Below are 72,089 nucleotides of genomic sequence, written 5' to 3' on the forward strand. Positions count from 1 at the left end.
GGGGGGGAGGGAGGGAGACGCAAGAGGGAAGAGATATGGGGATATATGTATATGTATAGCTGATTCACTTTGTTATAAAGCAGAAACTAACACACCATTGTAAAGCAGTTATACTCCAATAAAGATGTTAAAAAAAAAAAAGGAATATGCTCCTGTTAAACACTTCTCTTTGGTTATAAACAATTCTTTGAAAGCAGATAACATATGGAAAAGCCAAAAAGTCATATTTGAGCTTTTCAAGAAGAGGCACGATGATAGCACTTCCCATTTTAAAATGAATATTAAATAAAACTCATATGCATAGGAAGTTGATACTGTTATTTTATGAGGCTTTCATTAGTAAGAGTTCATATCCTCATGTTTATGTATCAGTTATTTTTGTGAACCTTCAGAGCACTGAGGAAGCAGATCCCAGTAAACTATCCCCCATTCCTCATCTCCTGTATATTTGCTAAATTGATTCCATTGAGTGCTTTAAGGAACAGTTCTAGGAAACTTATTCCTGAGATTGATGTAAGCATGTTGGTCAGGACAATTTCTATGCAGACTCTTTGAGAAACTTCTTTCTACTCTTAGTATGTGAAATAGTTGTGCTTCTCTGAGACAGTGTATTTACATTTATCATAAAGACCCTGAGGTGCACATAACTCAGGGCATTCCTTCTTTGCATTGGGCATTAAAAAGCGTGGAACCTAATTGGAAACCCATCTTTCACAATAAAATAGGGCTCAACAGTGCACATTTCAGTTTCTAGTCCATTCCTGGGCTCATTAGCTGGTCTTGTCTTTTCTTTTCATTCTAGATTTCTCACTAAATTGTGTTATCTTGCTGTATCTATCTTTGTGATCCTCAAGTTTTCTGGGAACAAAATAAGACTGTTAATTAATGTTTTGATTCCTTGTGAGAAAATGTTTTTCCCTATCACCTTTTACAAATTCTAGAAGACTTTATAAATGGGAAAACTAATAAAATGCAAAGTTTGTTGAATGGACATAAATAGTACTATGGCTTAATAAGACAGAATATTTAAGATCAGAATTGTCAACTAATCAGATCATATGAGGCTTATATTATTATTAATGTTAGAAATCTATTTCCCAACTGAGGATGGGTTTATCAGTCAGTGAAGCCAGTTAGATTCTGTTACCTGATACTTATAATATTTATGTGTAATTGGGTATGACTACATCTAGAAACCTAAGGTTGATAAAATACTATATACCAGTGAAGAAAATCAAAGAAAATTAAATCATGATGTTTTCATTATGTTTTTATGACTCCTATATCAACAATATTTGCTATAACATTAGCAAAAGTGTTAAAGAGACCAGGTAAATTATAATCATTTATTATGAAATCAGAAATCAACTGGTGATATGACAAATTTTTGATGGCACAATATTTTAAGTGCTGCTGAATTGCCAGTTCTGAAAAATATTCAACAAGTACATGTAGAATCACCTAATTTGCCAAGATCAGACTTTGATGAGTTTTAGTTACTATTGCTAATATAATAATTTAGAAAATCTTTAAACCTGCAAGTCATGGGACATTATCTCAGGGAAAACATCCATAGTTTTAAGGATGAAATTCTCCTCCCGACTTAAAGGAACAAAAGTGAAGTTTTCCTCTCTATTGTAGTTCTGAAAAAATAGCGTGCTACAGTACTCCTTGGTTTTGTTTTTATCTTTGGCACATTGTTGTTTCTGTTATCAATATAGTTGTTATGTTTTAAAGTGCTTTATATTTGCCCATTAGCCTTCACTTCAGCTTTCCAAGGCTGGGGAATATCTAGTTTCTTACGTCTAGTTAACAAATACGTAAACCAAGGCACACATTTAGATTCTTTTTCACCCATTACATAGCAAGTATGGAGTATAGCTAAGAATAAAGTCTGTGATCACATGACTTAAGATGATTGGCTGCACCACCAGCTCATGTCTCCATGAGAGATGTGGCCAATGATGGTCAAAGAGATCTAGCAACATAAATACGTAGGGATATGACCAACAGAAGAATTCTACTCCAAGCTCTATTCTGACTGGAGAAATTTCACATCTCTAAATTAACTTCAGATGATTTTTAATACAGATAAAAGTAAAAATAATGTCCCAAGAAACTAATGCTGTCATTTGCTAAAAAAAATCCTCCCGCTGACAAGATTGTGAATTTAGTCAGAGTTTGTCACAGTACAACCTGTAGTTCCAATAGAGTCCTAAGCTTTTCCACCTCTACATAGAATTTTAGCTGCTATAATCAGAGTTTGCTCAGTTCAGATATTTATTTTCAGCAATAGATGACTTTGCTATGAAGACAACAAAAGTGCCTATCCTAAGGAATAATAATTACGCATATGCTATAATATACGTGTATACAATATATGTATATACACGTATATTTATGAATAATTATTTTCAGACGCTTTACTTCAGATGAGATTCTGATGATTCCAGTGCTCCTATCTGCCTAGGAAATTGTAAAACTCTTAGCTAGGAGTGGTTAATGGGAGACCCTGGGATCTGGGTTCTCTTTTCCTCTGGTTCTGCTGCTTTCTTTCTTATATCAGGGCTCTTGTAACTATTGGTGGGTTTGCTCAGTCATTGAAGCTGCAGTTGCTCCAAGTTCCCTTGAAACAGGGATTATATTATCTATTAATAGTATTTTAAGGATGTTTGCTTCTTCCCAACTTCCTCAGGAAAATTTCGTCATGGTTACATAAGAGGCTGGGAATGCCTGCTCTCTTATTTTTTGCCTTAACTTTGCTCAGAGCACTGCTGTAACCACTTCCCTCTGTGTTCTCCCTGTGCAAAATAGAAGAGGATCTATTTTGTACCTTGGGGGGAGAGGGGAGGGGGAGTAGTTTCTAGAACAGAACTAAAATTCCACAAGTACACATCATGATCCCACCCCACTGTCATTTTAAATAAACACTATATCATGTTACCTCCTCTTTAACAACATTAAATATGCATGGACTGGAGGATTCATCAGTATTCCAGATTAGATTTTATTTTGCTTTAGGGTGAGTCTTTCATTCAAGTTAGTTGTCAATGTTGATGGAGTCGTTTCCACTGTACTAAATATATGCCCACTTATAGTTTCTCCAAGACACCTATGAAGTCACCAGTCCTTTAGTTCTGACCACTCCCTCAGGTATCCTCCTCTGTTCCTGGCCTTTTATTTGTTTTCACTTCCAGTTATAGTGAGTGTACACTGTCTCCCTGAGCGCTTTCCTCAGAGACTCGCTACTGATATTCCAAAGGGCCTAAACTTCTATTCTGTCTGTCAAAAATGGTTAATACATGAGTATTAACGTCCCTTTTTTTATATAGTAATTGAAAGGTTGCCTGCTGTGCACAAGACTCTGTTCTGCTAGCCTGGAACCTGACTGGACACAGCATTTGCCAACCACATGCTGGGAGTGACAGCGCAATGAGATAGCAGGTGAACTCCGTCACCCAACAGGCATTTGCCAGGGTCTGATTTCTGTGATTCAGGCATGTGCCTTTTACAGGCTCTTCATCCAACTGCAAATCTTCCCTTCACTCATCCACTTGTTTGGATTCAGAAGATAGCACTTGGCACAAAGAGACACATTCCCTAATAACGTTTTATTCTTTTCTGTCAACCACCCTCTCTTTAATTCCCTGCATGTGGTGAGCTTACTCGGAGTCCCCTGACTATATACCCTGAACCCATATCCTTGAATCTTTGTGTCCCTTTTCACCATTATCACTCCAGAGAGATTTTCTTTGTAATCTTGGTCAGCTCTGCAGACTCGTCCTTTGTAATAGTCTGTATTAATATCCTTTCCTTTCAATAGCATCCTGTAGGTTTTCAAAACCTTTTGATTTTTAGCTTTTCTTCTGTGATTTTCTTTATGGTTCCATTTTGCACTTGTTTAGATACTTGCAATCTGATTGAAACATCTGTCAAGTTCAGTTTTTTGACCCACTTTCTGCTCAGCTTCTAGGATTCATTTCAGCAGTACACTGTGGTTTATTCATCTTTCTTGACTTTCCCTACAAGCTAGACTACTGTAGATGATTAGTGTCACTTTCTCAGCGTGGTTTTCACAGGTGTTATAGGGCTTAAGAACTCTTGCAAAGGTCTAAGATTCTTGCATCTGTAACTTTTAACTGCCTTAATGAATTTACAAGGGTTTTTCTTCTCTACAGTGAATAAACTTCTCTTGTCCTTTACGGGAACTCTCAGTATCATAATGGTTTCCATGCTGCTTAGTTTCTTAACCTTCTTTTTGATTAGTTTGTACTAATATTCAATATGCTTAACTTCTGTTTTAACTCTCCTGCTCTCTATGACTCTAAGATTTTAAATCATCTCCGTGGATGATGAGTTTGTATTTCTCCTTCCTCCAAACTGTAGTTTTCATCAACACAATGTCTATTTATGCAAATAGGTAATTTAACGCTGAGCCATAAACCTAAATATTCTTCATCTTGCATGTGTTAAAAACATACAAACCTAAATGTGTAGCTCCTAATTTAACTAATTCAGTTGGAGAACTGCAGGATTTTTTTTCTGTCTTTGAGCCTCTAAAAGATCATTGTTTCCAAATATCTTACATTTTGTGACTTTTCTAAAGTTTAAGCCCATTATTGACTAATGAGGGTAATTGGAATCTCTTTTAACATTCTTGAATGTGTTTATAGACTGTTATTATGTCTCATTTCAGTATTTTTTTGCCTCTCAAGTGAGTATGCTCAATACGCTGCACCTCCTTTTCCGGAGGCTAACTTATACAAACCCTTTATCAATGTTTTTGTTCTCCTCTGAACTCTGTCCTATGTACTTGTATTTTAAAAACTTTGTTTACACATTCTACCACATTTCCAATAGTTCCAGAGAAAAGTACAGAAGGAATTTAGTGCTCACTCTGCCTCTATTACTTAATCTGCACTTTGTGAGTTGTCAGGAGCCAACTGGACCCCCTCACATCTCATAAGAGCTCAGTGGTAGGTCTGACATCCCAAGGGTACCCTCTGGCACACCTAGTCCCCTTAAACAATGATCTCCTCCAACATGGCTCTGCTTTGCAAGGGAGTGGGTATCAGAGTATGCAGCCCTCCATAGCCCTTTGGTACTAAAGAAGCCACACTGTCCTTAACAACCAGAAAATGACAAAGTTGCTTATGTATTAAGATGGGACCTTAAAATAAGAATCTTTAGCAAAAGATTTCTTAGTCAGTTGGATGGCCATGTAGGTTGATATTCTCATAAGAAATGAATCTGGAAACATCCCCTCTTCTATCAAATCCTGCTCAGTCAATTCAGTCACACTGCCTCTACTGTTCTCTATATAGTATATAGAGAGAGTCACACTGCCTCTACTATACCCAGGTCCTGGGTTCTCAGAGAGATGGTTTGGATAATTTTGTTAAAGTTGTATTTGTTTTGCCAATGTACAAGAGAAACAGATAAAATTGAATGAAAAAGTGGGAAACATAAGAGGACAAGAAAGATTTTAAAAGAAAAATAGCTAAATATAAGTATAGATATAGATTCCAACTAACAATAGAGAAGTTAGGTAAAATGTACATCCTCTTTTCAAAATTCCCTCCTCTAATAAAACCTTTGGATTTTTTATGAAACCAAGAAGATAAAATTTTTTTTCTAGCAAGAGAGCGCTGATAAAAGAAGTTACAAAAATTTTTCCCAAAACAATAGCAATTATAATATTAAATTCAATTTCCCAGTATGCTTTAGGAAGCAAGCACTAGTCCTTGATTTTCATCCAGAGGGACATTCTCCATGTAAACCTGTGGAGAAATTAGCTTCACATGTTTCTGCCTTCTCTTACCTTATTCTACAAGATTAAGAATTTATTTCCTGCATCATTTTATTGGTTATTTTTTTTTATAGTGACATTGGATTTTAAATTCCCAGTGATGCTGTGGATAATGATGTTGCAAAGATTGTACACCTGTCCTCCCATCCTGATTAACAAAGGAATTGGCATGGATCTCTGAGTATAAATTTAGGATCATTTTAGATGGGGAAAGAACCATAATAACTGACAAACTGGTCAATATAACAGGTATTTTGCCACTTTAAAAAATGCTTGTAGGGGCTTCCCTGGTGGCGCAGTGGTTGAGAATCCGCCTGCCGATACGGGGGACACGGGTTCGTGCCCCAGTCCGGGAGGATCCCACATGCCGCGGAGCGGCTGGGCCCGTGAGCCGTGGGCGCTGGACTTGCGTGTCTGGAGCCTGTGCTCCGTAACGGGAGGGGCCACAACAGTGAGAGGCCCGCGTACCGCCAAAAAAAAAAAAAAATGCTTGTAGAGGGGCATTAGCTGAGGTTGCTGCTGCAGCTACTAGGCTCCTGTTAGCTGTGGTGGTACAAGTCCTAGTGGAGTTGATTTGTCTGTACTGATTTTCATGAAAGCTTTGGTTTTGGTGAAAGGAGGAAGGTAGAGGTTTTTCGGTGTGAGCGTTTCCCATCACTGTCCCAAATCCTGTACATGCTCCCACAATGATTAAACTCTTTCATGGGCCCAGATCAAATGCTGGCCCTTTTTAGCTTTTATAATCCCTCCTGATTAAGGCCTTGAAGCAAGTTCACAGAGGCTGTGCTGGAGGTGTTTGAGAGACACCACCCAGTGATGCATTTGACTGTATTCTTCCCTGCTGAGAGTCAGCCAGAGTAGCACAGTAAAGCATCCATCTTTGCCTTTCTACAGTACAACCTCCAGGTAAATTTCCTGCATTACTAGGGGCACCACATTCCAAAGGCTGGACCACTATGTCCTTTCCTTACTTGGAAATATTATTCCTGGTCTCCTAGGAGTTCCAAAGCTTTCTATACCAATTCCCCAAGATCCTGGTGACTTGCCCTAATTATCTCAGATTTGCTGAGAACTTTATATAGATTATCACTCCCATAGGGATCTTTCAACAAAAAAAAAAGAGTGCCACTCCTAAGGAGACTACAAAAAGTGGCTTGCTATTTAGCTGAGGAGGCAAATCAAAGGTTAAAGTAGCAATCCTCATTCCTTGTGTTTTTTTAGCACTTTGCATATTAAAAAACGCTGTCATTTAGCTGATCTCTATTTTGCATCTACAGATACCCTGTGACACAAGTAGGGGCAACAAAATTAATTTTTAGAACGGAAGAAACTGAAACTCAGAAATATTAAACAGCTTTCCAAAGTTAGCTTCTCATAAACACAGACACAAAAATCCTCACGAAAATATTAACAAATCAAATCTATCAATATGTAAACAGAATACTGCAGCATGAACAAGTGGATTTTAAACTGGGAATGCAAGGCTGCAGTTTTATATTTAAAATCAATCAATGTGATCTACCAAATTAATAGTACAAAGAAGAAAACCCACATAATCTTATCAATTGATGCAGAAAAGGCATTTGACAAAATTCAACATCAATTTCTGATCAAAATTTTTCAACAAATAGGGACTAGAAGGGAATTTCCTCAACCTGATAAAGGACATCTACCAAAACCTACAGCTAATATCATATTTAATGGTAAAAGACTGACTACTTTACCCCAAGATCAGGAACAAAGCAAGGATGTCCGTGAGCACCACTCATACCGCCACTTGTAATAAGGCAAGAAAATAAATAAATAAATAAAAGGCATACACGTTACAGAAGAGGAAATAAAACTGTTTCTATCCTGAGATGACATGATTATATGAAGATTATAAGATTATAAGAAAATCCCAAAGATTCTAAAAATAAAACAAAACATCTCCTAAAACTAATAAGTGACTTTAACAAGGTTGCAGGATATGAAGTCAACAGGCAAAAATCAATATATTTTATCGAGTAGCAATGACAGTTGGAAACTAAAACTTTAATTTATATAATTTATATATGTATTGACAAATTAAATACATATATGTTTATTATACCTTCAAGAAAAATGTTAGATTTAAAATGTTTTGTTAGAGTTATACCTAAGTATAACATATGACAGAGCCTATATGATGACAATTACAAAAAGCCGATGAAAGAAATCAAAGAAGGCCTACAGTGGTCATGGATTGGAAGAATAAATATACTAACAGTGTCAGTTCTCTACCAAACTAATCTAGGGATTTAATAAAATTCCAGTCAAAATTGCAGCAAGATTTTTTTTTAGATATAGAAAAGCTTATTCTAAAAGTTTTGGGGGGAGCTTCCCTGGTGGCGCAGTGGTTGAGAGTCCACCTGCCGATGCAGGGGACGCGGGTTCGTGCCCCGATCCGGGAAGATCCCACATGCCACAGAGTGGCTGGGCCCGTGAGCCATGGCCGCTGAGCCTGCACGTCCAGAGTCTGTGCTCCCCAACGGGAGAGGCCACAACAGTGAGAGGCCCGCGTACCGCAAAAAAAATTAAAAATAAATAAATAAATAAAAGTTTTTTGGGAAGGCAAAGGACCTAGAACAGCAAAATCAATTTTGAAAAAGAAGAATAAACTGAGGGAATCATATTAACCAATTTTACAACTCACTATATAGCTACAGTAATTACAACAGTGTAGTGTTGATGAAGAGATAAATCACAGACACATAGATCAGTGCAACCAAGCAGAGAATGCAGAACTAGAATCCACACCAATAAATGGCCAACTGATGTTTGACAAGGTTGCCAGGGCAGTTCAATGGAGAAAGGATAGTGTGTTCAACAAATGGTGTTGGATCAGTTGGATATCCATATGCCCAAAAATGAACCTCAACTTGAACTTCATAGTATATGCAAAAATTAACTCAAACTGCACCAGAGATATAAATGTAAAATGTAAAACTATAAAAATTTTAGAAGATACTTTTCATGATCAGAGTTTAAGCAATGAGCTCTTGGACCTGACACCAAGAGCGTGATCCATAAGGAAAAAAATCAGATAAATCAAACCTCATCAAGGTTTAAAATGTTTGCAATATGTACATGCATCAAATTATCACATTGTACACCTTAAATTTATCAATGTTATATGTCAGTTATATCTCAATAAAGCTGGAGGGGGAAAGTTTTTAACTGTTGTTCTATGAAAGACCCTATTAAAGAGAATGCAAACAACAAGATATACAAACCACATATCTGACAAAAGACTAGTATTCAGAATAGATAAAGAACTCTCAAAACTCAACAGAAAAAATAAAGCAATCCAATTAGAAAATGGGAAAAAGACATGTATAGACATTTCACCAAAAAAGATATACAGATGGCAAACAAAAGCACAACATCAGTAGTGATTAGGTAAATGCAAATTAAAACCACAAGAGATATCACTACATACTTATCAGAATGACTAAAATGAAAAATAGTGAGCGTTCTCTGCTGACAATGATGCAGAGACACTAGATCACTCGTATATTGCTGGTGAAAATATAAAGTGTACAGCCACCCTGGAAAGCAGTTTGGTAGTTTCTTAAAAAAGTAAATATGCAACCACTATGTCATCAATCAGTTATACTCTTGGGGGTATTTATCTCAGAGGAATGAAAACTTATCACATAAAAACTGTATACAAATATTCATAGCAACTGTGTTCATAATATAATATAACAAAACTGAAAACAACTTAGATGTCCTTCAGTGGGTGAATGGTTAAACAAATTTATAGTACATGCATATCATGGAGTATACCACTCAGCAAAAAAAGGAACAAATTATTGATGCAAACAACAGCTTGGATGAATCTCCACGGAATTATGTTGAGTGAAAAAAAGTAAATCCTAACAATTACATATTGTATGATTCTATATTATGTAACATTCTTGAAGTAACAAAATGTATGGAAATAAAGAAGAGATTAGTGGTCATCAGGGTTAAGGAGGAGGTAGGACTGGGAGGGAAGTGGATAAGGCTACAAAAGGGCCACATGAGAGAGCCTGTGGTGATGGAATGGCTCTGTGTTTTGATTATTTCAATACCAACATTCTGGCTGTATATCGTACAACAGTTTTGCAAGCTGTTACCATTGGCTGACACTAAGTAAAGGGCATATGCGGTTCCTCTGCATTATTTCTTGAAACTGTGTATAAACCTACAATTATCTCAAATTTTTAAATTTAATTTAAAAAAACGCTTGCTCTGTGGAAGTTGACAGAATGAAGAGACAAGATGGAGACTGGGAGAAAATATTTACAAAACTATATCGAACAACAACTTGTATCCAGAGTATGTAATGAATTCTCAAAGCTCAATGGTAGTACAACAAGCAACTCAATTTTTTTTCCAGTGAGCAAAAGACTTGACTATAAACTTCACCAAAGAGTGTATATAAATAACATATAATCACATGAAAAGATGTTCAACATCATTAGCCATTCTAATAGGTGCACAGGGAAATGCAAATTAGGGAATTTGGGAGGCGCAAATGTTAAGCTATGATGAAATACTGTTATGCACTTATTAGAATGGCCAAAATAAAAAATACTGAGAGCATGAGGAGCTGACAACAATGTAAAGCAACTAGAACTTTCATACTTTGCTAGTAGGACTGTAACATGGTACAGCCCCTCTGGAAAAGAGTCTGGCAGTTTCTTTTTTAAAATTTTTATTGGAGTATGCTTGATTTACAATGTTGTATTAGTTTCTGCTGTACAGCAAAGTGAATCAATTATACATATATCCACTCTTTTTTAGATTCTTTTCCCATATAGGTCATTACAGAGTATTGAGTAGAGTTCCCTGTGCTATGCAGTAAGTCCTCATTAGTTTTCTGTTTTATATACAGTAGTGTATACATGTCAATCCCAACCTTCCAATTTATCCCTCCCACTCCTTCCCCCCAGTAACCATAAGTTTGTTTTCTACATCTGTGACTCTATTTCTGTTTTGTAAATAAGTTCATTTGTATCATTTTTAATAGGTTCTGCATATAAGCAATATCATATGATATTTATCTTTCTCTGTCTGACTTACTTCACTTATTATGATAATCTCTAGGTCCGTCCATGTTGCTGCAAATGGCATTATTTCATTGTTGTTTTATGGCTGAGTAATATTCCATTGTATATAAGTACCACATCTTCTTTATCCATTCATCTGTCGATGGACATTTAGGTTGCTTCCATGTCCTGGCTATTGTAAATAGTGCTGCTGTGAACTTTGAGGTGCATGTATCTTTTCAAATTAGAGTTTTCTCTGGATATATGCCCAGGAGGTGGATTGCTGGATCATAGGGTAGTTCTATATTTAGTTTTTTTAAGGAACCTCCGTACTGTTCTCCATAATGGCTGTACCAACTTACATTCATATCAACAGGGTCAGAGGGTTCCCTTTTCTTCACACCCTCTACAGCATTTATTGTTTGTAGACTTTTTGATGATGTCCATTCTGACTGGTATGAGGTGATACCTCATTGTAGATTTGATTTTCATTCCTCTAATAATTAGTGATGTTGAGCATCTTTTCATGTGCTTTTTGGCCATCTGTGTGTCTTCTTTGGAGAAGTGTCTATTTAGATCTACTGCCCATCTTTTTGATTGTGTTGGGTTTTTTTGATATGAGCCACATGAGCTGGTGGTATATTTTGGAGATTAATCCCTTGTTGGTTGCTTCCTTTGCAGATATGTTCTCCCATTTTGTGGGTTGTCTTTTTGTTTTGTTTATGGTTTCCTTTGCTGTGCAGAAACCTTGAAGTTTAATAAGGTCCCATTTGTTTATATTTGTTTTTATTTTCATTACTTTAGGAGGTGGATCAAAAAAGATATTGCTGCAATTTATGTCAAAGTGTGTTCTGCCTATGTTTTCCTCTAAGAGTTTTACGGTGTCCGGCCTTACATTTAGGTCTTAGATGCATTTCGAGTTTATTTTTGTGTATGGTGTTAGGGAGTGTTCTAATTTCATTTTTTTTTACATGTAGCTGTCTAGTTTTCCCAGCACCACTTATTGAAGAGACTGTCTTTTCTCCATTGTATATTCTTGCCTCCTTTGTCATAGATTAGTTGACCATAGGTGTGTGAGTTTATCTCTGGACTGTATATCCTGTTCCATTGATCTATATTTCTGGTTTTGTACCAGTACCATACTGTTTTGATGACTGTAGCTTTGTAGTATAGTCTGAAGGCAGGGAGTCTGATTCCTGCAGCTCCATTTTTCTTTCTCAGGATTGCTTTGGTTATTCAGGGTCTTTTGTGTTTCCATATAAATTTTAGAATTTTTTGTTCTAGTTCTGGGAAAAACACCATTGGTAATTTGATAGGAACTGCATTGAATCTGTAGACTGCCTTGGGTAGTATACTGATTTTGACAATATTGGTTCTTCCATTCCAAGAACATGGTATATCTCTCCATCTCTTTGTGTCATCTTCTATTTCTTTCATAAGCATCTTATAGTTTTCAGAGTAGAGGTCTTCTGTCTCCTTAAATAGGCTTATTCCTAGGTATTTTATTATTTTTGATGAGATGGTAAATGTAATTGTTTCCTTGATTTCTCTTTGTGATCTTTTGTTTTTAGTGTATAGGAATGCAAGAGATTTCTGTATATTAATTTTGTATCCTGCAACTTTATCCAATTCATTGATTATCTCTAGTAGTTTTCTGGTAGCATCTTTAGGATTCTCTATGTATAGTATCATGTCATCTGCAAACAGTGACAGTTTTACTTCTTCTTTTCCAATTTGGATTCCTTTTATTTCTCTTTGTTTTCTGATTGCCATGGCTAGGACTTACAAAACTATGTTGAATAAAAGTGGTGAGCGTGGGCAACCTTGTCTTGTTCCTGATCTTAGTGGAAATGCTTTCAGTTTTTCACCATTGAGGTTGATGTTGGCTGTGGGTTTGTCATATTTGGCCTTTATTATGTTGAGGTAAGTTCTCTCTATGCCCACTTTCTGGAGAGCTTTTATCATAAATGGGTTTTGAATTTTGTCAAAAGCCTTTTCTGAATCTATTGAGATGATCATGGTTTTTATGCTTCAGTTTGTTAATGTGATATATCACACAGATTGATTTGCAGATATTAAAGAATCCTTGCATCCCTGGGATAAATCCCACTTGATCATGATGGATGCTCCTTTTAATGTATTGTTGGATTTGGTTTGCTAGTATTTTGTTGAGTATTTTTGCGTCTATTTTCATCAGTGTTATTGGCCTGTAATTTTCTTTTTTTGTGATATCTTTCTCTGGTTTTGGTATCAGGGTGATGGTGGCCTCATAGAATGAGGTTGGGAGTGTTCCTTCTTTCTGCAATTTTTTGGAATAGTTTCAGAGAGATAGATATTAACTCTTCTCTAAATGTTTGATAGAATTCTCCTGTGAAGCCATCTAATTCCCAAATTAGGGAATTAGGGAGGCGCAAATATAAACCATGATGAAATACTATTAATGCACTTATTAGAATGGTTAAAATAAAAAATACTGACAGCACCAGGTGCTGACAAGAATATAAAGCAACTAGAACTTTCCTACTTTGCTAATGGTACTGTAACATGGTACGCCCCTCTGGAAAATAATCTGGCAGTTTCTTATGAAGTTAAATATGCAATTACCATAAGACCTAGAATTTGTACTATTGAGCATTTATCCCAGAGGAATAAAAATATATGTTCATTCAAACACCTATACACTAACTTTCTAGTAGCAGTGTTCATGATCACCCCAAACTGGAAACAACCCACTGTCCTTTACCAGGTGAATGGATAAACAAATTGTGGTACAGCCATATAATGGAATACTACTAATTAATGAAAAAGAACAAACTATGAACACAAGCAACAACCTGAATGAATCTCAAAGACATTGTACCAAGTGAAAGAAGCCAGTCTCAAAATGTTATCTACTATATGATTCTACTTATATGACATTCTTGAAAATACCATACTATAGTGATAGAGAACAGTGTTTGACAAGGGTTAGGTTGAGAGAGTTTTAGGAGTTTGAGGAACTGTTCTAGATTCTGAATGTGGTGGTAACTATTTAAATCTGTATGTGTTTTAATATTCATTGACCTGTACACCAAAAAGAGTCAAGTTTATTCAATGATATTTTGTTTAAAATTGTTTAAAATGCAAAAAATATATATACACTCCCAGTATCTGACCAATCCTCATCAGCCTCTATTGCCACCTGGTCCCGGCTACCACCATCTATCTATTGCATTATTTTATTTTTTTATATAAATTTATTTATTTTATTTATTTATTTTTGGCTGTGTTGGGTCTTTGTTGCTGCGCGTGGGCTTTCTCTAGTTGCGGCGAGCAGGGGCTACTCTTCGTTGCAGTGCACAGGCTTCTCATTGCAGTGTCTTCTCTTGTTGTGGAGCACAGGCTCTAGGCACGCCAGCTTCAGTAGTTGTGGCACATGGGCTCAGTAGTTGTGGCTCGCAGGCTCCAGAGGGCAGGCTCGGTAGTCGTAGCACATGGGCTTAGTTGCTCTGTGGCCTGTGGGATCTTCCTGGACCAGGGCTCGAACCCGTGTCCCCTGCATTGGCAGGTGGATTCTTAACCAGTGCGCCACCAGGGAAGCCTCTATAGTAGCCTCCTTACCGCTCTCCCTACTTCTTGTCTTTCAAACGTGTGTCGAATAATGTCTCTCTTCAGCTCCAGAGCCTTCACTGGGTCCCAGTTTCTCTCAGCATAAAAACTGAAGTCTTTACCACTACCTAGATGGCTGTCAGGTCCCCCAGGAACCTCTCTGACCTCTTCTTCTGTGAGTCCTCCTCACTCACTGTGCTCCAGATGCACTAGCTCTCTTGCTGCTCCTTGAACATGCCAGGCCTTGGCACTGGCTGCTTCCTCTGCCTGGAACATCCTTTCTCCAAATAACCAAATGGCTCCCTTCCTTACTTCATCCTATTCTTTGCTGAAATGCCATCTTCTGTGTGTGTGACCTACTCTGACCACTCTATTTAAAATGACATCTCTCCCTGCATCCTCCCCTTCCATTTACAGCTTACTATTTCTCCACAGCACTTATCATCTTCTAACATACAGCATTATTTATTAGTTAATACACTTCGTTTCTGTCACCCCCAACACAAACACACGGGTGTAAGGTCTTTGAGGGCAGAGCTTTTTCTGTTTTGCTCACTAATGCACCTTCAATGACTGGCACATAGAAGAGTGTCAATAAATATTTGTGGAATGAAGAAGTGAAGGAGGGGAGAGAGAGAGAGAAGGAAGGAGAGAAAAGGTTAATTTGTTATTAGCCATGTGAGAAAAGGGGGAGGACAAGGACAGCATCACCGGAAGAGCCGGTGACTCAGCAAAGGCCAGTAAACTAGAGCAGTGTGAGTGCTCGCAGGGCAGGAGCACAGGGCAAGGCCAGAGCGGGCACTGGGAATCAGCCTTAAATGTCACAATAAAGAATTTGGTCTTTATCTTTAGGTTGAAAGCATTTAAGTGACTGAGAAACATAATGATGTTTGTGGAGAGTCAATTGGGTGAGGGCAGTGAGCTAGTTAAGAGGCTAATTGTAATCTAGTAACTAGTTATTTAAGCAAAAGTGTTGACCTGAACTAAGACTGTGGTAAAATCAACAACACAAGGGGGCACATTCCAGAATCTTTAACAGAATCAGTAGGACCTCTGTTAAGTGTGAGACGGGTAAGAAATCGAGGATGCCCCCACCCACCCACCCAACAAATTCTTCCTTGTGCCTCTAGGAAGGAGAGCACAGACGAATGGCTTTAACAAAAGAGGATGAGTCCAGAAGCAAGTTACTTGTAATGTGGTGAACACACTACTCTTTCCCATCTCAGTGCCTTCAACCATCAGGGTTGTTATGTCCAGAATACCCATCTCATCCATCTTGCTAACTCCTACCTCAGCTTTCAACTCACTGACCCTGACTCAGCTTATAAATATTATGAAAAATATACCCAAAGATTTTGGTAACTATCAGAAAAGACAAGATGTAGGAACTGATAATGCAGTTATTGGACAGCTTATGGAGGTGGAGATTGATCCCATTTAAAAAAGCAGATATTTTCCATACCAGCAGATTTCTGTCTGAGAAATATGTTATTGTAATGTAAGTGGCCCATAAGGCTCATACTGTTATAATGAGTTTACACAGGATGCACTGGGGTTATAAAAATAAAAACATTAGCTTTGCACTGTCAATGCCAAATGTAAATACAGTGATTCTATGTGTTCCCTTGATATTTGCCCTTGAGCAAGTTTTCAACCCACTTTTGCCTCTGTTTTCTCATCAAAATTGACAAAATGATCTCTCAGGGCTATTACAGCTCCCCAAATCAGGAATATTTCTTTTCTTTCTTTGTGAAGAGTCAGAGCAGGCACTATGCATATTTTACAGATGGAGAACCAAGGCTCAAGAGGATACTCCCCTTTGAACAGACCTGAATAAGAGCCACCTCCCCCGCTACCCTGATACCTGTTCCCATGGGCTACCCAACATCCAACTACTGCAACATTAAAAACAATCATGTTTTTAAAACTATAAGGATAACTTGATCATATGATATTTTTAAATTTTGCCAATACAAAAAAGGAAATTTTTATTTTGCTCTTTTGCAGCTAAAATAAGTTTAAGTCAACTTTCAGCCTAGAGGGTTTTTGTTTTTGTTTTTGTTTTTTTTGGCTATTGCAAAATAATGGAAAGTGACTGACTCAGATTTAACTACTGTGAGGGTTTGGACTCTTAAGAAACAATAAAGTAAATTAGGTGTTTTTATAGATATTTATGTGAAGGGGATCATTAAAAAGATTGAAAAAGAATGTTAAATATGAAAAGATGTTATAGAGCATTATTTGGTTGGAAAATGCTGTAGTTATTTTAAAAATAAATTAGTTTTACATGTTATGTTTTAAAAACTTAAATCTGATAAAAAGTTTCATAATAAAGCGCAGTATAATGACATAAAGAAAACCATAGATCCAGGAAGCTCAGAGAACACTATTTAGGAAAATACCTAAAACTCTATAAAATCAAAGACAGAGAAAATCTTTAAGGAAGCCAGAGAGGTGGGGGAAAGAACCTTATCTATAAAGGAACAAGGATAAGAATGACATCAGACCTTCCTTCAGAAACCATGCATGGAGAAAAGAACAAAACCACCAACCTAGAATTCTGTATCCAGTAAAATTATCCTTCAAAAGTATAGGAAAAATAAAGATTTTCACAGGCAAAAATTGAAGGAATTTTTCATCCATAGATCTGCCTGGCACGAAATGTTAAAAAATATTCTTCAGAGAGAAGGAAAATGATTAGGTCAGAAACTCAGATCTACATGAAGAAAGGAAGAGCATTAGTGAAGGAATAAATAAAGGGACTCCTCAGTTCCCTCCTCTGAGATACTGGAGACATGTCCAGCACCCGGATTCTCCCCTACCAATGCTGAATAAGTCAGACACGAGCACGATGAATTGTTGGGCTTAAAAAGAAAGAGGAGACAAATTGCTGCTTTCTTGCCCCACAGCTGCAACCTCTGCCTTTAAAGATACAGGAATGTGAAGTAAGTCAGAAAAAGAAAGACAAATACCATATGCTAACACATATATATGGAATCTAAAAAAAAAATGGTTATGAAGAACATAGAGGCAGGACAGGAATAAAGGCGCAGATGTAGAGAATAGATTTGAGGACATGGGGAGGGGGAAGGGTAAGCTGGGGACGAAGTGAGAGAGTGGCATGGACGTACATATATACCACCAAATGTAAAATAGATAGCTAGTGGGAAGCAACCGCATAGCACAGGGAGATCAGCTTAGTGCTTTGTGACCACCTAGAGAGGTGGGATAGGGAGGGTGTGAGGGAGATGCAAGAGGGAGGAGATATGGGGATATATGTATATGTATAGCTGATTCACTTTGTTATAAAGCAGAAACTAACACACCATTGTAAAGCAATTATACTCCAATAAAGATGTTAAAAAAAAAACCCCACAAACCTATTGAAAAATAAATAAATAAATAAAGATACAGGAATGGACATAGCAGGCTATCTGGGCTCATGGAAAAGGAATCTACTGCAAAGAAACTGGGCAAAACTGTAAATAAGAAATAAAATTATGTCAAAAGCTATCTTCCTCGTAACTTTACAGATTTTAATGATATACCTTATTGTGTCTTACACAATGGAACAGTTTCATATAGTATCATGATGCCAGCTAAGTCGTCCGTTGAGACCAATCATTCAGAGTTTAAGGACAAAAGAATTAATGTTTTAAGTGTAGACTTTAATGAGCTCTTTAAAAACCAAAATTATAATAGGTTTTCAAACTAGAAATGAAAAGACCACTGAAGCATCCTATAGGTTTTAATTTCTCGTAAGGTAAATACCAATTGCTATAACCCACATAAAAAGAAAGCGCTTCAGGTGTCTCTTTTTTAAAAAAAAGAATAAAAGAGTCTTGAGACCAGAAAGTGAGAAAACCACTGTATTTTATCCCTAGCTTTCATAGATTCATTTCTTGCTGTTACCTCATAAAGAGCCATTTTTATGGAATTCCAAGCACCTATACAAATCCCTGGCTGGGCCTAGGTTTCTGGTCGTTCTAGCTCAGGAATTTGGTTTTTGATGACCTGAGGGACTTTTACCATAGTTAGTTTTTTCCCTCTTTGGCTTTTTGTCTGTTTTGTTTCCTTTTTGTTCCTCTGCTTTGTTTTCTCTTTTAATCATTTGTGTGTGTGTGTGTGTGTGTGTGTAAACCACTTTATTGAGGTATGATTGACATACAAAAAGCTGTACACATTTAATGTTCACAACCTGAGGAGTTTGGATATAAGTGTATACCCATGCGGGGGGGGACTATAAATGGATCTTACTTAATTACATCTATATAAATAGTGTTCACTACAGAGCTAATAATATAATAGGATCAAGACCCCTTTTCTAAAGAGTCCAATATCATGACTGCTGTGCTCCTGCAATTCAGTTGGAATGGATTTCCCATTTTTGTGCTCTTCCATTTGCCTTAACTATATTCCCAAGGTCTCAATCATACCTTCTATTCTGTTGATTCTTCTTATTTCTTGAAGATCTCCCTCCCAGAGCCATTAATCCTCATATTCCCAACTGGACCAGTTGCTTTCAGGTCTGCTGCACAGTTACCATTCTAGAGGAGGAATGTCAGTACTCTCAAATTGGATTAATTGTTCCTGAAAGCTTCTTAATAATTATTACTACAAAAATGCTGTGTAACCGTAATGCTGCCTGACAAGCAGCCCTGACATCTCAGTGGTAACAACAAACATTTACTGTTCTCACTCTGCTTCAGAATGTGGGTTGAATTCAAGACTGCTCCATGTGTCTTTCATGTGGTACCAGCAGCTATTTGGGGCACGCTCTTCTCATGGAAGATGGAAGAAGAAAGAGAAAGACCAAGACACGCCAAATAAGCATACTGAAAGCCTCTGCTCATGCGGCATCCACCAGTGTCCCACTAGCCAAAGCAAATCACATGGGCAACCCCAACATCAAAGGAGTAGGGAAATGTAGACATGAATGTATACGTCAATGACAGGGGAGATGTGAACAATAGGAAGCAATAGTCCAGTCCACCAAAGGAGCATATGCCTTACTCATTACTCTTTTGTTTTGGTGGAGAATATGCTCTAGTAACTTCCTAAGAAAAGATGTATGGAACATGTCTGAAAATGTATTCTATCCTCCTACCTAATGGTTAAAAAACCTTGAGAGCCTTGCTGCATTATCTTCCAGTACCCAGGGCTGCTAATGAGAAGCTTCTTGCCAGGCAGTTATCTTGTAAGTGCCTCTTTCTGTCTCTCTCCATACTCTCTTTACCCCTGATGTTTTAAAATGCCTGAATGAGACAGATATAGGTAACTTTTCCTTTATTGTGCCAGGCTGTAGGTTCTCTCCAACTGACAGACTTTTAACAAATCTTCCTGTTTTGCTGCACAACTCATTCCTGACCCCCTCTGCATCAAATGTTTCCAAGTGTGGTGACTTATACCCCTCCAGGTACAGTATAGGCTGCCACTTTCTCCAGTATGCTTCATCAACTTTCTATATTTCATAAACCTCTTGAATCCCCTTGTCCACTGATGATCCTTGTCTTACTCTCTTCATGTTGTGGAGTGAGAGCACTTAAAACATTTTTTTGCTTAGTTTTATTGGTGTCTCAGGAGGGAGAAATAAGAAAATGGTGCACCTAGGTCATCGTGTGACTCACTAGTCTCAATATTTTATTTTTCTGAACACTTTTTACATTTAAATATAGACTGTTTAAAATATTTGTAAAAGATTTGTCTGTACCAGAGAATGTAACATATCTAAGACTAGTATTTTAAAACCTGGCTATATTAGCATTCAGATGTTCAAAGGTAATTAGTTTGAATATGATTATTTACTTTACAGAAGAATTTGAAACATTACCAAAGATATCCAGTTTCTCTAAGGTAGCACTGTTCAATACAGTTTTTTGCAGTGATGGAAATGTTCTCTGTCTGTGTTGTTTAATACAGTGGCTAAAAGCCACATGTGTCTATTGAACACTTTTAAAATGTGGCTGGTGCTGCTACTGAGGAACTGACTTTTTAATTTTATTTAATTTTCACTGATTTAAATTTAAATAGCCACATGTGGCTAGCAACTCCTTTATAGGACAATGCAGCATGGATCTAGAATTTTATTAAATTCACAAAATTAAAAATATGTTTTTAGGCATGCATCACTTATGTAAAGAAAATTATACCTGAAAGAGATAGATATGAGAAATCTTATAAGATATATGGGCAGTATAAAGTTATGTTTATGATTTACACCAAGGAATATACTCATTCACTCAGTAAATATTTCAAGGGCACATACCATGTGTGAAAGCACTATGCCAGGTTTCAGGGTTACAAAAATGCAGACACACAAAGCACCTGCCCCCAAGAATATTTCAGTCTCCTGAGGAATCAGACATGCAAACCAGCCAGCAAATACAATCAGAAGATTACCTTACCTGCATATGCTGGGAGTGAGAGGAGAATGTCCCGTTACCCAGGCAGTAGCATTTGAGTCCTGACTCAAAGCTGAGATTAATGAGTAGGACACTTCAGACAGAGAAAGAACAGCAAGGGTACAGGCATGGAGACAGGTTGCAGAAAAGCGAGACACCTGGTATTGCTAGAAGCTACAGTGCAATTGTGGGAAAATCAGAGACTGGCCAGTTAGTTAGGCAGAGTGACAAATCACTGCAAAGTGTGAAGAGCCACCCCACTCCCTCTGAGGATAGATAAAGTATAAACCTGATAGGGTGTAGACTTTTTGAGTTGGAAGAATGGTAAACTTATTATATGTTCCAACCCAACCCTCTCCGTTGTCAGTCAACAAATATTTTTTGATATTCTCCTAAATCTTTTTTTACACTGATGATTGGCTTTAGGAACTTTTTATTTTTCCTTTTTTCTTTTTCTTCCAGTCTTATTGAGATATAATATACAACACTATATAAGTTTAAGATGTACAGCATAATGATTTGACTTACATACATCATGAAATGATTACCACGATTAGTGAAATCCATCACTTCATATAGATACAAAATTAAAGAAATAGAAAAATTTTTCCTTGTGATGAGAACTCTTAAGATTCACTCTCTTTACAACTTTCATAGATAACACGCAGCAGTATTACTTATATTTATCATGTTGTACATTATATCCCTAGTACTTATTTATCTTATAACTGGAAGTTTGTACCTTTTGACTACCTTCATCCAGTTACCTCTCCCCCCAGCTCCCCTCTGGTAACCACAAATCTGATCTCTTTTTCTGTGAGTTTGTTTGTTTTTGAGGCATACTTGACCTACAACACATTGTTAGTTCCTGGTACACAACATAGTGATTCAATATTTCTATACATTTCAAAATTATCACTATTATAAGTCTAGTTACCATCTGTCACTATACAAATATACTACATAACTGTTAACTGTATTTCCCACAATGTACACTTCATCCCTATGACTCATTTACTTTGTAACTGGAAGTTTGTACCTCTTAATCTCCCTCACCTATTTCTCTCCTCTTCCAACTTCCCTCCCCTCTGGCAACTGCCTGTTTGTTCTCTGTATCTATGACTCTGTTTCTGTTTCGTTATATTTGTTCATTTGTTTTGTCTTTTAGATTCCACATATAAGTGAAATCATACAGTATTTTTCTTTCTCTGACTTACCTCACTTCACATAATTCCCTCTAGGTCCATCCACTTTGTCACAAATGGCAAGATCTCTTTTCTTTCTATGGCTGAGTAATTTTCCATTGTGTGTGTGTGTGTGTGTGTGTGTGTGTGTGTGTGTGTGTGTGTGTATCTATGTATACCACATCGTCTTTACCCATTTATCTATTGATGGGCACGTAGGTTTCTTCCATATCATGGCTATTGTAAATAATGCTGCACAGGAGTGCATATATCTTTTTGAATTAATGTTTTTGTTTTTGTTTTTTGGATAAATAGCCAGAGGTGGAGTTGCTGGATTAGGAACTCTTTTTAAGTAGCTGGTGAAAAAGTACATTTTAACCCAATATCAATTGGAATGAGAGCAGATTCCTAATTAGAGACCTCCCACTCAATAAACACATTTAAAATGATGATGAATATCATACTACAGACTTTTGCAGCTCCAGAAAACACAGGATTTAACTCCAACGTGCAACTGCAGAATAACAGAAGTCATTCCAGTTGCCCTTGAACTTTCCAATAAATCACAAATGTGCTTGTGCTAATTACCTATCGACAGGCACATCTAATAATCTTATCCACTTTTCAAGTTTACACTTTTTATTTATTTACATCAGCACTATTTGAATCTGGTGAAATTTGGGCATTTGGAAAATGAATTCCTCTAAACAGTTACTTCTCCCTGAGAATCTGATACCACAGAGAATGGTAATTTTTGGCATAAGTGTTCTAGGGAGAGTCAGGGAATGGAGAAGAGATCTAGCCCAAGATTTCTATATGCTTTAAATTTCTCTGAACCAAGACATAACAAAGTACAGAGTATCATTTCCTGGTCCTTTAAACACACACACACACACACACACACACACACAAAATCACTAAAATATTCTCAATTAGAGTCAGTGAAAATAAAGTCCTGGGTTAGCACAGTGAGTTTTAAAACATAATAAAAAATACTTACCAAGGTGTCATGATCCCATCTTATTGTTGAGTTCATCTTTTCCATTCTAGATCCCTATTTTCTGTTTATAACTTACTCCAAAATGTTCCTTTTGACTTTTGGGTCTGATATTTCTCTTGCCTTGTCTCAGTCCAAAGGTGAATTTATTTGCAATTTGAACTAAATATCTTCAGTTATTTCAGTTACTTGAGTTTGAAGAAAATACCTGCTTTGTGCTTTCAGAAATCGTTCAGATTTTTTTTCCAAATATTTTAAGTTCAAATAGCTTAAAAATGACTTTGTTGGGCTTCCCTGGTGGCGCAGTGGTCGAGAATCTGCCTGCTAATGCAGGGGACACGGGTTCGAGCCCTGGTCTGGGAGGATCCCACATGCCGCGGAGCAACTAAGCCTGTGAGCCACAACTACTGAGCCTGCGCGTCTGGAGCCTGTGCTCCGCAACAAGAGAGGCCGCGATAGTGAGAGGCCCGCGCACCGCAATGAAGAGTGGCCCCCGCTTGCCACAACTAGAGAAAGCCCTCGCACAGAAACGAAGACCCAACACAGCAAAAATAAATAAATAAATATTTTTTAAAATGACTTTGTTTTGGAGCTATAGAATTAGAATGGCTGTACTAAAGATCCAATTTGAAAGGAGTTGGTTAAGAAATTTGGATTAAAGAACCAGAAATGATGAGGCTCCGTAGCATGTAATTACTTGGAGGCAAGTACACATCCTCTCCCATCAGCTGTCTTGCACATGCGTGTGACAGTAGTAACAAGAGAGGTCAAAACCTACCCCCAAAAATCAATTTAAAGTGCATGTCTGACTTTTAAAGGTTTGACATAATAATAAAACGGTTCCAATTCCCACAAAGGACATATTCATATGCAAGGAACATCCATGTGATTTTTGCTGGAACTTGGATAATATGATGCAAAATACACTACTGGGACTTGAATCCTCTGGATTCTTGCTCAGGTTTTCTTCTGACTTTTATTTATGACTCTAAGTTGGGCCTCTAATCTTGCTTCATCATTCTGTCTACAAAATGAAAGATGACCTGATATGTGATCATGCTGAAAAGAATTAACCATACCATCTATGCTTTTCAAGGGCATTCCTTTCAATAAATAACTTTATTTCACACCTACTGAAAGCCAGGCTCTGTGCTAACTAATGCTGTGGGTATGGAGATGGAGAAGACAAAGATGCTCACTCAGGAAATTCCCTGAATATGGAAGAGGATGATGAAGTATAATAGTATAGAATAAATATAAATATTGATTATTTTCAATAAAGACAGATAACTTGAGTCTATTGCTTTCACTAAAAGAAAGCAAAAGAGAGATAGACAAGTAGACAGAGAGTAGACAGATAAAGATATAGATCTAGACATAAATTCCTATATGCCTAAAATGGAAAATTTTTAAATTCTACATACTCACCATCAACCCCTCCTCACCTCCAGTCCTATCCAGACCCTCCAGATAATAAACATACAATCTAAAGAAATCAGCATGCTCGCTAAACAAATGCATTTTTAGAACAAGTCCCTTAGCTGCTCCGTCATCCTCTTCCCAACCAGATTGTTTCCTCCAAGCCACTCCTACTCAGGAATTCTGGAGCTCTCAAAAAAGGGCCCATCCTAACAGTGCCTCCAGATAATTATAGTAAAAAAATTATCTGGTCCCTCTGTCTGAAATTAAACTCTTTGTCCTTCAGACTTCCAATGCATTTATACTTGCCTCTCCTAGAGCAACTACTGCTTTCCCAGATTCTTTTTTTTTAAACATACATTTAATATTTATTTATTTTATTATTTATTTATTTTACTATTTTTGGCTGCGTGGCATCTTAGTTGCGGCACACAGGATAATTGTTGCAGCATGCTGGGTCTTTCGTTGCAGCACACAGGCTTCTCTCTACTTGTGGCATGCGGGTTTTCTCTCTTTAGTTGTGGCGTGTGGGCTCCAGAGCACGTGGGCTCTGTAGTTTGCGTCATGCAGTCTCTCTAGTTGAGGTGTGCAGGCTCAGTAGTTGTGTCACGTGGGCTTAGTTGCCCCGCGGCATGTGGGATCTTAGTTCCTGGACTAGGGAGCGAACCCGTGTCCCCTGCATTGGAAGGTGGATTCTTTACCACTGGACCACCAGAGAAGTCCCTCCCTAGATTCTTTTTTTTTTTTTTTTTAATTTTTGCGGTATGCGGGCCTCTCACTGTTGTGGCCTCTCCCGTTGCGGAGCACAGGCTCTGGACGCGCAGGCTCAGCAGCCATGGCTCACGGGCCCAGCCGCTCTGCGGCATGTGGGATCTTTCTAGACTGGGGCACGAACCCGCGTCCCCTGCATTGGCAGGCAGACTAAACCACTGCACCACCAGGGAAGCCCCCTCCATAGATTCTTAATCAGTTTTTTTCACATTTTAAAAATCATCCCTGGTGATGCAATGGATAAGACTCCATGCTCCCAATGCAGGGGGCCTGGGTTCGATCCCTGGTCAGGGAACTAGATCCCACACGCATGCCACAACTAAACGTTCACATGCCACAACTAAGGAGCTGGCGAGCCACAACTAAAGAGCCCTAGAACCGCAAGTAAGGAGCCCGCCTGCCACAACTAAGACCCGGGGCAACCAAATAAATAAATAAATAATTCTTAAAATTAAATCATTGTACATCTTGCAGTCAATGGGTACATTTACTTTAAGGTTTCTTTTTTCCCAAGAATATGTTATTTATTTATTTTTTTGGCTGCGTTGGGTCTTCGTTGCTATACACGGGCTTTCTCTAATTGCAGCGAGCTAGGGCTACTCTTCATTGCAGTGCATGGGCTTCTCATTGCGCTGGCTTCTCTTGTTTCAGAGCACAGGCTCTAGGCACACGGGCTTCAGTAGTTGTGGCACACAGGCTGAGTTGCTCTGTGGCACATGGGATCTTCCTGGACCAGGGATCAAACCTGTGTCCCCTGTATTGGCAGGCAGATTCTTAACCACTGCAGATTCTTCCCCATCAGGGAAGCCCCCCAAGAATATGTTATGAAATTGATGGTGCATCTTGTGCTGATTCATTAATTCAACAAACATTTTTTGAGCACCTGCTGTGTACTGGGCTCGATGCTAGGCACTTGGGCCATATCTCACAGCCTTTGAAGACCTGTATCTCATGACAGTTTCAAAATTTATCAAATGCTAGGCAAATTCAAAGCAGCTGGAGAATATTGCTTCTAAAATCTGGATTCAAAATCTGTTGACTTCTTGATTTGGATTTTTACATGCATATTAAAGTGACTTTTAAAAATCTTACAATAATGTCATTCTAAATAAAGTGAGGTTTTGGAGCTGAGACGCAATGAACACATTACAGTGTGTGCTGTGGTAATGTAGAGCCGCTATCCACACAGATGGTATTGATTTTCATTTCCTGTGAAGCTGAATCAACATGTTGTGGCTAATGTCTACATAATTTAATGTATTGAATAAAATGTACCATTTCTCTCTACTGGGGGATAAAAGGTCTTACTTGACTGTGGTACCTTGTGCTCTAAAAGCCACAACAGACATGTTTAACAATCCTTAGTTATTAAAAATCAACCTAAGAAAATCTTTCCTGTTTCTTAAAAAAAAACCATAATTTTTCTTTAACTCTTTTTTTTTTTAATATCAGAGTAGAAGGAAGGAAAGGCAAGTGTTAATAGAATTTTCTCTTAGGCTAACGTGTTTTGCAGATAAAATTCCATTATGGTGCCAGCATCATAAGATAGCCACAAAATGCCTGGAAGGATAAACAGCAAGAATCAACAAGCTAAGGCATCAGTACCAAATGGGATGCTCTGCTCCTCAGGGTCCATGGCAGGGCTAAGAGGGGCCCTCCCTTCCTGTGCCCCTCATCGGCCTCCCTCCTGGGTGACCAGGGCTCTCATCTGACTCTCTGACTGTCTGAAGCCACTCACTGCAGCACCTCCCATGTCAATCTCCTATGTTACAGTCTCTGCATTTATTAAAACGGAGACAATTATCCTCAGTCTGCCAACCTCACAAGATTTTTGTGGGGAATCAGATTAAATAACTTATGTGAAAACACTCATAAAATTGTAAAGTGTAATACAAATGTACATCATACTTTAAATGGTATTATGGTTTTCTTATTATCACTCAGTGTTTGGAGCATCTTGCTCCAAAATTACCTGCTCCCCTGACCATCAAAACTACGAGTCCTAAAAAAAAAACAAAAACTACGAGTCCTTTGAATATGATTGGTCAGTGATTCAGTTTTCTGGCTGCAGAACCTTACAATAATGTGTGAATGAATGATAATTTTTAAAAGGACATCAGAATTGATAAAATGTGATGGGAGAAAGCAGTTTTTGTATATTGGTATGTTGGCCATTTTATCACCATCAATCAAACAGTGGTTAACAACCACTAAAAGAATTTTGACTTTGCCCACTCATTTTCTTCTTCAGATCTCCCCAGAGAACTGTCTTTCCTTGCTATTAGGTGATTCAAAATTGGGAGAAGAGGGAGGACTGAAAGGAGGAGAGGCTCTTTGTCTATGGGGCAGGAGTTTAAGGTGAGTCAAATAACTGACTGAGTAGGTGTGAAAGCAAAGAGGGTTTAAGAAGTGTTGCTAAAGGCTATGTGTCCTCTTCAGAGGGTTGGTTAAGTATAAGTAAGGAGACTGAGCATATTAGATTTTTTTCAACTTCCAGGCTTTGACTGCTATACTGCTGTAAGACTGGACCACATGTGTCATAGCTTCATATCAACATTTATTTAACACTGAACTAATGCCAGATAATATATGTAATCACTTTTCATACATTATCCTATTTAATATTTACTCTCATCCTGCAAAACATGCTACTGCACCCAGTTTTATACATGACGAAAACCCAGGCTTGAAGTTAGAGCCTACCACAGTAACACAACTAGGATGTTTCAAAGCCAGGACTTGAATTTCAGAGACTGACCTCTCAATCACTCACTGTACAATTTCATGCAAACCAGTACCCCTCCCCCATTGGTAGATTGTACAGGAGAAAGGACTTTGATCAGCTGTGATGAGGGATAGTAGGGGAGAAGAGTGGAGTCTTTAGTTTCCCTTCTCTAATCAAGTTGGTGCCTCAAGTTCAGGAAAGCAGAGTTGGAACAGCCCTCATTTGTGTAGGTTAGTGACAACTTTGCTATTTATTGTTAAAGAAGCTGAATAATGGTGTACCAGATGGTCCACAGAAATAGCTTTTGAAATAACATTCAAAAAGAATACAAGAGCCAACACCTACATTCCCTACAAGCAAAAAAGGAAGCTGCCTACATGAAATTAAGTTATTTGACTACACTTAAAGTAGAGGCGATATTGAACTCAATTTGGAAGAGGTGAGTCCAGTCTCAAAATGCAGGGCCATGATCCAAAGGAACCAGAATAGTTGAGAAAACTGTTTATTGGTGGTCGGAGCTTTGAAACTACAGATGATAGCTTAAGAGAACATTTTGAGAAATGGGGCACACTTACAGATTATGTGGTGATGAGAAACCCCCAAATAAAACGTTCCAGGGGCTTTGGTTTTGTGACTAACTCTTGTGTTGAAGAGGTGGATGCAGCAATGTGTGCTCAACCACACAAGGTCGATGCCCATCTAACAGTGAAGAAAATTTTTGTTGGTGGTATTAAAGAAGATACAGGGAAGCAGCTGCATAGCACAGGGAGATCAGCTCGGTGCTCTGTGACCACCTAGAGGGGTGGGATAGGGAGGGTGGGAGGGAGACGCAAGAGGGAGGAGATATGGGGATATATGTATACATATAGCTGATTCACTTTGTTATACCGCCGAAACTAGCACAACATTGTAAAGCAATTATACTCCAATAAAGATGTTAGAAAAAAAAGATACAGAAGAATATAATTTGAGAGACTACTTTGAAAAGTATGGCAAGATTGAAACCATAGAAGTTATGGAAGACAGGCAGAGTGGAAAAAAGAGAAGATTTTCTTTTGTAACTTTTGATGATCATGATACAGTTGATAAAATTATTGTTCAGAAGTACTGCACTATTAATGGGGATAAGTGTAAAGTGCAAAAGGCCCCTTTCTAAACAAGAAATGCAGTCTGTTGGATCACAGAGAGGTCGTAGGGGTGGATCTGGCAACTTTATGTGTGGTGGAGGAAACTTTGGAGGTGGTGTAGGTAACTTTGGCTGTGGTGGAAACTTTGGTGGAAGAGGAGGCTGGTGGTGGTAGACCTGGATATGGAAACCAAGGTGGTGGATATGGAGGCAGTGGTGGAGGATATGATGGTTACAATGAAGGAGGAAGTTTTGGAGGTAACTATGGTGGTGTTGGGAACTATAATGATTTTGGAAATTATAGTGGACAACAGCAATCAAATTATGGACCCATAAAGGGGGACAGTTTTGGTGGAAGAAGTTTGGGCAGTCCCTATGGTGGTGGTTATGGATCTGGTGGTGGAAGTGGTGGATGGTAGCAGAAGGTTCTAAAAACTCAGAAGAAAAGGGCTACATTTCTTAGCAGGAGAGAGAGCAAGGAGTTGTCAAAAAAACTGCAGGTTACTTTGAGACAGTCGTCCCCAAAGCATTAGAGCAACTGTAAAAATCTGCCACAGAAGGAATGATGATCCATAGTTAGAAAAGGTACTGCAGCTTAACAGGAAACCCTTCTTGTTCAGGACTGTCACAGACACAGTTTGCAAAAAATGCAGCTATTTATTAATGCAATGTAGTGTCAATGAGATGTACATTCCTGAGGTCTTTTATCTGTTGTAGCTTTGTCATTTTCTTTTCATTATATCAGGTATATTGCCCTGTAAAAAATTAAGGAATTTTTAACTTTTCAAAACAATAAAAATAAAGTAAGGGCATTCCCTGTTACAGATATCTTTGTAACTGGCAGATTAATTCATAAGTAATCCCAAATTTAGACATTATGATCAATCAAATCTACAGCCATATCTAGATGTTTCTGCTTTAACAACAATGGAAGGAAATTCTTTTTATTTTTTGAAATTTGTAATTAAATAAATTAATACACAGAATTATGTCATGGGTAAACTATAAACAAAATTACCAGATACTTATCTGATTTATAGATGGTCTGCTAGGCTTAAGTTGATTCTATTGTGTTTGGATTCCTAACGATATCTAGTACACTGGCTTACCTATATAGATGACTATTGAATTAAAGAATGAACATGGACAGCTAACAGATTACAATACCTATATTTCTTCAGTAGAATATGATTCTTGGTTAACCACTAATGCCGTTTTGCAAGGGACAGCTAAATTCTAGCCCTCAGTGGCTAGGCTCAAATGATAGACTAAATGTCCAAAGAAAACCTTCTAGTACAACACAAGTTAATATGCTAAATAAAACATTTAAAATGTTTAAAATTTATAGCAAAGCTGTTGAGAAGTAAAGGATTCCTTCAGAGGCCAGAAATAAGAAAATAAGAGCCAACAGAGCCAACAGTGCTTGTTCAAACACTGGAGGCAACTTTTGCCCTACTGGTACTTGCTGAGGCTTTCTGGCTGAGAGCTGAGCTTCCCAGCCAGTGTGAAAATCCTGTCAACCCTTGGGGTGATCAGCTGGACTTGGGGCAGCTACAGCTTCCACTAGGCTAATCACCTCCATCCAGATACGGCCTCTTCCAGGACTGAGGAGGACTGCTCAGGCACAGTGAGTGGGTGGGCTCACAGTCCTTCCAGAGGACAAGCCCTATAATGTCAGCTGCCCCTCAGCACTGCCTGAACTCACTGAGTACAGCCCAACAGGAGCTCTACAACCTGACATCAACTCCGTCAGCCAACTGCAGATGGACCATCGTGGACAGCAGTTCAGCCTGTGGAACTGTTGTAGGAGGTCATGATCCTGGTGCCCAAGGAGCCCCACCAAGACGCAGCTACTTGAGAGTTTTGAAGCTGGGAAACTAGGCAGGGTCTTCTAGAATACAAAGCTCCATGAGGTGCATCTCATCCATCTTTACTCATGGAGGGTATTTTAGTTTCCCAGGGCAGCCATGACACATGATCACAAACTGAGTGGCTGAAAACAACAGAAACTTATTCTCTCACAGTCCTGGAGGCTGGAAGTCTGAAATCAGTTGGCAGGACCATGTTCCCTCTGAAGCCTCTAGGAAAAGACTCCTTCCTTGCCTCTTCCTAGTTTCTGGTGGCTCCCAGCAATCCTTAGCATACTTTGACTTGTAACTACATCATTCTAATCTCTGCCTCCATAGTCATATGGCCTTCTTCTCCGTGCATCTGTGTCTCTCTGTGTCCTCTCTTCTTGTCAGGACACCAGTCATTGGATTTAGTGCCCACCCTAATCCAGTATGACCTCATCTTAATTAGTTGCATCTGCAAAGACCCTAGGTCCAAATAAGTTCACATAATGATGTTCCTGGTGGGCATGGACTTTCAGGGGGAGCGCTTATTCAACCCACTACAGAATATATTTCTGTCTATCTGTGGCTGATGTGCCCTTTTAGCGACATATCACTAGTATCTTTTCAAAGTGACTGCTATGATAATGCCTGAGCAGTTTACAAATTAGAGAAACGTTCAGTTGAATTGCATATAGCCATTTCAGGCAAAAAGGAAATATGATTAAACAATTTGAAAATATTTTGTTTAGAAATTTTCTATTTAATATCTTAATGTAAGGTATAATGTATAATCTTAGTGTATACAATTTAACAACCCACATATCCATCAATAAGAGAATAGATATAAAAATTGAGATCAAACAATAGATTAAATACAACAATAAAAATAAACAAAACACAGCTTTAGACGACAACACAGGTTAATCTCAAAGCCATAATGTTGAGCCAAAAAGGGCAGGTCACAGAAGCATACACGTAGATGTGATTCAGTTCATATGAAGTTCAGAAGCTCATGAAATTAAGTGATTTATTATTTAAGGATACATACATATGCGGTATAACCATAAAGAAAAGCAAGGGAATTAATACAACAGTATTCAGGATAGTGGTTACCTCCGAAAGGCAAGAGGTGATAGGATTAGGAAGGGACCCATGACATAGGGAAATTCAGAGGTATTGTTATGTTCTATTTCTCAAACTGGGTGGAGGGTACATTGCTGTTCATTTTATTATTTTTTACTGTACATTTACATTATATGCACTCTTCCATGTATGTTTCAGAATGTAAAAGCCAACCTAAGGAAGGGCGTCATGCATCCAGTGAGAGCTTTGTGTTTATTTTTTTTTAATATCCTCCATAGCTGATTCAACATAGAGAGTGTCTTGATATTATTTATGAGAATAAAGGATAAATATAAGTGAAAATAGAATCATGAGAGTTTACTGACACCATGACTCTGGGATTTAGAGAAGTCCCACTAAATCCAGTTACCATCTCTTTGAGATGCTGAGCAGTGGCTGCCAACTAGAAATAGCACAAGGAAATTAATGGAGGGGGGGCGGTGGGACTTCAGAGGGATTAGCCAAAGGTATGTTGCACCACTTCCTGTTACTCACTGCACAAGTCCAGAACTTCTCGAGCTTTGCCCCATCAGTTGCCCAAGTTGTCCATTGTTGGAAGAGTGGGGCAGAATAGCCAAAGACAGAGAAAGACCAGTTTGAAGGGAAACTATCCACAGCACCTTTAAAAATAACTCTGGTCAAAACTTGCAACCAATAGATAAATAAGTCCTGGAGATCTAACGTACAGTATAGTGAACATAGACAACAATATTGTATTATAATCATCAAACTTGCTAAGAGACTAGATCTTAATTATTCCCACCACAAAAAAAGAAATAATAATTGTGTGACCTGATAGAGGTGCCAACTGATGCTACAATGGCAATCATATTACAATCTATAATCATATTATGTGTATCAAATCAACATATTGTACACCTTAAACTTATACAATGTTATATGTCAAATATCTTTCAATTAAATAAACAAAACTCTAGTCAGACTAGCACAGAGGGTCAGAGTCAAAGGAATCTATTGTTCCTTCTCTTGGTGTCAGGCTTCCTTATGGGGTGGGGGAGGCAGGTGTGGGAGAATTATTAAAAAAAAAAAAGTTATATCTCAAAATAATTCATGTTGTCTAACAAAACAGTGAAGATAAATTAAAAACATCTATCTGCCTACCAACAATGCTGTTACCACAGACTCACCCCCCAGCCAATCTCCATAGCCCTATTATACACATTTATTAATTTCATGCAACTGGTAGCAATTCACGATAGTGACATGAAAAAATCTGGTACCAGAGTAGAAACGTATGCTCACAAACCTTATTTAAAATCAAACTTTCTCATAGCTTGGTTTCCATTCAGCTCAACCTAATTTCTCTCAGGACCTGGGCCAGCAATCATACTAATTTGCATGACCACCACTGTTTAAACAGCCCCCTTAGTTTTCGATGAATGACCTTCTGTGTACTATCAGACTTTTGATGCATAAATCAACTACCCTTATTCTCGTAGGCCTGGGGCAAGGGTGGAGAAGACTGACTGTAGCTACAAAGCTGCATAACTAAAAGACAAAGGCATTAAAAGCAACCCTCCAAAAAGGAAAACAAAACTAGTGAAATGAGGCATACAGTAGGCCCTACTCAAAGCAAGAATATGTGCATGCAACTTTTTGATTGAGCTGCTGTATCTAGGCAGCAATATTTTTGTCTGTAGTTGGGCTACTACCCTTTCCGGCCTGATACCATTGTCCTAAAGGTCAATAATCATTTATTTATGCTGATTGAAAAGGAGTCTCAAGGCAAAAAGGTAGCTGTACTTGAGCAATTTACATTCTAAGGGGGAAAACATGAGACAAACCAAAGGGCCTTCCAGCCACTCACAGCCTTGGCAACTTAAAACATTAAGTATTTTTACTAAGGACCTACTGTATAGCAAAGAGAACTCTACTCAGTACTCTATACAGTGAATATGGAATTGGGTGGAGAAATGGAATCCACATGTATGGAGAGCATTATATGAGTATGTAGAGGATGTCAAATATTTTACCTTCTCGTGTCAAATTTTCTAACTGCATTTCATTTAACCACCACTAAGAGAGGTTCTCCTTGCTGAATTTTAAGAAATCAAGTGAAGAGTTGCCTCATCAACTTCTAGGGAGTGGAAACATTCAGAACTCATGCTGTCAGAGCAAAATAACTATTATGTTTCCTCCATAAAGCTAAATTAAATTATTAAGTCAGCAATTTTCAAATTGTGGACTCTGAAGACCCAGGGCTCTAAAAGGCATCAGTGGGGAGTCCTTAAAAAGCACACACAGTAATCATATAAGACATTTAAATTAGAACAGCCTCTGTTTCTCCAACACAACTCTACAGTAAGAAACTTTAAGAAGTTTCTTCCTTAAAACAAGAAACAAAAACACAACAACTAAATCTAAGGCAAAAGGATACCATAACTTGAGAGTGTGTAATGGATTAGGCAGTGACTCCACAGGATCCTGTCCTAGGAGTAAATGGTACTTACATCAGACTTGCTTTCAAAAATAATTGGGGGAAAGGGTAGAGATAATGAAAGGTTTGAGTCTACTTAGTGTTGGCTACATCTCAAGTGCTGTATGTTTTGCTATATAGTCTCTCAGATTGCAAGGCCACTTTCAATTCCAAATAGCATTTCCTCTAGATTCAGAAAAGTAGACCTGCTTCTTCCATAGTCTGTGTCTGAGCCCTGAGAAGATTGACAATCACCATAAAATATTACTAAAAATATTTTAGATTTGGCAAATTTAACCACATTTTTGCCTTCTGAATGGTTTCTCTGAATTTAAGTCTGAGGACATTTCAAGGAAAATTTAATTTTCACCTCTCTGATTAACTTGCACTTCATTTTTCATAATATTTTCTAAGATCTACTTTATAGCCAAAAAGAGAAATCAGCCTTTGGGTCTGTGAACGAGTAAACCATATTTTCCACAAAATAAGTGAACTAAAGTTAATTAAATGGTAACATGTTTTCAAACGCAAAACTCTTATAGAATTGATACTTTGCAAACCCTTATACTCATTCAGCTCATTTAAAGATCACCTATAGTGTACAAAGCCTTACACTACATAGTGGGTTGGTATAGAAAAATGAACAAAAAAATTGCCCTTGCTGTCACAAAGCTTCCTACCTCCTGGGGAAGGCCAGTGATACCAAACTAAAACAAAATGTAATAAATATGAAGGAAATGGGATTCAAAAAGTACAATAGGAGGTGCAAAGTATGAAACTGCCAATCACAATTGGGAGTGCCAATTTACAAGGACGGTTTCTTGGAGAAAATACCAATCTATTTGGGCCTCAAAGGATGTGTGGAGTTTTAACAGTAAAACAGGGAATGAAAGGCATCGCATGCAGTGACTAACATGACCAAAAACAAAGTGTGAGAATATATTTTGTACTGGAGGATGTAAAAAAATCTATTGGTGTGGCAGGAGTGAAGCTTACTTGGCCAAGAGGAAGATGTGGTAATAAAAATGTTGAAGTGGTAGTTTGGACCAGATTATAAAAGACCTTGAATGCCTTGCTGAGGAATTCGAACTTTTTAATTTAAATAATAGAATCATAGATGAAGATGGTGGAGTAGGAGGACATGGAGCTCCCTCCCACCACAAACACATCAAAAATATATCTACATGTGGAATAATTCTCCCAGAAAACTAACCGGAAACCATCAGAAGAACTAAACAATCAAAGCTGCAAGAAAGATCTTCATGTAACTGGGTAGGACAGAAAAGAGGCATCGGGTCGGGAGCTGCACCCCAGGGAAGGGTCTGTAAGGAAGAGAAGGTTCACATGGGTGGACCCTCACCCTGGGGCGCCAACATGTCAAGCCACAATCTGGACATCACAGTCTTGGGATCCTGTGTGGAGGAGACAAGCCCCCGTGGCTGCTGGGAGAATCACTGGGACAGAGAGAAGGGCTGGTGAAGCCTAGACTCCACTTGTGAGGAGTGTGTGCATGCTGGCTTGCCGACAATCAAGGCAGAGAGAGCCTTGCACAGACAGCAGCCGACTCACTGCACATCCCAGTCTGAACAGGGTGAACACCTGAGGCCCACTCACTCCACACCACAGCCTGCTGTAAGATCTGGGCCAACTGAGAGCCCTGGGAAAAGATGCAGTCTAGTCATGCAGAGACAGACCAGGGGTTCTGGACTGTGATCTGGGTGGGGCATCAGTGGCCAGTGTCAGTGCCCACAGGAGCACACAGTGGTTCTTCTCCCAGCAACAGTACCCCGGCTCCACCCTCCCACTCCACGCTGCAGCTTAGTGCTGGATCTGGGGAAAATAGGTGCTGGGTCAAAACTGCCACAGAGGCAGCCCAGATCTCTGGCAGAAGCACAGCCACCTCAATTGCTACAGCCACAGTGCCTCAACCCCCAGCCCCAGCCTACTCCACACCACAGCTTTGCACCAGATCTGGGACAGGCACAACAGAGGAAGGGATGCAACCTTGGGCTGCTTCTGAACAGAGCCACAGACGCCTACACAAGCAGTGCATAGGTTCTCTGTGAGCGCAAGGGCCTCACGTGCTACAGCAATCGCCTCCTTTGGGGCAGAGCATGCACTCAAGGGCAACAGAGCCTGATCAAGCCAACCCTCAGGGCTTCGTTCCAACAACTGGGGAGCAGACCCTGCCCCTGACAGGGCAGCAACAGCCAAGGAGCAGGGAGCAAGTCCCGTCTCACACCCTGCTGAGGCTCTAGACCCTCCCTATCAAGGGAATAACAGCACACGCTGAGAAAAGAGCCAAAGTAGGATAAACTGACTCTTTTGATGTGTACTCAAAGGGATGTATAGGAGGGCAGGGGCAGAAGTCTAGAATGAGTCTTAGGCCTCTCCATGGCCATTATGTAAGATAGAGACAACCAGAGATTAGCAGAATTGAAGGAAAACATCACGACTTAGATTTGGAGCGCTTGAGTTCCAGGTGCTAGGTAGATATCCATGGAGGAATGGCAAAAATACAGTTGATGAGCGGGTCTACTCCTCAGAAAAAAGACCAAAATAGAGCCATAGGTTTGGACAGGGCAAGGTTAAGGTATATGGGCATGATAACTAGACTAAAGTTTGGTGCACCTCTTTATTTTTTTTTAACATGACTATTTTCTTCCAGGTTTATTGAGATACAATTGACATGTAGCATTGTGTAAATTGAAGGTGTACAACGTGACAATTTGATATACAGACAGACTGTGAAATAATTACCACATATGATTAGTTAACACATCCATCACTTCACATAGTTAACTTCTTTTCTGGTGCACCTGTTTGGACTGATATTCTTTCAATACCTGGTTGTATTAGTTTGCTGGAGCTGCCATGACAAAGTACTACAGACTGGGTGCCTTAAAAAAATAGAAATTTATTTTCTCACAGTTCTGGAGACTAGAAGTCCAAGATTAAGGTTTCAACTGTTTTGATGCCTTCTGAGGCTTCTCCCCTTGGTTTGTAGATGGCCAACTTCCCCCTGTGTCTGAATACTGTCTTTCCTCTGTACATTTCTGTGTCCAAATTTTTTATTCTTAATAAGGGCAGCAGTAATATTGGATTAGGACTCACCTTAATGACATCATTTTAACTTAATTGCCTCTTTAAAGATCCTATCTCCAAATATATCACATTCTGAGGTACTAGGATTAGGACTTCAACATAGGCATTTTTTGGCGGGGATGGGGGAGTGGGGGGAGGACATAATTCAGCCCATAGTCAGTATTATTGAAAGGAAAGATGGAGCACTGTGTAGGAAAGGGTGGAGAAGGAAAATCACAGGTGACAAATCAGTAATTCAGCTTATCTTTTTGTTGTATACCTTGCTCAGCAAAACAGAAGTACTAAAGATCACCCCCACCCTCTCTACATGGTAGTTTAAAATCATCTGTTGGTAATTGAGCATGATGGATAGTGTGAAGATCATAATATACTGAATCTGACATATATGTATATGACTATAAGGCACATGAACTGTCTACCAGATATTCAGGCACACTACACAGCCAGAATAATAAAAGCAACACACAAATAGACCAATGGAATAAAATGCAGAACCTAGAAACACATTTGCATAAATGGGAAGTTGATATATGATAAAGGTGGCATCACCAGGGCTTCCCTGGTGGCGCAGTGGTTGAGGGTCCGCCTGCCGATGCAGGGGACACGGGTTCGTGCCCCGGTCCGGGAAGATCCCACATGCTGCGGAGCCGCTGGGCCCGTGAGCCATGGCCGCTGAGCCTGCGCGTCTGGAGCCTGTGCTCTGCAACGGGAGAGGCCACAATAGTGAGAGGCCCGCGTACCGCAAAAAAAAAAAAAGGTGGCATCACAAATCAGTGATGATTTTTAGGAAGGTTCATGGTAAACTGGCTTATTCTATGGAGAAAAAATGAATCTGTATGATATACAGAAGTGAATTCTAGATGGTTTATAAAACTTACCTGTGAAAGGTAATACTGTATAGTTAATAGAAGAAACTGTTGGCTCTTTGCAGCCAGCACAGATTGATGGGCATTTCTGGAGACAACTGGATTAGTCCTGTTTTAAACTACCATTAAACCTCGTGTGTGTGCTGTGCTTGCTGCTGGGACTCTGACCGAGGCAGTAATTGGTACCAGGTATGGGGGCGTGACAAATAGATCCTCAAAATGGGATTCTGGGATTGAGTTGCTCCTATTTGAAGAGTGCACAGAGTGCCAGAGGAATAGAAAACACCTGTAATCCACAGCATAGCATCAGGGTCACTCAGATTATCACCAATTGTGGCCTTGAGTGAAGATAGAGACCAAGGCGCTGTCAGGTAGCGGCTGTGGTAATATTAGTGATTACCAAGATGTTGGAGGTGGGGTGGGGGAATGACTACTTACAGCTGCTCTGGAGAGTGTATGTAAAGAAAAAGATAAACATAAAGTCTTCAATTTCCAACCCAAGGCAGTTGTAGAGAACCAGAAAGCCTCTATGGTGCCATATAATTTCCTCATCTCATGTAGCTGAAAGGCAGACTTGGCTGAGAATCAGGCCAGGGCTTGACTGTAAGAGTTGGAATTGCTATTTCATTTAAATATACCAGGCACCAGGTCTCTTTTGCTAACATGGGAGACTAGTTGGGAAGGAGTAGGGCTCTCATGATCGGGGTGGGATATTTGGACAAACACAGGCAATAGCTTTAAATACCCACTTATCTCTGTATCATTCTCACAGGGACCTTGATTGAATTGGTATCCCACAAAACATCACCCCAGTCCATTTTCTGGGGACAGTATACTAATTGGATCTGATGAGTGGGAAAAGGCAAGGATCTCAAAGCCTTAATAAGATATGTGTGCCAGAGAGGGGACGTAAAGAAAGTTCACAGCTCTGCCCCATGGGGAAGTTTCTGTGAGTTCAGTGTTCTGGAGCATATTGGGATATTTTTTCTAAAGAAGAGACATACTGATGCACCTTGAGCCTTTCTCTATGAAGATAAAGGTACAAACAACACCTGGTGGACCTTCTTGGACTTTAGAGGCAACATATATTTGTGTTACTCTGATACTAATAACACTAGAACAAAACAGAAAGAAAAGTATAAATGCATAAACATTAAAAAGGGTGATGGTGGACAGGATATGTGTTTAACCCATTTGTAGACTGATAATAATAACCAGAAAAGTTGCTACATTCTCTATTGGTTGGTTAGTTGTTATACATTTGTGTATAGTCCTCAGGATGAACTTAAGTATGTACACCTGTGTGTGTGTGCGCGCGCGCGCGCGCGCGCGCGCGCGAGAGAGAGAGAGAGAGAGAGAGAGAGAGAGAGAGAGAGAAAGAATGACAGAATGTATTTTTTAGGTAAATTATTTCAAAATACTGAAACTTTCAGTACATTGATCTCCCTGAATTGAGCCTTCCTTAAGTGCTTTAAGACCTTGCTATTTGAAGTGAGGTCCTCAATCACAGGGATCAGCATCACCTGGGAACTTTAAATGGCGACTCTGAGGCCTACCTAGGGTCTCAGAATCAGAATTCTGCGCCCAGTCTTAGGCCCACCCAGACTGGATCAGAATCTGCATTCTAACAAAATGGCCAGGTGATTTTTATACAAACTAAAAACTTAGAAGCCTCACCCTAAAGTATGTGTTTATTTTGGAAGATGCATCAGACATTGGGGAAGCCTGGGTTGCATCCTCACTAGCTTCAGGGGTACTGGTATCATATAAGAAATTTCCACTTGTCACTTTAAGCAAAGCCTTGGGCCTTCAGCTGTGTGCTTTTCCATGAAACCTTTGGACTAAAAGAAAAGGAAAACTGAATGAGAACCCTTGATAACTACTACAGATACTATTCATAGGTTTATCATCTTTGCAGTTTGTCTCCAAAAGATTCTAGTTCTCCACAAAACTCTTGTCTTTTCTTGTCTCAAAACACATATATTAGGCTGAAAGCCCACCCAGAAAGTATTTGCAGATCAAGTGCCTTTGGGTCTTCACATGTTGTCTTTGTCTACAGCTCTCTTTCCACAACCCCTCCTTGCTCTTCTGCTGGCTAACTCCTACTAGAGCCTCTGGTCCCAGTCTTATCTTCTGAGGACTATTCCCTGACCTCCCCTCCTCACCCCACCCCACCCCATCGCACCCTCGGCACTCAGCTAGCAGCCCTTCCTGGGAACCTCCAGGTCATGCTTCTATTCTAGAATGGGGCACACTGAAGTGAAATTGCCTAAAAGCTCTGTGAGGGTGAGATGGCAATCTCTGTGTAACTACAGCACATACACCTACCCTGTCGCTTCTCAGGTGCCTATTTTACTTGCTAGGTGAAGGAATGATACATACAGGAAAATCTGTACCCAAGACCATATAGCTGGGATTAGAGCCAAGTTCTGACTAAGCCTCCAAACCCCGTGGGTACTACCCCACGGTGCCTCTAGGTAACCTCCTAAATAACCAGAGTAAAAGGATTTCAAAGCAGAGATTGTGACATATAATCATCATGTTTATTTTACGCAGAAAGTGCATATTTTTACATATATAATCATGTTAGCATCACCATGCAGAGCTCCAGTACCGCCAAGTAAAGAGTAGTGAGAAATACATTAGGAAGAAAAGCTGTCCTTAGAATAAAATAGTTGTAAGGAAATAATTATCAGACACAATAAGTGCTTTGAAAGAAAATTCAAATATATATTGTAGTCTTCCTTTATTGCAAAAAAAAGTAGTCTAATTTTCACTCTCTTCAGTCACTTAAATTCTTAAATTTATTTTCAGAAATGAGTGATTGTTTAGTTGTGACAGTTGTGACACTTGATCCCTTAAGAGTTCTTCCATTTTCTGTTTGAATTTGTTAATTATGGTAGCCTGAAGGCTGAAAATTATTTCTCTCTTACCCTGGCACACCTTTCTTTTCTTTCCTTCTCTCTCTCCCTTTTTTTTAAGTATAAATGAAACTCTAACCCAGTTAGTTCTTCTTGGTCTGATTGCCAGACTTTCCAGTAATCACATCTGAGTTTTTTCCAACATGTGGGCAATTTTCATTATTTCGATCCAGCAGTGACCTTTGGAATTCCGGAATCATTTTCCCTCCCCTTCCTGGTGCCCCCAGGAGACTTAGAAGCACAAACACCTGAGGTACCTCTGGGCATCTTCACATCTGTTGGCATAGAAGATGAAGGCCACTGTGTGGTAGATTTTCAACAACAGGTGTTGAGCTTGGGGAAGAGTTCCTTGGTTTTTGAGGGCTGGGCAGAAGCAGTACTTGATCCTTAGTTTCCAGGCTCTTTGGAAACACTTAGAAAACAAAGTTAATCTGTTTATACAAAGCTCACATTGAGAAACCACAGTATGCAATTGCTAAGCAAAAGTAGGCAGGTTTTTGGTTTCAAAGTTCTACATTTTGTATCAATTTTCTATGCAGAGCAACTCAGTCTTTCTGTCTGGGGTTATGCCTCCTTGATGCATGTTGAATCCATGAAATATTATGTTTTCAAGGAGTACCTTATTGTTCTTATGCCCAGTTTTCAACAGTGCATACAAAGTTGAAATTTTTTCCAAGATGAATTAGCCCAGTGGAAGTTTTTCACTAGGAACAATGCAAAAGAGTACCATCTATATTATCTGCCTTATGAAAGTACCATCTATATTATCTGCCTTATGAAAGTACCATCTATATTATCTGCCTTATGAAAGTCTCTGGAATCACTGCTTTTCTTTGTTCACTGGTAGTAAAGACTCTAAAGTACAGAAACAATAGAAACACTGTGTCTAACTCAAAATATCACTGAAATCCCATTTTAGGAAAATCTGTTCCTTGCAGATTTTCTCTGAAAAGTACAAAGTGTCGCTTGGTGTGCAGTTATCTGCCAGTGTAAATGGTATAAATGGATGATTACTTAAACACGGCTTCTTTTAGAAGAGAGTTCGAGGACTTCACAAAAGCACCAAGTTGTGCTTGCCATCCAGGTGAGCCTCTTGAAGGTAAATAATTTGACTTAAAGGATTGTTAGAAACTTTTGTTATCTCCTTATCTGGGCAATAATTACTATATCTCTAATCTGCTTTTTTAAGATCGGTTGGGGTTTGATTCCTTCCAAATATCTTAAAATCAGGAATTATTTAATGGGAATGGAAAGGTAGCTGAGCGTGTCAAAGATAAGTGGTCATCTTTATCTAAACACCAAGTATTACCTTTCCTATCCTGTAGCATGAAGCTGACCGCAATCTGCCTCTGAGGCCTTGCAGTAAATGTGTTTTAAATATCCCATAGATTTGGAATTTTGGAGCAATGTTCATCTCAGAACATCACGTTCAGAAGAGCCTAATGATCTTGAAGAGATGAGTTCCAACTCAGATATTCTGTAGTACTATAATCAGTCAGGTAGTCCTTTCATTGGGCACCACCAGATCCTTTTGCAGATTATGAGCTTTCACTGACTTCCAAGTAGTGAAACAATCTTTGTCCTGTTGGGTTACCCTTTTAAGATAGGCTTCTGATGCCTGTGGACTAAACATTCCTCTTACAGTACCACATTCTTGCTTCTGCTTTCAAGTATGCAAGTGCCTACGTACTGCTCATTCTCAAGTTTATATCAGATTTCAGTAGGCATTTGCCTCGGAGGTTTTGCAGACCTTTGTGATCGGACTTATTTTTCTCACTTAGTGAAAATTTGCTGTTAATAGACCAAAGTGTCAGAAAATTCAGAGTATTTTATTCCTCTTAGTCGGGGTTTAGCTCACCCTGCCAGCTACCAAGCAAGGACATTCCACTGCTGGAGAGGTAGACCAGGTAGGAATGTGGGTGTCTTAGCAGAAATCCAACCCCACTAGAGGAAAAAAAAATTCAAAGGAAGTGTCCTGGTGATGGGTCCATGGTCCAAAGACAAAGACCATGCCATAGACATGTAGGCAAGCCAATCCAAAAGCCATAATTGCATCTTCCAGTTGGCATTCAGATGGAACCATGTATTTACAAATTGTTTCCCAAATATTTTTCTTAGCTTTGATTCACCATTGTTTTGTCAGGAGTGCTCCTTTCTATTTCACAGAAGGGGAAAGTTGCACCAAGAGAGATTACCAGACTGGCATAAGATAGTTTATCCCCTCTGTCAGTTCAATGTCGACATGAGTTTTCTCCTCTTTCCTAACCTAACTGAGCCAAATGGCCTTTACTTCTCTGTTATTCCCACTGTTGCTGGATCTTTGTAATAAAAGTGAATCTGTTTCAACTAAGGGTGTAATTCCAGACCTACTGGCAGGCCTGAGGCAGAAGAAATAACAAAGACCTACTAATGATGAGGGAAATTACTAGAATTTCCATGGAATAGAGGTATCACTAACAAATAACACATCTTGCCTCAAGGAGTCAAGAGACTACTAGATTCCTTTTATTATTTTAATTTTTTACTATAATAATTCATCATCAGTTACCTACTAGCAGAGAGTACATTTACTTTTACTCAAAATATCACCATCCCCAACTTTGCAAAAATAACCTTTTCAGAGTAAAAAACACTGGCAGTATTTTCCAAAGATGGCCATCCCAATATCTCTGTTCCCACAAGATCTTCTAAACCTTACCACTCCCATTTCAAGAAGTGGAATCTAATTATCCTCTTTCCTTGTAACCAATGAAATGTGGTAGAAGTCTGTGTGACTCTGAACCTAGGTCCGAAAAAAAAACTGTTATATCTTCCACCTTGTTGGACGGAACACTCATACTGAGTCCTAAGCAACCACGTACACAGTCGGACTGCCATTCGGCCACCATACTGTGAGGAAGCCTAACTTAGCCCACCAGAAGAGGCCACATGGAGGAGCCCTGACACTATGTGAAGACAATAGATAGATGGAGAGATGGGAAGATAGAGAGATAGATAGGAAGAGATATGCCAGGCCAGCCAGCAACTGCTCCAGACCATTATTTCAGCACCAACTACTAGTTATTTATAACCGTGTAAAAGACTGCAAGCTAGATCCACCTAGCTGAGCCCATGCCAAGTTTGTGACCCACAGAAACTATGAGATTATGTTATGATTGTTGTTGTTTTAAGCCACTGACTTCCTGGGGTGATTTGTTATGCCGCAATAATAACCAAAACAGATACCATTCTATAAAGAAGAAGAGACTGCCTATGAATTTATTTCTCTGAGACTTCTGTAATCACCAAGATAGGAATTGAAGGGATGATGGACTAACCACCATCCATAACACTCACTTCCTTTTGCTCCTTTAACTAGAATTAGTTTCATAGAAAAATTGGGAGGTAATATGGCTTAATAACCTACACACACATCTTACAGCACCAGGTTTTGCCAGCTTATACTCATCTGACAGCATTGTCTTCAAGATAGGCAATGCCTCTCTGGATCTAGAACTAATTTGAATTATACTATGTACATTCCCTCCATCCCTAGAAATTCTGTCACTCTCTGGATGCAAGAACAAAATAGCATCACGTCATCTCTCAATAGTTAGCAATAAGCTTTGCAAAATATTTTTCTTGTTGCCCTTGTTTTACTTATTTTGAAATGTATTTATTTTTATGTAAAGCTGAAAGTATTGACACATGCTGTACCTTTCCTTTAGAAAAAGTGCATTTGCTTGACATGGCAGCTGTGCACGTACAGCTGACGTGTTCTACTGGTGCAAACGGATAATTTCTACATTTCACAGATCCTGCCTTCTCACTAATTTGGCAAAGTGGGTGTTTGGGATTGCTTCTTTTTATTTATTTTATTTTTTTATTTTTATTTTTTGGCACTTTGCAAAGCTTGAGTGTAAGGAGAGAGAGGAAATAATACCAAGCTGATTTTGAAAAAGCAAACCTGCAAAGAATCTGCTGTTAGATATTCTGCTGTGCTGGGTGGTTGTGCTCTAATTAAGTGTTATAAGTTAGAGACATCCAGGTTTATGGCAACTAAAATTACAGCCAGTAACTTTTACTTTTGCATTTTTCATGAAAACAATGAGAAATTGCTCTAGCACATGAACAGTCAGTCATGCCCTTAATAAAAGGTGGATGAGAGTGAGTGTTATCTACTTGAATATCACATTTATTTTAAACATCAAGTAGGCAACTCCATGGTTAAGAAGTGTAATGTTTCTCTGAATCATAAAAATGAAAAACTATGGCCCACTTCATTTTAACTAATTCATCCAAAGAGCTCTGGGAGTAGGAAGAAATTTTATTTTGTAGAAAATGGGAATTCTAAACACTGGTCACCTGCTTTAGAACATGACCACATGATTTTTTTGGTTACTTGATCACTTATTATTATGGGCTTTCTATAGGTTTTTATGATGATTATTATTCATAGTTCTTAAATAAAAATACCTCCATAGTTCTTGAATTTTCCCCATTTATGTTATTTGTGTCCTTTCAAAGCAGCTTAGTAATTTGTGTGTACTTAATACTCTTTCCTAGGTAATGAATGCATAACCTCTATACCAAGTAGGGCCTTATTCATCTCCTCTTTTGAAAACACTATCAGTAAAAACTACCCACATTCAATCTGCCTATGGTTTTGGCAGAGCTTGAAAACGTTATGACTCCAAGATACACCATTAGCTTAATATCTGATCTCATTAAGCTATGTTGCTTTCTAAGCATAATGTAAACAAAGTAGAATTATTAACAACTTCCCTGAGTCATACGGTGTAATTTATTTTTATAGCAGCTAGTTGTTACATGAGGATATGTCTTTACATAGCACTTGTATTTCATTGTGTCCTCTGTCTTAACTGTTCATGAAAAAAACAGTTCTGCTTTCAAACACACGAAAGAAGTAAGGAAAAGAACTGTAAAGTAAAAAACCTTATTTTACTTTCACATTTCCAATAGTATGAACAGATTTTTTAAAAATCCACAAGGCTGTATTTTAAAAAGGTGCTCTCCATTAATTTACTGTGTTTCTTATTTGGCATTAAATAGAAAACTAATTCAAAATTAAATTTCAACTCTATAAAATATATCATGATTACATATATATTTATTGCAAATTTCTACTTAGATAACGCTTTTAGAATATCAGTATTAGCAACTGAGCTTAGGGCTTGGATTATTAATTTACTTTCTTTCCCCAACCAAGCAAAATGAAAACCAACTCTTGTGGATGTAACCAATTTTGACTTAGGTTTTCTATAGCAAACTACTCCTGAGTTTGTCGTTTTACACCACTGGACTTTTCATTAACAGAACTTAAACTGGAGATGGTTCTGTGCTATGCCAAACAAAATGAGGCCCATTATGAACAGAAAATGTACCCCTCCCTTTTCGTTTTATTACTTTCACTTAGAGAGTGATTAAAAGTAAACAAAAACTTCAAAAAATCTACAATTAAAGTGTTCTTCATTTGGACAGCATGCTTTGTTGTTGACTTGGATGAAAAAGGACTTCTAAAAATATGTTATATCATTTGGCCAGGTTTATATATACTATAACTATAGACATAGATGTCTGAAATTTTCTGCAGACTTTGATTTCAGACTACATGCGGACTATAAGCAATTATGGAACTTAGCTTCCCTATGGTGACTTCAAGCAGGCTACACCTATTCAGGAGTAGGCACTCCAGTACCACGTGAGAGCTAGCACAATTCAGGAGAACGAGACTATGGAGCATTCAGTGAGGGACACTTGACTCGCTTTACATCATGCAATAAACAATAAATTAATATTCACAAAACAAGCAATGCCCAGGGAGGACTAAAAACACCTCCCTTGCCTCTTTTATGACATTTCTGATAACATTACTTGGATAGTGCCTTCCAGACAAAGACATTTTGGCAATGGTTACACTGGGACTATTTAAACAGAGCCATTTTTCAGCAACTAATTGCATTTCTTAGAGCAATATGAGTTGCCACCCACCCAGCACAAACCCCACTAAAAGCTTTCTTAGATTCCAAATAGGAAGTCACAGTCCTCAACCATCTGAACTTTGTGTTGTTGTATAACACCTACATTAACAACTTTGTTCCTGATATTATGACAATGAATGAAGCACACCTCTTATTTAACAAGATGAAAATCTTGAGATGAACAGTTGATTTCCCATTTACCTCCACGTTTCCATGAATATGTAACTAGCATTGCTATTTTTCTAAAATAAGGAATAGTTAATACAGAAATTTTATGCAAAGTTCTTTCAGAAATTGGTTCCCCCCACCACCCCACCGCAAAAGGTTCCCTGAGTTGCTGCCTTCTGTCCATTTTAAAAGCTGAGTTTGGCACCAAAAACGTTTAAGAAAATGACAGAAAAATAGCGTCATCAGCAACTTCAAAGTAAGGCCATAAAATTCAGAATTTGTTGCTAAAAATCTTCCAGGTCTAAACCACACATGGAGATATTTTTCCCCTCATTTCTCAAAGCAAAAAAAGCTGTGTTGAGGATCGCCCAGGTTTATTAATTTTGCAATTGATTATACTGATTGCATGAAGATTTCCATTGCAAAAATAGATTTTTAAGGACTAAAAATATGGCAGTTATGCAGGTTACTCATTTAAGCGAATAAGTAACTACAGGTTTTTTAAGTAGCAGACACTTAAAACTCAGGGAGTCATTTGCCCGCTTCTTTCACCTGCTTGAAATTTCTATTCATCATTTTGAATAAGAGAGTGGGGGAGGGAGGCAATGCATGTTAACTGGTAACAATCAAGACCCTTCGATGCAACAATTCAAAAATCTAAAATGATGATCTGTGGGAGCTTTACAGATAATTAAAATACAACATTGTCTTAATAAAGTACCTCCACGTAATTAAATAGAGCCTGATCCTCAGAAGGAGGAACAAAAAAATCCTCTAGGGGCTGAAAGGCCTTCAAAGACTCCAAAGGCGTTCTGAGGCTCAGCCAGAGCTTCCTCCCACCAGTACACTTCTCCTTCAGTGCCTCCAGTGGTTCTCAACAGGAAAGGGGGACTGGGCATTTTCAGTTGTCCCAACTGAAAATGAGGGGGTGCTCATGGCATTTAGTGCCAGGGGCCAGGGATGCCAAACAGGCCCATGAAAAAAAGATTGCTCTACCCCAAAAGCCCTGACTCCTTATCAAAAGAAGACCTTTTGTATTTGCTTTCATCTGCCCAGAATGCTCTTAGCTCTCACAACAAATTTGGTGAAGGGATGAATGAAATCTCCCTTGGATGCTAACTTTAACTGAATAAACAGACCTATTATCATCACAGTATAATGCAGAGTTTCTCAAACTGTCCTGATGTCCCACTGACACTTAAGTTCCATGAGGGCAGAGGTTCTTGCCTGTTTTGTTTGCTGATGGAGCCCTAGCGCCTAGAATGTGACTGATATATATTACATGTTTAATAAATACATGTTCAAAAATGATTGAGTCAAAAGGATCCAGTGGGATGACTCATAAAAACACAAATAATTGGGCTCAGCTTAGACCTGCTGAATGAGAAACTCCAGGGATCAAGCCAAATGGATCTGGGACAATACCTTGCTCTACCACTTAATTGCATGTCACCATAAGCAAGGCACCTCATCTCTCTGAGTCTGATTCATTCATTAAACAGATAGTTTAGGATGCCTACTGTGTTTCAGCTTTGTGCTACTGCTGTGGATATACTGATGGGCAAAACAATATAGCCCTTGCCTTCATGGAGTTCTTGGGTCCTTATCTTTAAAATAGGAATAAATAATATCAATGCCTAGGGTTAATGTGCAAGTCAAATGAGATAAAAATGTAAATTCAAAATTTAACACCAAAGCCTTAGTATGGAATTTGTTTCTTTACTGATGTCCTGTTTACATGTCAACAAAGGAAAAATCACCCCCACTCGGCACACAGCAAAGCTTTCTGAAAACAGTCTTTAACGTGTCTCTTACCCAAGCACCACCCTGTGTCAGAAGCCACCCAACTCTACTGTCAGTCAAGAAATCAGACCAGTGAGATATCCGTGTTATGAAACCTTTTGTCTTTTTCGCATTTTAAGTTTTCATTATTCAGGACTCCACATTTCAACTGAAGTGTGAAATTAGTACTTAATTGTCATTATCAACATTAATCATGGTGCTTTTTATTTGTAGAGTGCACTCACATACATCTCATACAATCGTAACAACTCATTTAAGATAGGCAGAGTTGATTTTATCTCATTTTATAGATGCTCAAAAAGTTGATGCTCTTTTGCCCACGGCATTATACTGGGAAGGAAAAACCTAGATCATGCACAGGTCTTTCTTCTGTTAGACTCTTAAAGAAAGTTACTCAGAGCAGAACAAATTCCTCTAAAGCCTTCCCTCTTAGTAGTATGATCCATGAACCAACAGGATCAGTATCACCTGGGAGTTTGTCAGAAATGCAGAATCTCAGGTTCCATCTCATCCAGTGGAATCAAAATTTGCCTTTTCACCAGACCACCCAGGTGATTTGTATGCATGTTAAAGTTTGAGATGCACCCTTCTAGGAAAAATAACTGTTTTACATGGAGCACACGTTGAATCATTTAATAACCCTTGGAATTCTTAACATGCTGAACTCAGCTTGTGACTAATACGTTGTATAATACCAGCTGATAAATAATCATTTTTCATGAGTAATCTGTAAATGGATGAGTGAATGAATGAATGCCTAAATACCACAATGAATTTTATAGTGTCTTCATTTTTTCTTGCAAAAGTACAATAAAGCATCAGGATGAATGTTCATTTTCCTGCTGTCAGTCATCTACTCACTCTTGAGTCCTCCAAGATTGTCCCTGGCTGGAGAGTTTGAAAATCCAAAATTTCATTTCTACAGTATGCATTCGAACACCTAATTACTTCCTTAAAACTCTGCATGTAGGATCAACTACCTTCTTATAGCCACTAGCAAGGCTTGAGAACCAGAGGCTGAAGGAACACTTGGACGTAAAAATAATTTATTTAGCAAATTTTTTTTGTACCTCTCCTCGTGTAAGGCACAGATTAGGCCCAGAGAAGACATGGAGAATTTTAACTCCTTCCTTAGTAGCACTGTGTGGGAATCAAAAATGAAATGGTATTGTCATTAACAAACTGACATTCTAAAATTTGAATAGTTGTATTATAAGGTACAATGTGATAAATTCCACCGGAAAAGAAAAGATCAAGCACCCTGGTCATTTAGAGGAAGGGGAGGCTGCCCATGCTCTGTGCAGGAGTTAGGAGGGCAAGCAGTTTTCAACAGGAAATGTGTTACTGAGCAGTATCCCTGCAAGCTGAGATGGATGGAGTTCAGGTGAGGCCCCAGGCCTAAGGAACAGCAGCTGAGTCTAATTGTCAGGAAGGAGGCTCAGTGACCACGGTATGAGCGTGTCTGGGGGAGAGGTGATTCCAAGGAGCTTTGATGGTAACAACTAAGGCTGTGTCTGGGCTCCTAGACCCTAACTCTAGAAGTGCAGTTGACTCTTGCAACGCCTCCTTCCACCACTGAGAGCTGCTGCTCTCATCCCTGCCTTGGTGAGGATTGGTTTGGGAACTGGAGCAGTTTGGAGACAGCTATGTGCTGATGGGGGAGATGCTAGAGGACCAAAGGCAAGATGAAGGAGCAGGGAAGTCGAGCTGATCTTACATTCCTAGTCAATGTGCACTTTCTAGAATGTAAATTCTCTAAGTCTCCTGCCTACAAAAGATCTTTAGAAAGCTGACCTTTGCCAAAGTCCTAGTAGAGCTACACACACAGAGGGTGTTGAAAAAACATCAGGTGGGAATGGCTCACAGTGTCAAGCAGCTGGCCCTCCTTTGTGCCTCCTCTGCTCAGGTATTAAAATATGCGGCCAGACTAGAGGGACTTTCGTGTGATGGACCATCATTTAAGCTTGGCTGCAGTATCCTCAGACTAGATGCTCCTCATGCTCCTGGAAACTGAGATAGACATAGAAAAGATAAATAGGAAAATCTGAACTAATTCCTGTAGGTTTTCCATATATTTGATTTTTAGCTTGTTCTTTAGGAAGTAGGGTTTGTGGAGTTTTTAAATTTTATTTTATTTTTTTTATATGAGCAGGCTGTGTGACTTCTTCTTGCATATCTTTTTCACACACACCAGAAAAATAATAGATTCTGGATACTGTGTGTTTCTGTATATTATTTGGGTTTTTTCTGCTAGGCTCACCTGTCACTATTACTATCCATACAACTATTTCATACCACTCAGAAAGGAGCAGAAGGACATACCTAATAATTTCCCTGCCCTCCCTTACCTTTCCACCCAATTCCATGCTGGGCAGCCTCTTTTAGATGGGAAAACCGTATACATCTCGGCAAAGAAATCATCACTAACAGAAACATCTTTAAATTGGTTCTTCTCGGGTTTGATTTCTTGAAAGAGAAAATGGAAAAGTTAACACTGAAGACCTCAGGTGACTGAGATTTCTGGAGGCCACAGGAACAAATTCAATTATGCTCTGCAGTCTCTCCCAACCAAGATCTATTTGGCACTGGTTATTTTCCCCAGTTGCTTCATCTGAGCACTGATGTTTTGGTGATACCAGTGTCCACAGAAATGAGCAGTGAGATTTCACCTAAATTATGTTCAGCTCTCCACCTGCTTAGATGAGGAGTTATTGTGTTCACGTGCAGTAAACATGAAAAAATGGAAAGAACATTTCCAAAGTAGGCATTCTAAGCCATGGCATTCACCCATCTCTCATTCATATCAGAGACATTCTTAGTACCCATATTCAGACAAAAAAGATTCTGAATATTTCAAACTGTACGTTTAAAATCCAACTCAAATGTCATGACATGCCCTGCTGTGAAAGTGACAAACTCATGGCAGAATCCTTAAAATTTCTCAACACTTGTCATGATCCTAATTGCCATCAGTTCTGTGACCACTGTTTCTTCACAGAGTCAACGTTTGAGCCATTTTACTCCAAGCTGACTTTCAGCAAAGGTATAAGAAATAAAGAATCACTATCACTCATATTAGTTTCCATTTAAATTTCATATTGTCCACAAGTTGTTATCTGTGGGGTAGGGGGAAGTAGAGATAGTCCGTGCCCACATAGCCCTCATCCTTGGTTTAGTTCTATATACCAAGAAGAGAAAAACAACTAGACATTTCTGTGCTGATTTGGTTAACACTTTCTCTTTAGGTGACTCAGAACCTTCCTGATAATATTTATCTATAAGTTCCACAGGAGTCTATAATCTGTTTTATGAAAATATCCATTGGTTTCACAGTTTTCCTGCAACCTGATAAATTCTCTTAGAATGATTGCATAGTTACCCAGCTGTGTGTTAACTCCTGGCCAGATACTAAAGCTAAAACCTAGCTGTTTCAACTTTAAAACTAATAATGCCACAAAGAAATTAATGCATATCTCATGTAAAAAATAAGAAAAATTAATGGCAATTAAAATGACTGATTTGTTCCAATAATTCCCTTAAATACATTACATAAAGACATTAGGTACATTAATAAAATTGAGATTTAGGTTTTTTACTTTCAGAGAAATGGAAATTATCCTAACCCTAATATGAAGATGCTTTGGATTTTCTCATATATGTGAAATTTCACGGACTCCTGCTTTATTTCTTGGCTGCTCTGTTGTACAAAAATCACTATAAAAAAAATTAAAGTGCACTCATCCACAGCACTCATAAAAATCAGCACCCAAAACTCTACTGATAGTAACATGCCTTCAGTTTTCCAGTTAACGCCCATCTAGATGGAGAGATGAACAAATCAGAAATGTTAAACTGAGTATTTAAGCCTTACCACACAGATAATTAACCTCAAGTAATATGAGAACTTTCGTGCTTCCTTGACTCTACCTCAGGTATTAGCCACCCATAAAGTAACAGGCTGCCTCTAAACATCTCTGGCAAACAGCTGGGCAGCATTTCACATGACGTAACAAGACCTTCACTAATATGCCTTCCAAAAAATTAAAAGCTAGTTTAGATTGCTGTTGCCTTTGGGTGCTTGGCCATTTGGAGTAGAAAGAATTCTGCAGCTAATTAGAAGTGTAACACCATGAGGAAGCAGAGTTTGGCCTGCTTTCTCTTCAAGGGTTAGGCTAGAACCAGTTCTAAAGAGAGTCTATGTTGCAGTTTACTAAAGAGTTGGTGCCCCTTGTTTGATCCTCAACAAAGAGCATTCTAACTGGCCCTGAAATTAGACACAAGCGGGTGGAAACAAGTCTTTAAAATAATACAAATACTATCCAGATCATAATCCTAATCTTAGTCCTGAATAAGCAAGACTAATTAATAGAAGAGGTTATGGAAGAATTAATAATAACTGACTGGCATTTTCTAATGGTCCCAGAATAAAGTATCTTGTGATAGAATTACCTTTAACTGAAAGATGATCTGAAAGGGCTTCACTCAGTAAAAAGATGGTAATTAGCTTTGTCGACTAATCACAATTAAATCCTTAATTTTAAATAAAACATATGGGAAGAACCAGCCAGTCAGCAATGCAAAGTGCAAGGCACAGATGTACAGACAGAACCCAAGACACCATGAGCAGGAGATTGGAGGCAGCAGGAGTTAGTCCCTGAAGCTACCTCAGAAGCTCATATTTAATGAGGTCTTAGTGGGTACTGGGCTTTGGTTAAATACTTTACCTGCATAATTTTATTTAATCCTCACAGCCATATGAGAGTCAATTGCTGTCCCTATTTCTCATATGAAGATACTGAGGTTTAGAGAGAGATGTGAAGTGGCCAGAACGCCAACCCAGTTTGCTTGATTGCAAAGCCTGTGCTGTGCCGGCGAGGAATACAGCCAGACAGAGCCTCTGGTCACAACCCGAGGCACCATTTCCTCCTGATCCTGAAGAAGTAAAGCAGTGTTTTGTAGAGCAAGCAAGGCTTCTCTGAATTAGTGTTGATTCTACCTATTACGGAATTGAGAAGACAACTGTTACGTGAAGGGGAACAATTCATAGTTCACGGAACTCATATTTGGCTTTCAGGACATTGTAGTGGAAAAATGAATACAGATATTCCGTTGGCACTTCTCCAACATCCTGAAAAGCACTAATTACTTCCTCCCTCCTTCAAGATTACAACAGTCCAAGGAGTGAGATTACTAACAATTGTTAGAAGCAGCTTGCCTGCATTGAGACAATGAGTACTAAGACAAAGGTACAAGAAGTCTATGAGCCCCTTTGCATACTGGTCCTCAGACAGCAAGACACTGAACTCACAGAAAGCATGAGTCCCTCAAGAGGAAAAAATAGGCAAGAGATAGTATGTTTCTCATTGCTTCCCACCTCCCCTTTATGATCGTTTAATCCCTTATGTCACCGTGGGAAGTAAATTCGTCATTGATGGTGAACTCTTCCCAGAAACTTCTTGTGCTTATGCTAGACTTCCTGGACACCTACTAAAGGTCACGTATTGTTTAAAAAATCGAAATCTCTTTCTTGATCTCAAATATCTGTATGTGTGTGTGTACATTCTCCACTTGGTGTATATACATCAGAGTGGAGAATTTCACAAAACACCCCAGCTCATAGTTCAGTTCCCCACTCAGTTTATCAGTGCTCCCACCAGTGTGACGGGAGGAGTCTTTTGCTTCTTTATCAATATGACAAGAGGAGAATTTGCTTGTATTGGTATCTTTACTTAAAGTGACGTGAAACTCCACCGTGTTTGTTTTGTTGGTAAAAATCCTTAAGAACCCTCCTATCTTTGACCCCATATGGAGTCCTATAATCTAGTCTCACTTGGGGCACCAGAACCTTTTAGGCCATCACTGCTGAAATTGGTACTGGAAAGGAAAATAATATCTCTCAGAAAAGTCAGAGAGACTGACAGAAAATTGTGTGTGGAGAATATTAGAAAGAAAAAAGCTGAGGGGGATTTTTGTGTTTCATTGTTACTCATACTTTTCAAGTTAACTCTTTGCTGTTTACAATACTCGTTTGCTTTGCTTTGACTCATGTTTTTGTGAATCAGCTTTAGGACTAAAGAATTGTGAAGCATTGAGAAAATAATTGTTTTTCAGAAGAGCTCCTTGGCACTCTTTATTTTATGTGTAAGATACACCATCCAAGAGGTTTTTGCATCAATGTCTAAGAAATATAAAATGATGTTGTTAGACTTTACATAGAAAACAGCACTAAGGCTAATAGCAGTTACTCATACAGAGTAGGGAGGAAATGGTTCTATTTTTATTTATATATAGTACAGATATCCCTTATTCCTTATTTCTAAGTAAATTCCATGTACACATTTCCTAATGGGTACAATAGTTAAAGTAGAGGTAAATGATTGGAAACCAAGAGGACAGAGGATAAAAGTAATTTTGCCAGGAAGAGCGCTTACAATTAATTCCTAATTTGACTTTGAGCTTTTGAGAGAGCAAAATAAGGGAAAGAAAATGAGGGTTACATCATTCTTATTATGAAGATCACCAAAAGAAACAAATGCTTTTCTGGCAATAAATGCTAGTAGAAATTGGTCACTCAGATTCTTACATAAGGGTTATTTGAAAAACTCTTACTTAACTTTCAGTAACTTCAATTAAAATTATATTACAGGAATAAAGCTTAAAAGATCAGAGGAAGGAAGAGTTAACATATCTTTCTCAGATATATGTTTTGTAAATTTGCTTTTTGTAGGTACTGGAGAACATGCATTCAAGGTTTTAATATCCCAACAAAGATCTGATGTAGCAAAACTGACATTTTGCTCTGAAAACCAATGGGCTTGTATTTGTGCCCAAAGAGAGAGTCACTCCAAGCCACAGAGTGGCCTTCAGAGGTTATCTATGCATAGGGTCAAAAGTCTTTCTGACTCTCTGTATTTAATGCATGAAACAGAAACCACTCTAGGTATTTCCAGCAGAAGGGGATTTAGTACAGGAAACCAGATGGTCATACAATAATTGGAAGGGCTAGAAAAGCATAAGTCAGGGGATTGCCACAGGTCTTTTGGTTTCATGGTCAGCTGTGAACCAGCTTTTAGGAACTTACTGCTACTACTCATACGTCTGTTGCAATGAACATGGCTGCTTCTGACTCATGAAGCTGCTGACTAAGAGAAATGTAGAGTCCAGAGCTTAGATGTCAGCTGCCACTCTTGCAAAAAGACAGCCTTCAACTTCCACCTGCTTTCCACATCTCTTCCAAGCGCATATCATAATACATCCAGAATCCTAGCTGCTGAGGAATCTGAAAAATGCAAATTTTATCCTCAGCCCTTCAGTATAGGGGAGGGAGACAGAGAGTGAGATATAAATGGATGCCAAATGCCCAAAGACAATATATAGTACATTCCCCCAAAGAGATTTTATTCTTCCCACATCCTTGCACATGTCTTCAACTGAGACCTTCAAGTTCTGTGCCATAGAACATGGACGATGTTATTTTCTCCATAAGAAAGATGGACCACAGTGGGTAAGGATGGGTCAGAGTAGGTCCGAATGCATCAGTGTTGACCGTTGGGAGCCTATGTGGTTCCTGAACTGACCTTGCATCTCCTTGGCCCAGGATGCTGGGTTCCCGAACAGACCCAGCCATTCTTGTCAATACTGTTTTGCAGCGAGTTACATGCTTTGAGGATGAATCCTAATATAAAGAATCAATTACTTTAATGAATGTTATTTGTTTAATGAATAATACTTGCTAACGACAGCAATTTATTTGTAACAGAGCTTATCTTAAACTACTGTTTTTTAGGGTAAAGGGCCAACAGGTTTAATGGCTTCTTAAAGCCATTCAAGAGATGGTACAGATATGTGTCTTATGTTTGTTGTGGTAGCTATAAATCAGCTCTTCTTGTCTGAGTCAAGTTATTTAGATTTGTTTAAAGAAATGACCTGTAAACTTAACCTTCTTTCTACCATTTACATTTTGTAAAGAAAATCATTCTTGCCTCCTCTGGTTCTGACAGGAGAATTGGAAACAGGATTTGAAGGTCATTAGCAGTTTAGATAGCTTAGACTCCATAAGTGCCCCCATCTATAATAGAGTAGAATGTGACTCTATTCTACATAATCTGAAATCTCAAATGTAAACATTCATATCAGAGATATGGCTGACAGCACCGGAACAAGCTCAGTGTTGACAAAAGTTAGCAAGGAAAATGAAATGTCTAGGAAGCAGATCGACCTACCAACAGAAATGACCCCTCTGGTGAATAATAGTAATTATTACACCACAGATGTGATAATACTAAACCTCTTTACTCGATAATTTTCAATCAAGTGTAGTAGATGGGATTTGGGGAGATTTTTCATTATTAATATGGCTTTTCCTCATTTGAATGCAGATTCTCTTGCTAACTTTGCTTGGTAAAAATCAGATTCACCATGTTACTTTCAGATATGCTGTCTAGAAGAGTTTGTCTTTTTGAAAAGCAAGGGATTACCCTGTTTTATTAATTTGCTTTTATTTCCTAACTTAATATATTTAGGTTTTAGGAAGACTTTCTTATCAAATAGCATAATTACTGACTTGGAAAAGTTATTTCCCACACTACTAAGTCTTTAGTGTAAGGTGGCAAATACCTATCTCTAAATGGTCTCCAAAGACCATGCTTGCCCAATGGAGTGTACAAAATAGTACCTTAAGATGTAGGGTAGGGAAAGATCCTTAGATGTTCGCTTTAGATTTGTTTTTATTCTTATGTCATACTTTTCTCATTTTTTGTGTCTCTTTTGTAATATATGTATAAGTCCAACAGTATATATATTTAGTTATAAATAAATATGCATACATTTGAAGTTTGTGCTCAAACAATATTTTTAACAATAGAGGTGCAAAATCAAGAATTTTGGGGACTAACGTCTGCGTAAATTTCTGTCTGTCTACAAAAGCTGCTGTAGTCCATCCTATTCTCAGACTTAAATTAATCAAGAGCTCAGCAAACATCTTATGTAGAATTTTTAATTTTTTAATGGATATAAGAAGATGAATCTTAGAGTCAGAAAATTACAGAATTTTACTTCTGGAATGGAACTAGAGATAATCTGTCCAACCTCCTCATTTTTCTTTCAAGGAAAATTTAACCTGGAGAGGTTAAGTGACAGTGTGACCTCCACTTGCCCAATGGTGAAAAAGAGCTGGTGTTTTTTCTATAGCCATCAAATCCCTGCCCACGCTTACTCGAGTCATAACATGAACACAGCTGATTTTGGTGCCTGTCACCAGCCATGTCTGTGATATCGACTTCTAATCAAATGCTACTGTGTGTGTCTGCTGCAGTATCCATGGCAGTTGCATGATCTCTGCAATACTCTTAGTTCAGAAAAGGCCAAAGAATGCATCTCAGGCTAAGATCACATAGTTTTCACTCATCATTAACATTTATATTCCCTATCCTTTCCAACTGAAATCTTTGGGCCTAGCCTTTCTGGCCCTGGATCTTAAGTTTATGCAAATTTGTATAACTGCTTTTGCTTATTCTTGGAAATGTGTCGATTCGTTGGATTAAAATAAACAGATTAAATATAACAAAAACTGTGTGAGGTTAACTTTATATTACAAGGCCATTGCAATGTCTCTTTTGGCTTCCAACCTTTGTGCTCTTTATTTGCCTTAGTGGTTAAAGAATACTAACTTTATAGAATTAGGGGCTTTCTGTCTCAAGGCTAGCTATGTATTGCTTTCATTTGCCTCGACCCACATGATACCTCACTCTCCATGGCCACCCATGCTGGTTTCTGATTCATCCTGGGATAGCATTCCAAGCTCTTGTCCTCCCTCTCCTCCTAGAAGAGCTGATTCCTCCAGGGCACCAAGATAAACTAAGGTGGCCCTCTCCTGGAACTGCTCTTCTGAGCTGATCAGCGCTTTCCCCATCATTAGATTCCTGCTCGAGCTTTCTGCAGTCCTTGACATTTGGCCATTTACTTTTTGACACTGCCTTTTCCTTCGGATTCTCTTACGAAGTCCTCACCTTGTTCTCCTCTTTTCTTTCTCACAAGATTGGCTTAATCTCCTTCAAGGATTCCTGTCTTCTTTGCATCTCATTGTGTGAGCACGCCTCAAGGTTCCACCATAAGCCACCTCCCCGCATCTTTTAGTTGAAATCCCTTCCGGCCATAGAATATCAGCAATCACCTGTCTCTATCTCCAGAAAAGATTATTTCAGGCTTCCATGTAAAGCCTCAAATTCCTTCTATACGTACCTGACAAGAAGTCTCAAGGTCAATATCTTTTACCACAAACTAAGTCCTTCTTACTTCTCTCATAGGTGGCACCATTTCCTCACAGTCTCTTAAGCTCAAAACCTTTTTTTACAAAGATTCTTCTCCTTACCACCTACATCTAATTAGTTACAATATCCTGTTAACTTTTCATTTGAAATACTTCTGAATTCCAACCTTTCCATTCTAGATGGTGATACCCCTCTTCAGACCTGCACTGTTCCATCATGGTCAGCAAGGTAGAATGAAATCCCTAAGAGCTATCTGCTACAAAATAGCAGAGGAAAAACCTGACCCAGGGGAAGGCCTGGATCAGCTGCTTGAGGTCAAACATGAGGTAATAAAACATGAACCATCCAATGAAATAAATAGCCTTGAATACGGACTGTGCCAGGCCACATGATTAGGACACTTCAACTCCAAACAGCCTAGAATCTGAGCGTCCTAGAGCAAATTCATGAGTGGGAAATCTAATCCAAAGCCATATGGATTTACAAGAAGCAAGGCACAGTAACTAGGACCAAAGCCAGCTGGGTGAATTGCTGTATATAGCACTCATCATGAAGGAAGGCTTATGAAGGTCAGAAGCTCTGCCCCAGGTTCAAAAGACAGGTCCTTTGAAAGGCATGCACTTCTGCCCTTTAAAAAAAATCTCCAATTATCATCCCAGAATGGCCTCTTAACTCTTTTCCTTGACTTGGTTCTCTCCCCAAGAAATAGGGTTATCTCTAAATCCTCTTCCATTCAGTCTTGATTCCTGAGCCCCTAAACCTCCTCACTTACTAAACTAGCTCTTGAAAAAATACCTCTTTTGCAAAATGCCATCGATTTTGTCCTTCTGAAATTTATCATATCACCTTAAAAAACTACTTTCAGCACCTACGAGCAAAAGTAATCATGAAATACCCAACTATGAATGTGATCATTAGCATGTGCTCTTTTGTATAACTAGATAACTTGATTATCCTGTGCTTTTTCATTTAAGTTGGTTTGAGCAGTTTTTGATAAAATCAAAATCGGATTTTAAGAAAGAACAGTAAATGTCAATGAGCTATGAAGAATCAGTCGATATATGTCCAAGCCCAAATATGTGGTATCCTCTTGAAAAATGTGTAACAAAATTACAAAGGCAATAGTTACCCCACCTATAGGAAACCTATGGAAAAAAATTTACTATGCAAAATGTTCCTAATGAGTGCCTCTTTAAAAATCTCTTAAGAACACATCAGATGTTTTATTTTGGTCTCAAGAATTAACTACGACAGAATATGTACACAGAACTCTTACTCAGGAGTAAGCTCTTCAAGGCCAGTGAATATGTCCTTCATGTCTTTGAATCAGTGCAGCAAATACAGTCATATGGCCAATGAACTATATTCAAAAATCAGTTCTCTGGGACTTACTAGCCCTGTTATCATCAATGAATTACTTAGTCTCTGTAGACCTCAGTTTCTTCATTGATAAATTGTAATGATAATCTCTATCCTACAAAGTTGTTGAGAGGATTGGATAAGATTTTGTATGTGATGTGTCTGGCTCAGCATCTGGCCCACAGTAAATATGTATTGAGTTCACTCTCTATGTCAGTCTCTGTGTGTAATGGTAAGAATACAGCTGTGAAATGGACAGCGTGGGGTCTGTGCTCTCAGAGACCACGCAGCCTTTTGGGATTCACGCTCTGATGGACAAAGGACAAGGTGTTGAGGGAATACCCAGGAGGTGCCTGATGTGAACCTGGGGGCTCCAGGCAGTCTTCAGAGACTGGAAGGATGAGAAAGAGTAGGCTAGGGGCTTCCCTGGTGGCGCAGTGGTTGAGAGTCCGCCTGCCGATGCAGGGGACACGGGTTCATGCCCCGGTCCGGGAAGATCCCACGTGCCGCGGAGCGGCCGGGCCTGTGAGCCATGGCCGCCGAGTCTGCGCGTCCGGAGCCTGTGCTCCGCAACGGGAGAGGCCACAACAGTGAGAGGCCCGCGTACCACCAAAAAAAAAAAGAGTAGGCTAGATAGGGAATGTAGGGTGTGCATGTGTGTGCGTGTGGGTGTGGGTGTGTATTTTGTGTAATCCACTTTAGTAATATGTATGTGAAATTGAGACTGTTCACCAGGAAGTTTTAATTCCTCTGTGGATGGTAAATGTTTTATAGCAATTTAAACATTTAAATGTGGCATAACTAGATAGCTCTTTCCCAAGATATTTTTCTAATCTAGCTCCTCCTGCACTGCTCAGGACTCCTCCTACTCAAAACAAGTTAAGTTGACAAGCCTAGAATTAGCAAACAGTACCTAATTACATTAAACAACACTTGTTGCTCCCAGAAGCAAATTAACATGTTTATTATTAATTTTCACTGAATTATACTTAGCACCAACCCCTTACCTTTATGAAGAAAAACACACTGCACCCCCATACCACCCCACCTTGTCAAATCCACAGAAACATTTGAGGTAATCACACTTGTTGCTGGTTTTAACTTCGGAACTTAGTCTTAATGATAGACATTTTTATTATTATTTTATCGTTATTTCATATACTAATAAATAAGGTTCTTTGTGGTCTGGATTTAGCACAGAGAATCCTAAAATGTCTGAAAAGGAAAAGGAAAGTTGGAAATTAACCAGTTGGGTGAGCTGGAGTCTGCTGCTGGCTGCAGCCTGCCCTCCCAATTGCACATTTGGCTGGAGCGCACCCAGCGAGGTACGGCAGAGCCAACACCAGCCACCAGCCTCTCCTCCAGGGGCTCGGAGAACCCCTATCCCACCTAGGAGACTTTCCTGACACACCTTTGTTCTTCTGCCCTCACAGTGACCTCAAGGCCTCGCAGACGTGAAGCGGTTTTTCTTCTCCTATACACTTTCAGCTTCTCTTAAACTAACAAGAGGGCTTTATTTTAAAGATGCAAGTTGAGGCCCTGAGAAGTTAGGAAACTGACTCCAGTTTCCAAAGCTATAGTTAATGGATCAACCAGGATTAAAACCCAGGGTTCCTGAAGCCCAGTCCTGTGTGGCCCCGTCATGTCACTGCCTTCCACCCAGCCTGGGTCCACAAGGAGCAGCCCTGGTCAGTCCTGGAGGGGTCAGGCTTGGGTAGCCCATCCATGGGGGAATTCCTTCCTAGTAGTTCTTGGGCTATTGATGTGTTTTTCTAAATCTCCAGGAAAATCTGTTAAGAAATTAGGAAAACTGGAAAAATTATTCTGATTCTCCTGCAAGAACTAAAACGTAGCTGTCAATATAAAGATGTTACTGATTTGAAGAGCTCCACTGACATCAGGTCAAAAGCAGGAGCAGGGAATGTGAATACAAACAGTCGAAGGTTAAGGTTGACCAGAATCTCAGGGAACGGGAACAGGAGCACAGAGGCAAGAAGAGGTCACAATCTAATCAGTCAGTTTGGCTTGTAGCTGTTGCTATGTTAAAAGTGAACATTTACAGTGCTGGCTGGTGCTAACAGTGAGTCATGCTTGCAAATAAAATAAATGTTAGTACATTTATATACACAGAATACCTTAAACAAGTCCTATGAGTGGTATCCCAAGAAATAACAAGTTTGGGAAGCAATATGAGTTTTTAAATTGGCAATTGAGAGACATGGTTCTGCATAGTGTTGAGAGATTTGAGTGTTATGTTGTTTGAATACTACCCAATAGTGTTTGCTGGCATTTTACAGCATTTGAATATTTGCTATAGGCAAAATAAGTTCTTTGTAAATACTTCCAAACTTGATATTTCTTACTCATTATGGGCATACTTTGTTTTATTGTGCTTTGCTTTATTGAGCTTCTCAGATACTGCACGTTTTACAAATTGAAGGTTTCTGGCAACCCTGCATGGAGCAAGTCTACCAGCATCATTTTTCCAACAGCATTTGCTCACTTCCTGCCTCTGTGCCATATTTTGCTAATCTCACAATATTTCAGACTTTTCATTATTATTATATTTGTTATGGTGATCCGTGACAAGTGATCTTTGATGTTACTATTGCAAAAATATTATGACTCACTGAAGATTTAGATGATGGTTAGCATTTTTTATTAATAGAGTATTTTTGAATTAAGGTATGTATATTGTTTTTTAGACATAAGGTTTTGCACACTTAATAGACTACAGTATAGTGTAAACATAACTTTTTTTTTTTTCGGTATGCGGGCCTCTCACTGTTATGGCCTCTCCCATTGCGGAGCACAGGCTCCGGACGCGCAGGCTCAGCGGCCATGGCTCACGGGACCAGCCACTCCATGGCATGTGGGATCTTCCCGGACCGGGCTACGAACCCGTGTCCCCTGCATCGGCAGGCGGACTCTCAACCACTGTGCCACCAGAGAAGCTCTAAACATAACTTTTATTTGTACTGGGAAACCAAAAAATTCATGTGGCTCACTTTATTGTGCTCTTCCCTTCATTGTGGTGGTCTGGAACTGAACCCACTGTATCTCCAAGTTATGCCTGTAAAATAAATTTTTTAGATATCCATAATATTGTGAGTAAAGAATACAAAAAATGTGGGAAGTATTTTAAAGATAAAAACAAGTTATGCTTTCAGGAATTCCTGACAATTCCTGGGAATTTTGATCTTTCATTCCTGAATCCCAAAGATTACAATCTAATCCAGCAAACTGTGGAACTATAAGAATATTCCCTTGGCATATAAACATTTATATTTTATAAAATTATCTTCACATGATGCCACATGGTGCAAAAAGTAGGGTACAGAAATGAAAATAAACCATTTAGTTAGAAAAGAAGCTTAGGTATATTGCTTTTTAGATTCCATATCTAGATATTCAGTTTGACCAATCACTCTTCTGGCTCACAGTTTTACAAATCTTGAGAAGATAACAGAGCAGAGGCCTTCAGAAAAAAAACAAATCCACATTAAGAGCAAGATTATGAATTCCCTTTATTTTTCATGAAAGTTCTCTAATGAGTAATAAAAGACTAAAAAACAATAAACAAAAGAACAGGTTAATATTTCAGGAATAGCTTACTATGTAATGAGGTTAATATCTTTAATATATAATGAGTTTTCACAAATCAATAAGAAAAGGCAATAACTTTAATTTTAAAGAGAAGGCAAAAAATATACAGGCAGTTTGCGAAGGAAGAAACACAAATGTACAACAAAGACAAGTTCAACACAACTAAGGAGTTAATAAAAGCTAAAACAATATACTATTTTTAACATATCAGATTAGTAAAAGTTTTACATATGATAATACTCCATATTGGTAAAGGTATGGGAAAAACAGGGACTCTAACACATAATACAAGGATTTTTTAAATTTCCTTTTTCATTTCTTCATTTATGCATTGATTGTTTAGTTGCGTGTTGTTTAGCCTCCACATATTTGTATTTTTTCCAATTTTGTCCATGTAATTTATTTCTAGTTCTATACCATTGTAATCAGAAAAGATACTTGATATTATTTCAGTCTTCTTAAATTTGTTGAGACTTGTTCTGTGGCCTAACATGTGATCTATCATGGAAAATGTTCCATGTGCACTTGAAAAGAATGTGTATTCTGTTGTAGTTTGATTAAATGTTCTGTATGTATCTATTGAGCTCATCAGTATAATGTGTCATTGAAGGCCAGTGTTTCCTTTTTGCTTCTGTCCAGATGATCTATCCATTGATTGATCTTAACAATTTCCGGGGGGGCAACAAAAGCAAAAGTAAACAAGTGGGGCTACATCACACTAAAAAGCTTTTGCACAGTGAAGGAAACCAGCAACAAAATGAAAAAGCAACCTACTGAATGGGAGAAAATATTTGCAAACTATGTATCCAATAAGGAGTGGATATCCAAAATATATGAAGAACTTATACAACTCAATATCAAAAAAAACCCAAACAACCCAATTAAAAATGGGCAGAGGATCTGAATAGACATTTTTAAAGAAGACATACAGATAACCAACGGACACATAAAAAGATGTTCAACATCACTGATCATCAGGGAAATATAAATCAAAATCATGGTGAGATACCACCTTACACCTGTTAGAATAGCTATTATCAAAAAGACAAAAAATAAGTGTTGGTGAGGATATGGAGAAAAGGGAACCCTTATATGCTATTGGTGGGAATGTAAATTGGTATAGCCACAATGGAAAACAGTACAGAGCTTTCTCAAAAATTAAAAAACTGGAACTACCATATGGTCCAGCAATTCCACTTCTGGGTGTTTATCTGAAGAAAACGGAAATACTAATTCAAAACGATATATGTTCCTATGTTCACTGAAGCACTATTTACAATAGCCAAGATATGGAAGCAGCCTAAGTGTCCATCGATAGATGAATGGATAAGGAAGATGTTTATATATATATATATATATATATATATATAAAACTATATATATAAATACTATATATATAGTATTCTATATACTATACATACTATGCTATTTATAGAGTATAATATATACTATATATTATTATATATAAATATATATATTATATAAATAATATAAATATATATATTACTCAACCATAAAAATGAATTAAATCTTGCCATTTGCTACAACATGGGTGGACCTAGAGGGTATTATGCTTAGTGAAATAAGTCAGAGAAAGACAAATACCATATGATTTAACTTACATGTGGAATCTAAAAGACAAAACAAATGAAACTAAACAGATTCATAGATAACAGAGAACAAACTGGTGGTTGCCATAGAAGAGGTGGTTGGGGAGTTAGGCAAAACCAGTGAAGTGGATTAAGAGGTACAAACTTCTAGCTGTAAGGTAAGTAAGTCACGGGGATGTCATGTACAGTATAGAGAATACAGTCAATAATATTGTAGTAACTCTGTATGGTGACAGATTGTAACTAGACTTATCATGTTGATCATTTCATAATGTATAAAAATATTGAATCAGTGTCGTACACCTGAAACTAATATAATATTGTAGGGCAATTATAATTCAATAAAAAAAGGAGTGATAACCATGTTTCTGAGCAAAATTAGCCTAATACATCAAAATCTTTAAAAATTGCATTCCTTTTTTCCCAGAATTTTTTATTTAAAAATTTTCCTAAGGAAACAATTGGACAAGAAGACAAAGAAGTATCTACAGAATGTTCCTTATGGTCCTGTTTGTAATACCAAGACTTTAGAAACAGCCTTAATACCTAATAATAATAAACTGGTTAAATGAATCATGGTAATCCATAAAACAGAACGCATGGGAGAGAAGTGTACAAATAGTACATTAAATACTAATAGTACAATAAGGATATTATGATCCCATTTCTGTAAATAAAAAGTGTGGTTATGGGTATATAGATGCAACAAATACCTCTGGAAATAAGTTTATATACCAAGAAATGTCTGTTGAATGAATGAGCCAATAAATATGTTAGCAGTGGTTATCTCCAGGTATCAGTATTATGGGTAATTGTGTGTGTTCTGCTGATTTACATGTTAAATTTTCCTAAAAAGTGGATTCATTTTATTTAATTTTAAGGAAATGTTTTTTTAAATGTAAAGCACTGAGAGGAACTAAATGAATTCAGAGCTCTGGCTTTCTTCTATTATAGGTGAAAGAATGCAGAGAGATAAATGTGCCTGGAGTCTTAAGAAAACTGATGATTGATCTACTAAATGGATGAAAGAATTTATTCACATAAAAATCCTGCCTTTGAAACTAAGGTCAGTCAAAACTCTAGATTCTGAATATATGCAGGTTATGCAAGTAAAACCTGCCTGAAGGTAGCTTTGGTTTGACACACCCAATTTTAAGAAACATCATTTTGTACTGAAGACAAAGTTTGCCTTTTGATATCATTCCTCCTTTTTTTTCAACCTACACTGGCTTTCTCAGTCATGTTTGAACCTCTCTCCCTTCACCTACATGGCAAAATGCCAAAGTCCTAGATTCTACTCAAAAGGAAGATTTTACTGACTTGGAGTACAAGTTTTCTTAAAGCAATATAGATCCTCCACATTCACCCTCAGATTGTATGAAAATAGGAAAAACTGTATGAAACCAAAAATCCAGAACATGTGTCAGAAATCAGATCCCATCTTAACAAATACCATCATTAACTGAAGTCTGGATAACTAACAGGCTTCTTCCCTATGGTTAGAGCAAAGTTAATTATGCGTAGTGTGTAGAATTGTACAGAGCACCAAGAATACAGAAATGAATAAGAAACAACCTTCAAATTCAAGAAAACCATAGTCCTGTGGTAAAATTTGAACAGAGCCCCTCAGGAGCAACCAGTTCTGTCTGGGGCATAGAAGAGGTGGAGAAGATCTTTGACAGAATTTAGAAAGTGAATATGCATTCCCCAAGTGTAAAAAGACCAGAAGGGCATTTCAGGCAGAGGGAACAGCAGGCACAAAGGCAAAGAGGCAGAAGAGTACCTGCAATAATAGGTGTGGCACGGTTCTAGCTCAGCACAAGAATTTGAAAATGATGGGAGAAAACACATTTGGCCTGAATGATAAATTAACAGTTACCTAGATAGTTCAGTTTGTAGGTGACTGAGTTTCACAGACGTAAAGACCTCTCTATTTAAGTGATTGGTTATTTTCTTTAAACTAGCTCTTTGTTCAGCTATAGTGGTAACTGCCTTCATTCTAAAATGGCATCTTTTTTCCCTTGCCAAGAAAGGAGTCATTTCACTTTGCTTCTCTTCCCTTTTGGTTCTTTCCATTTATGTTTTGCAGGCACATGGACACACCCTTTAAGCCAGGATTTCAATGAAAAAACCTAGCCAATCCAGTTTTAACATTGTCATTGGTGGTGTTAACATGGAGACAGTCGCCTTCTTGTTGCTCAATAGGGTGAGACTTTGCAAAAGGCTTGGGCATGTACAACGTGTCTAGCTTCAGCCACCTCCTTCTCCTCCATTGCCAAAGAAGCAGAAGCCAAGGAACCATCTCCTTATTGTTCTCTTGCATAAATGGGCCGACTGCCCATTGGGGGAGGGTGGCACCTAGACATTTACGTGACCTGCTGTGGAAGGGTGGGGTTACTGTCTCAAAGTCCCTGCTCTTAAAAACTAGGGAAAGAAGGCCCTTCTAAGTAAAAGAAAAAGAAAAATAATTGACCTGTAAGCCTGCAGGCTGCTACTAATGGGAAAGAATGCTAGAGCACTTCACTGCTAGCAAGGACAGCTGAAGAAAATGCAGTCCAGGCCCATAAGAAACATGAAGATTGCCAGCCCCTCACCTTGCTGTTCAGCATCAGAAGACCACCTTGGTTTTTTTTTTTGTTTTCTTTTTTGTTTTTTTTTCACCAGACACACACAATTGAGCTCTTTTGAATCTGGCATCACAGATGTTGAGACATATTTTTGCAGAGCAGTTTATGATGACATTGATGAGCTATATTGCCTCACAGTGATCTCTCAAGGTGAGCGAAGGCAATCCAACAGATGTGGAAACTAAAGTGTTGGGAGCCCCGGCACAAGCCCCAACAGGTAGAAGCCCAAGAAAGGGAGTGACAAACCAACAAACTGTTCAAACCAACAAATGTAACTCCTGACTGGGGTGTATTTGTTTTTGAGTGAGAAAGGAAAAGTATATTTAGGGAGACAAGTTGGATAAAAATAAGCATTGAGGGAAAGATATAGGAGGCAAATCTAAATCAAACCTATCTTTAATATGCAGCCAACTCAAAGCATGAAAAAGCGTATTCTAGAAATATTACAAATATTCCTATATATTTTCTTTTCCTATAAATAGTTTCCTATTCCACTAATGAGGAAGCTGCTTCCATCCAAACTGAGAGGAAAAGATAATTTCAAAGATATTAGACATGCAGGCTAAATTCAGTCCCAGCCAAAGAAACAGCAGAAGTTCAAATTCAGACTGATATGTACCTAATGGCTGCAGGGATGACCCATATATTGCCCAGGTGGGTTTGAATGTTGCATTTCTGTCAGTGGCCTGATATCAGAGGACTTCTGTATAACCCTTTGGCTCAGAGAGCCTAAATACAAAATGTACTCTCTCTTTTTTTTTAAAATTAATTAATTTATTTATTTATTTATTTTTGTCTGCATGGGGTCTTTGTTGCTGCGCACGGGTTTTCTCTAGTTGCAGCTGGCGGGTGCTACTCTTCGTTGCGGTACACAGGCTTCTCATTGCGGTGGCTTCTCTTGTTGCGGAGCCCGGGCTCTAGGCACGCAGGCTTCAGTAGTTGTGGCTCTTGGGCTCTAGAGCACAGGCTCAGTAGTTGTGGCGCATGGGCTTAGTTGCTCCGTGGCATGTGGGATCTTCCCGGACCAGGGCTCGAACCCATGTGCCCTGCATTGGCAGGTGGATTCTTAACCACTGCACCACCAGGGAAGTCCCCAAAATGTACTCTCTTTAAAGCATTGTGTCTGTCACATTACTACCATACAAGATTCTGGGTAAAGATGTATTTTCCACCCAAAACTTTTAAATTTTTATTAAACTCCTCCAGCAAGATAACTGTTTTTAAACAAATTACTTTCAGAGGTGGTGTAAGCAAATCTGTGAGACAAAGGTTAAGATAAGATGTGCCATGTCACTTTTTTTTTGTAAGGACATTTTTAACAGCAATTTTTTTCCCTCTTTAAAATCTTGATTCAATCCTATTTGCCATCAGTGAGCTATAAAGAGGCTGCATAGCACTGGAGAGAGAACATTGACGACCTTGTCAAAAAGGAGGTCATATCTCACCATGCTAACTGCAGTAAAGAATAAATTTCAGGTTCTGGGATTCTGCTTTTCAGATCTTAGCTCATGTTGTCTCTACGGTGAATGTAGCCTACTCAAAGCCATATTCTTTTTTTAGCCTTATTAAGTTTTTCATGTGCCTGGGGCATTGGAAGCATGGTCTCAGAACCGAGGCCAACCTGAAATTGGATCTCAGCTCCCAGCTTACAAGCTGGAGACCTTGAGCTTTCCTCCGTTTTTCTGTTTGTTCAGAGCTTTTCTATCTTGATCTGTTAAAAATGACATAAGATAATTATGAAGGCAAACCGAAGAACTATGTTAAAGCAAATAGTGAATGGTAAGTGGCACCATGAGCCAATCAGTTGCTAAAAAAGAAACTTGGGCACTATCCTTGACTCGTCCCTCTCTCTCCAGTCCTGTCAATCCCTTCCTCTCCACTCTCACTCCCATCGCTTCATCCCAGGCCATTAGGCTCCCATCTCGAGTCTCACCCCCTTCCTAATGCATTCTCTGTGCTGCCACCATATTGTTCTTTCTCAACCACAAATGTGATCCTGTTGTCGCCCACTCTGACTCCTTCAGTATCACCCACTGCACTCCGGATAAAGTCAAGCAACTCATCACCTGGCTCCAGTACATCTACCTCTCCAGTCTCATCTCTGGCTCTATCATCCCTATCCCTATCCCTTCTTATCCCTCCCATAACTCTCTCTGCTCCAACCATACTGGACTATTTACAGTAGTTAATATTAGAAGTAGAATTATCTACGATTTTGTTTAAGTGCCACCTCTTCTTGGAAACCTTCCCTGACTCATCCCCTACCCCATCCAGTGTATGGGTTGAAAGCCCTTCCCAAGTCTCCCAAAGCACCCCATGCTCCCCTCAATTATAGCACATATTTCTCTGGGTAGTCTTTTTTGTCTTTGTAATCCCAACACCTAGCACAGTGCTTGGCATGTGGGATGCACTTCATGGTTGTGAATGAATAAATGAATGAACTCATACACTTAGCACAGGGTCAAATGCATAGCAAGCATTCAGTGAGTCTGTTTTCCTTTCCTTCTTTCTCGAATAAGGTCCAGAATCAAAGGGTTTCTGAAATGGTGACTGTTCTGCAGGAACTACTGTGAAGTTTTGTCCTCCTTTTATTCATCTCAAGACATAACTATCTACTTTTTATCCCTCTCCTTCCCATCTCTCTAAACACACACACACACACACACACACACACACACACACACACACACACACACCACATCCCACAGAGACATCTCTTAGCATCTCAGAGAGGTCCCTTAAACCGGCTTTCCCTTCCATGGAACCTCTAGACACTGGACCCTTGGAATTCCCCAAGAGTCACTTGGGGAGCTTGTGAAAATACAGACGCCTGTGCCCCACCCTCCAGGCAAGTCTGGGGTGGATCACAGTGATTATAATTTTCAAAGCTGTCCCCACAGTAATCCAGAAGATCTGCCAAAGTTAGGAACTACTGCCCACAGGTCAAACTTATGGTTTCAGACTCTAAAAGGAAACCCCACTCAGTGTATGTCTCCGTCCCCTGGTGCCACTTGGCAGTAAGTCAGGCATGCCTGCTGCTGCCAAGAGAGGAAACAAAAAGGAAATGTGTATTTTTACTCATGTGCTTATTTATACCTTGTGTTGTTCCAAAACAGTTTGGGGTGCCCCGGGACAATAAAAAAAATAGGAAATTATGGAACTTCACAAAGTTTATATCCATCAAATGGCCAATACTTCCTAATGTAAAGAATTTGCTTCCTGTGACTTTGAACAAGATCCTTCTGCAATATCACATCTTTCTTTCCTGACATCATTCTTCACGAAGTTTTACAACTCTGGGACC

At 38.7% G+C, this 72,089-nt stretch overlaps 1 pseudogene; it reads left to right on the forward strand.

Moving 5' to 3' along the window:
* Positions 1-28,407: 28,407 nt before the first annotated feature.
* LOC132524256 (heterogeneous nuclear ribonucleoprotein A3-like) lies at positions 28,408-29,496 on the forward strand (annotated as a pseudogene).
* Positions 29,497-72,089: the final 42,593 nt, after the last annotated feature.

Source organism: Lagenorhynchus albirostris, chromosome 8 (genome assembly GCF_949774975.1).
Source record: "Lagenorhynchus albirostris chromosome 8, mLagAlb1.1, whole genome shotgun sequence".
Lineage (NCBI taxonomy): Eukaryota > Metazoa > Chordata > Mammalia > Artiodactyla > Delphinidae > Lagenorhynchus > Lagenorhynchus albirostris.